Here is a 58,960-nt window from a genome sequence, read left to right on the forward strand (position 1 = left end):
AATTATCCCGCATCGAAGGATAAGTGCCGCTTGATTCTCTATAAAGTCCTTTGTAATAGATACTCCAATGCGCGTGTAGAAAAGCGAGGGGGAAGACATGTGAGGTGAGTTACCACGTGGTGCTCCAGTGAGGCGGCCACATGTGGCCACGTGTTGCTCTCGTGTGGCAGACACGTGTAAACCCAAAAATTACATATTTGTTCGGTGAGACACGCAATTCACTATTGGGAATCGCCTGGTTCTCTTTGGACAAGTCGATTTTTTCGTGGAACCGGCTCAGTAGCAGACGATTCCCTAGTCGAACCGAGCGAGTCAGGCTCGACTCGACGAGTTTTCAAACACTGCCTTAAACTAATTAAAAAGATGTAAATAAAATAGTAGAGAAAGTAGGACAGATCGAATTCAGATCTGAGGCCAGATTTGCCCGGAAACGAGCAGCAGAGCCAGCATGATCCAGAGCATTAAAATACGATTTTTAAGACAAGTTAACAAATCAAAAATAAATAAAAGAAACAAATAAATCAAAAGAAGAAGAAAGAGAGAGGAAGAAATAATACCAAACTGGGCCGGATGGTCGGGATTCCCGAACCTTCGAGGGGTCGCCCGTCTCAGAACCGGTCCCCTTTGCCTCTCTGATTCAGATGTTTGACCAACAAATCTCTGGTGTAGAATGTCTGATCTAGGGTTGTTGTGCCCTAAGTCTAGTTTTGATCTAGGGTTGTTGTGTCTTAGGTCTAGGTTTTCTCAAGTTGAAACTAGGGTTTCCAGAGGCTAGGGTTTTTCTCTCTTCTAGAGTTTTCAATCTAGCGATGTTTCAAAATTCGTAGGCTTTTTCTCGGGTCTGAAGGAGAATTTCCTTAGTTTTCTAAGGGTTTTGTAATCTTCAAAGGTTGAATATGAATTCTGAGATTTTTTTTAATTTTTGAGGATTTTTTCTAAATTTTTAAGAATTTTCTAAGGGTTTTTCCTATTTTTGGTATTTTCAGATAATTCTTTTAATTTTGGAAATTTTTAAGGCTTTTTTTCTATCTTTTTGGGTTAGGGAGAGGGGGTATTTATAAGATTCAATTACTGATTTTTCCTAAATTTTTTGGATTTTTTCAGATTTTTTTGGATTTATCTTGAAGTTTTAACCCTATCTAATTAAAAAAAACGTGTTTGCTGCATCATAAAATGCATTAACTACATCATAAATGCCGCGTCTGCGTCATTAGCCCGCGTCAGGGCCCATTACAGCCCCGCCCGTAGCCTAACAGTAGGGTCTCATAAGGACAAAATTGTTATTTATTATATCTTTTTATTTATAGGTCTGAGTCAGGCGATTCTTAAACCGTTGGAAAGCTTTTGAGCTCTACTTCAAGTTGGGATAGGATTTGAGTAGTTTTGGGATAATTAAATTCGGTCTACTAAGATAACAAGGTCCTAAGGGTTCAGAAAACCATAGAATTTACTAGATTTAAAATGGGGTGTCTACATTTACCCCTCTTTGGCACACCCTGTCCTTCGAAGGACATCTGAGTGGCAAATAAGTAGACACTTTGGCGTTTCATGTCCTTTGAGTGGCAGGTGAACGTCAAAGATAAAATAGACATTTTAAATTTCTTCTTGAGGTCATGTGGTCCGGGGGCACACCAATTATTCATCTAAGTCATTGCGCTCACTGAGTTCACCCACTTAGGGCATTTTTCCTCTTTGGGTTTTCGACGTGAGATGTCGGTGAGTTACACAAGCTTAAAACTCGAGTTGGATTTTCTAGCCATGCCACTTAACTTCAGGGGTTTTGTAGTTTGAATTTTTAACCCTAGTATTTTATTTGATCTCTTTAGGGTTTCTTAAGGCTGTCTATAGGAAAAGGCTTTATATAGGAAGAGACTTGTCTGGCCGAATCCGAAGTGAGAAACGAGGCAGCAACGCGGCAATCATCATATATGGGTGTCCAAGCTCCTTCATTTTTTGAGACTTTTTTTAGAATTTTTGAAAGTAGGGGGAGATTTGAAATAGAACCCGGAGCAATGACAGGTTACGATTTTTAACAAAGAAATAAAAATTTTTGAAAAACACAAGACGTAAAGTGAAAATTTTGAAAATGAGAGATATTTCGAAAAACAAGGCTGGTTAGCAGTTTTAACTCCTACAACCATAGAGCCCTCTAAGCTGTTTAGCATCATGCAGCAATGGACCATACACCCGACCCTTTTACGTCAATATGGGGATAGACGGAATCCATCGAACAGGGTGGTTGTGCCCTGGATACACCCGACCTTTTTGCGTCATACGGGGCTAGACGGTACTGACCTCGGCTCTTTTACGGCGCACGAGTTTGACATTTTTCCATCGAATAGGGTAGTTGTGCCTTGGATACACCCGACCTTTCACGTCATACGGGGATAGATGATACCTACTTCAGCTCTTTTACGTTGCACAAGTTTGACGTTTTCCATTGAAACAGGGTGATTGTACCCTGGATACACCCGACCTTTCACGTCATACAGGGCTTGACGATAATTTTCTCTGCTCTTTACCGTTACACAAGGTTGACATTTTTTCATTGAACGAGATGGTTGTGCCCTAGATACACCCGACCTTCCACGTCATACCGGCTGGATGGTCCCTGTCTCGGCTCTTTTATGTCACACGAGTTTGCTTCCATTGAAACAGAGTGGTTGTGCGCTGAATACACCCGACCTTTCACGTCATACGGGGGTAGAAAATATCTACTTCGGCTCTTTTACGTCGCACAAGTTTGACGTCTTTCCTGTCTCAGCTCTTTTACGTCGCACAAGTTTGGCATCTTTCCGGTCTTGGCTCTTTAATGTCGCACAAGTTTGACGTTTTTTTTTTTTTCTCCTGTCTCACTCTTTTATGTTGCACAAGTTTAACGTTTATCATGTCTCGACTCTTTAGCGTCGCACGAGTTTGACGCTTATCCTATCTCGGTTCTTTAACGTCGCACGAGTTTGACATTTATCATGTATCAACGCTTTAACGTCACACGAGTTTGACGCTTATCATGTCTCGACGTTTTACGACGCACGAGTTTGACGTTTTATCATGTTGCGGCTCTTTTACGTCGTACGAGTTTGACGTTTTATCCTGTCTCGGCTCTTTTACGGTGCACGAGTTTGATGTTTTTTGAATTGGACTTTGGGACATCGTACACACACACGAGGATGAGCTTGCCTCATTTTGCTTCAGGGGATCCAGTCAAGAGAAAAACACTCCCAAACTAGCCAATATCATCATTGGTGAAGTTCACCCATCTCCGATATGTGGTAGTTAGTAGTTATACTCATACAACCATAGATTGCCTGGCTAGTTTCAAGCCTTCATAACAGGCATAGGAAGCTAGCTTCGAGAACGAGGCTAGATCGACTAACAGTTTAACCTCTTGTAGTGATGGAGAAAGTCCTTTCTAAAAGGGTTTTGGAAATTGAGGGTCTTAGCAATCAGATTGAAAAATCGTTTTTAAAAGGGACGGGCCTTACAATTTTGCCACCTGTGGCCCCTTTGGTGGTCATTTTCTTTATTATATTTTACCCAAAGATGATGAAAGGATTTCCTTGTGGGATCGTGAGAACTCAAAAGTCTCGAAGTTGTCTTTTTACCTTTGGAGCTTTCATCTTTTGCTTCGCGAGTCCATGAAGAGTTCTCTGGATTCTTGATGAACTTCCATCTTGAAGAGGTCACGTTCTTCCAGGATTCGTTGAAGTCACTTCAATTTTCCATTCATATCACGCTCCCGCATCTTTCTGAGTTGGTTCTATTGGGAACCTGTAGGGTTTAAGAGGAGTCTTCGTCCTCAGGGTCTGCTTGTGCCGTATTATTGGGACTTGCAAGTACTTGTTTGTCCTAAAGTGTTTTTCAATCAGAAGTTCTTTTCTGGAGATTTTTTTTTTTTTTTTACACCCATGATGCTCTTTCTGGTTTTCACCACGTCTTTTTTTTTTGTTTTTTTTTTTTTTTGTGATGCCTTTTCAGGTTTTCGACACTCTTTTGAGCCCGTTACGGGTAGTATTTTCTGAGATACATCGCATTGATGGGGTTGTTGAGCTCGCACCCCTCCTGATTCTTCATTTTGTAAGAATTGTCTACGTGCGCTCGGGTGACCACGAATGGTCCCTCCCAATTAGGTTTGAACTTGCCTAAAGGGTGTAGGTTTACAGGAGTGTGGAAGACATTATTTGAGTACCATGTCTCCTTCCCTAAACTATTGAGGAACAACTTTACTTTAGTATGCCTTCTTGATTCTTGATTCTACGCTGGTACGCAACAATATTTTGTGTTGCTCATAGTCGTCTTTCATCCAAATTAATGAGGGCAGAGATTCGTGCTTCGATCTTTTGTTCTTTAGCTAAATCTTTATGAATAAGCACTCAAAGAGACGTATCTCAACTTCAATTGGTAACGCTGCTTCCATATCATACACTAATGAGTACCGGGTCATGCTCAGTTGTCCGGTAGGCCCATAACGCGTCATTTAGCTTTTCGTGCCAATCTTTGCCACCTTCTATTATTCTGTCTATAATTCTGAGAAGTCCTTTGTTTGTAGCATCTGCTTGTCCATTCCTTTAGGGTAGTAAGGTGTGAAGAATTTCTACGTTATCCCAAACTTTTTGCACACCTTAGAGACATTTTTATTTTTGAGATTGGATCCATTGTCAATAATGATTTACTCGGGAACACCAAACCTGAATACAATATTGTTATTTATGAAACAAACAACATGTTATCCCTCAATTTTGACAAATGATCCGACCTCTACCTATTTGGTGAAGTACTCTGTAGCCGTTAATCTAAAACAGTGGTTGTTTGAGGCTTTTGGAGAGATTATTCCGATGATATCAAGACCCCACATGGAAACGGCCTATACAGGCGATGTTGAGTTGAATGGTACAGACGGTGCATGGATGAGATCTCCATAAAGCTGAAATTTAGGACACCTCTTTACAAACTTCCAACAATCTTCAACTATAGTGGTCCAGTAATAGCCTTAATGCTTGATTTTTTGAGCTACGGCGGCTGCGCCAGAATGACCTCCTTCATTGTATAACTCTATCAATACTTGGTCGATTTATGGCTAATCAATATACCGTAGAATGATGCCATCGAACGACTTTTTTAACAAGAGATCACCTCTTACTAAAAATCCCATAGAAAACCTTCGAATGATTTCTTTATCCTTTTTGGTGGCTCTTTCAGGGTATAACTCATCTTTCAATAATGACAAAACATCGTGAAACTATGGTTTTGTCTTAACTAACGCATTTGAAGCCATGGGATCCAAATTTTGGACCTGGATACTATTTATGTCCGGGTCCGACTGGCGAGACCCAAACCCGTACCCGTAGTTATAAGGTATATGATGACCATCATGTGTCTCTAGGTGCACGCTAGGTGTTCATATTGTCACAATATTAACAATATTTACAGTATTATTGGAAAAAAAAAAAAAGAAGCTCATAGGGTATATGATAGTTAAAAAAAAAGGGAAAAAAAAGAAGAAAAAAGCTCACTTATAGGGTGGGAATGGATACCACCGGATCTAGGACCCAATGGGTAGTCCTGGGATTCAAATTTTGGACCCAAATGCTATTCGAGTCTGGGTCCAGCCGTACCCAACGCCACCCCTAGGACCAAGGGGGGATATGTATAGTATGTTCCCAGGGAAGCATAGTACACATGGTATATTAGTTAACATTTGTGGAAACTCCCTCCCCTCTCATTCCAACCTTCTTCCCACTCTGAGGTCTTATTATATTCCCAGAACATGCCCGTTATCACTCCTGAAGGGCTACAAATTCCATGGATGACTTGCCAAATGTTGCTCGTTCACACATTAGTGTAAGAGTAACTTCTCTTGCAAATAGTCAATTGAAGACTAAACCAAGATCAGCAAAGGCTGACAAGAATTTGTCTTTAATAAAGATTACTACAGCATCTTTCCAAAAGCATAAGGGAAAAGTTTATATAAGGTTGGAACCTTAAAATGTAGAATCAGATTCACCTCAAAAATATATCGGAAATATTGTTTTGCTGTTGACAAAACACGCTAGTCGATCATCTCGACATCGAAATGTATGAATATAAAAAAAAAGTTTTTGAGTCCCGAAAGTAGTGCATCTTGCAACAACTAGCTAGACCATCCCTTTGCAAGATTTTCATATATTTATAAATCTACTTGATTTTAACCATTTTTAAAATTTAAAATTTTCTAATTAGGTATGAAAATAGATTTTAAGATAATACTAAGAATGTTTTACAACAAAACTACATGTTATGATAAAATTTTAAGGTGCGCCTTAATTGGATTGTTTAAGGTTGCAACCTTATAGAAACCACACCCAAAGAATAATAAGACAAATAGGAAAGAGACAAGAATAGGAAAACAACAGGAAAAACTGAAGGAAATAAAATAATAAGAGACTGGAAGGCAAGTTGAACCCTTTGTGGTCTTGAGTTTCGGATTGAATTTCTAAGCTTCCAATGCCAAGTTTTGCTTGAAAGGAATAAAACCACTCATGGTTCTTTGATACAGATATGATGATAATGACCTGATCACAAATCTCATGGATACTTCTAATACAAAATATCTAAAAGTACATTTATTTGGAACAACAAAGCTAAAGCAATCACAAGAGATTTATTTCTCCATAACTGTTTGAATAACAGATTAATTTGGCAAGAGGCTCAAAACCTAGTCAGAGGCTATCATGATGTAGATCCATATCATACTCACTCTACTAATCAGTCGGTTCTATACCATGTACCTCCATGATCAATATATGTGTATGAGTTGCTTTTCTGCATCCTTGTTCTTTGCGTAATACTGAACTTCTGCCTGCAAAATCAACCAAAATGTCTAACTATCAAAGTAAAAAGGGATTGTACACTATAAGACCATTCCCTATTGGTATAAGGAGGTCACAATCATTCGTAGCTATGGGATGTAACTTCCGACAGCTTAAAGTATAATGTGATCAACAGAAATTAGGAAGTTTTGTCTAAATTTTACATTGTTTATTAGAAACTATTACATCATATGCAATCAACAGAAATTGAAAACATGCACAGCATCAGCTGAAAAGAATCAATCGAATGTTTAATGTTTACACATGCATACACAAAAAGAAGCCTCCTTCCTTGATTGCAAAATAATACTGACTTGATTTTATTGTACTGCTAATGTCAGTGATCATGTGAAAACATTGTAAGAAACAAAATACTAGCAACATTGAAAACATTGTAAGAAACAAAAGTGTAGCATATGGTACTATAAAGTACCATTCCTTACGTGAGCAACCTCCTTGGGAATGAAATCGGAAAGCCACCTGACATGTGCCAACAGTATTCCCTACCTGATGCCACCAAAAGAGAACTACGGCACTTCACCTAGTCCTTTGAGATTTTCTTCAATAATTGGTTGTTTAGTCCATTGCTTTTTGATCTCCCTCTCATTGGGTGGTACATAATATTGGACAAAGAATAAATAATAGATAACTTAATGATACCAAGCATATGTAAGTGGAGACAATAAACATCTGCTAATTCATTGTCCCATGGCAAGCAACATATGGGAATAGTTTTTGAAGTTCGAGGATTCAGTGGGTCACTCCTGATTCAGTGGAGGAATATAGTAAAGCAATGGATCTTCCAATTGTTGCCCAAGCACAGACTCTTTTGATGAAGAACACGCAGTCTTCCTATTGCTAAAGGTATGATCATTCCATGGGCTAGGGTGGGAAAAGAATTCTTGGGATACTCAGTGGTGAATTTTAGAAGTCCAGTCAATTGTCAGAAGTAAATCAAGAACTGGAAGGTGTGCAATGACATGGGTTCCACCAACAGGAGCATTGAAGGTGATCTTTGATGGCAGATCTTTAGGTAACCTGGATCCAACAAGTAGGGGTAGCTACTGGGTTGGGGCGATCGCAACCCAACAGGTCAACTTGACACAGGTCTGGGTTTGGACCCAAATAATTGACCCGGTGGGTCGGTCTGGGTCCAAATGACCTGGACTCAACCAAGGTTGGGTTTGGCTCTGGGTCCATCCTGGATATTGTCAGGTTGGGTAGGGCCCAGGCCAGGTCGGGTTGGTCCAATGACATGGACCCAACATGGATCTAGCTTGGGACTAGGTCAGGTCGATGGGGACCCAACCTGACCCATTAACACCCCTACCAGCAAGCGCGTGGGGAATATAAGCGACCATCAGAGAAATCTTCCTGACAGGCCGCAACAGAGAAGCTAATGAATTGCTAATGAAATTACTCATCAGTTGAGGGGTTCAAAACACCTCTCTTGATGTCCAAGTTTTTGTAGTTCTAGCTTGGGACTAGGTCAGGTCGATGGGGACCCAACCTGACCCATTAACACCCCTACCAGCAAGCGCGTGGGGAATATAAGCGACCATCTGAGAAATCTTCCTGACAGGCCGCAACAGAGAAGCTAATGAATTGCTAATGAAATTACTCATCAGTTGAGGGGTTCAAAACACCTCTCTTGATGTCCAAGTTTTTGTAGTTATTAGAAGCCCATAAACGGGGTCCCAATTCTCTGAACATATACTCCACATGCTGAATTTTAACAATGAGGTTATATTAACCATCCCAAAAAATAAAAATAAAAATAAAACCTTAAACTGGATAGAACTAAACCACAACGAGGTAAGTTGGAGGCAAGAGACTTCCAAATACAAAAAAAACAATCTTCACTTAACATAAACCAATGAAAATGAAACAGGCATTTATCCTAAGAGAATAAATCTACAAGGAGGTTGAAACAAACGTTTTTCCGAGTTCATCCATCAATAGAAGAAAAAAAAGTTCAGAAATAAAAGAGTAGTTGGTAAAGACATTAGTTTGTGTACCTTGCGAACCCCGATAACAGCAGTCGTGACTTTTTGTCCAATGAAATCTCTTATGATTTCATCTCCTTCCAGAGCAATTATTGATTCATCAAGTAAGGTCGGAAGCCTTTTAAGGTCTCCTTCGAGACTACATGGATCTGTGTCTGTTCCCATAATAGAAAACACAATCACCAATCCATTTGAACTACATTAAATAATTAGAAATCTTCTTCTCTTTGACAACCAACATAAATATTCAATTACCCAATGGGTCATCTAGAGGGGAAATTTGACGAGCAATAGGTAAACATTTTAAGGGAAAACAAGATAACAAAATCAAATTGCTTAATAAATTAAATAAAATAAATTCCCGTAGACGCACAATCAGAGAAATCTAAAAAATCAGTGTAAATTGCAGGCTATTTGTGTTCTCAATAATGCAACATGTAACCATGACAACGACTTTTATGCAATCGCACCATCCCTCTCTTCCCTGTGATCAGTTCACCATGAGAATGGCTTCTATGCACTCCCTCCCTCTCTCCTCATGGGTTCACTCCACTTTGATATATTCTAAATGCAGTGAACAAGTCCCCTATGCCTCCCTCCCTCTCTGGATACTCCATAAACAATTAACAAGCCTGTTTAATGTCGATTTGACTCCACATGCATAGATTTCATTTTATTTGTGATTATACACCATTGGCAGATGCACCGCATCACAAGGGATAGTATGGATTCGTTGGATTAGTGAAACACCTTGTTGACCCTCATGTACAGGATTTGTTTGACTAGTGGGACACATTGTTCATCCTCATGGACAGCCAACGTACTTTACGAGATATCAATTCACAAGTATGAAAACCACTAATTGAAAAAGTAGTGGAATATTGGACAAAACAACTGAGATTCATTTGCAAAAACAATTTCAGACTGGTCATCAACTTCAAGCAAAAAATTGACATTAGGATTTTAATGCAACTTACTAAAAAATTAGCTCTCAATAAGCATCAGGGATGTCGCAAGAATCCAAAGAAAACACAAAAGAGATGGTTTTTGCTTTTTTGGGAGCACAATGTACTGATTCTTAAAACCTTCAATGTACATATAAATGTATAATGAAGATGAAATGGAAGAAATGAATATAATACCTTGAGAAAGAGGTGGAAACTAATCTCAAGTTATTCAATTTTTTATGTAGAGGTGGAAACTAATCTCAAGTTATTCAATTTTTTATGTAAAATACAAGAGAGCAAACAAGAAGGTTGCATTTTTTTATCTTTTTGATTCTCACTAGATATGTCAAATTCTTCCAGCAAAGGCTATAGGAACAAACTTTACACACTGCAATATCTTTTTTCTTCGAGCATAACAATATGCAGACGTACCAATGGGCTCTGGAAGTGTGAGTCTTCTCCGGAGGCCATCTATGCCAGCTCCCATAATTGCAGCCAGACCTAAGTACGGGTTAGCACATCCATCGAATACTTTAACTTCAAAATTGCTAACCACCTCACTAGCTATGCCAGGAGGGCATGCTGTCCTTAGTGGAGCTTCTCTGTTTTCTTTTCCCCAGCAATGATATGCTCCACTCCACATGCTTGGTTGAATTCTATCATAACTGCAAACAAATGTATGGTTCATCAAGAAGCAAGATATAGAACAGAGTTCAAAAATTAATCGCAATGAGGCAAATATGTGTAAGAATCACATGGTATGTTGGATCCATATCCAAACAAGTGCGTTGTGGGTGAGAAGCAAGGCATCTACTCATATCAAATGTACTAAACAAAGTCAAGGAAAAGTTTTATGACATTTCAAGGTGAGAAAGAAAGTTCCATTGCCCACAAATTTATGGGCATTAGCACCTTCAATAATTCTAAAATCTCAAGATTCTGAAGCAATCAAGACTGAAATAAATAGTACAACTTGCATCGTGAAAGGAAGGATGTCAATTACTGCACATTATCAAATATTTTCTACAAACTACAGAAATAAACAGAAACACACCTATTAGGCAATGGAGCTGTAAATGCCATAATAGCAGGCAGATGATGGAAGACTCCAGCCATGAAAGATTCTCCAATGTTTGACATTCCATACTTTGTCGACGTACCATCGACAGCCATGAATTTATTCTTTCCATTCTCCCACAAACTTAGATGCACATGAGTTCCTGAACCCAGATCATCAGGAGATAATCTGGAGGATATGGCAAGAAGGATATTATTTGCTTCACAAAATCAAAACACAGAGCCAGATATTTATCAAAATGATAAGATACACAAGACATGAGTGGGTCACGCACTCTCCATGAAAGCTGCTGTTTATTTTCTTTTTCCATGAGATTTGGATATAGAGGCCCTTGTTGGAGAATGAAAAAGTAATGGAACAAATTGTCTTAAAAAACACATCAAATTCTGAAGTATACAGAGAGTAAACAAATAGTAGTACTGAAATCTCTCAGCTCAAGATACATTTCCACGACAATAAATCTGGTCATAAGCTCTTCGAGTCTGTAGTAACATTTCAAGGATAATAAATGAAATGACTATCAATTTATCAATTATATGAGGTTAAACTCTCCAGAGATTAGTACATTTCAAAAAAAGCAACGGATTTCTTTCGATAAAGTGCTAAACTGCTAAACTTGCAGTAGATTTAGGAAATAGTGGTCTGTTTTTTTTTTTTTCTCAAGTGATTCAGGGGGCATTTTCCCAGGCTCACCATGACAATAAAATGATAAATGTAAATTTTCTAGATGTTTAAAGTTAAAGAAAAATAAGTCAGCATTTTGCAAGTTATCAGAGATCTTAATTAGATGATTGAAACTCTAAAAACTTCCAAACCATCTATTGAGACCCTGTAAATACCATGTATGCAGCTCTCCCATGGATGGATCAATACCATCAGGCAGATTTATTTCTAAGACCAATGACCCTCTGCCACGCCTGCAACTCTCCCAATAGGAGATAAAAATCATCAAAGGCAGATTTATTTCTAAGACCAATGGAATTGAAAACTTCCCAAAAAATTGCCACAGGGTTTGAATTTTACTGTAGCTGCATCATCTGCCCACCCTAACGATTATACATACGGTTTGGGACTTCGGTAGAGATTCAAACCATAGTTGTTGAAAACGCCTACGAACCCAAATCATTTTAGGAACCGGAATAGTGGAATTGTGGCCGGCTAGAAGATTCATGTCTTAGGAATCGTTGTCCGTACAATAGGAATCGTTGGGAACGAGATTCCTAGTTTTTGAGAATTGTGTTTCAACCGAAATAGATCTAAGTTTCATCCACATATGGAATCGAGATTCCCATCCCCTTGGAATCGACACTCCAAGAGTCAAGATTCATTAATATGCATAATCGAGTTTCTGACATCTATGGAATCGAGTTTCTGACATATGTAGAATAGAGATTTGTTGTTGTTTCGAGCATACGTGGAACAGAATATATGGATCAGAGATCCATGCTAGTTTGATATCGAGATATACAATAATATGGACCATGGAATGCATTTGACGACCCCTACTAGGAATCGAGATTTCATTTTTATGGAGAAAGAGGCCACAAGGATATCTTGAGCCTTATCAACTTTAGAACCTATATTGGATGTCTCTTATTAGCAGGTTTCCCAAATTTTAAAGTGATTGTGTTGACTATTGAACTTACGGTCATTAATATACAAAAAGAAAAGTATTTCAAAATTATGATTTTGACTTCATTATTATAAAAACAAAATAGAATTATGTCTATGCCATCCCTTTACTTTTAATTGTATGTCTTGTATTTACCAATTATATTTTAAATTTAAAGCAAACGCTTCCCAGTGTGGCACAAGTAAAATAATGAAACCTTGCAACCACTAGAAGCATTCAAAGGAAGATTTCTACTCCAATTTCCTTTAGGAAGTGCATAACCATCATAGACATTGGATATTATGTACTTTGAATTGGTGTATCAATTAACAAGGAATCAGTTGACGTGGAATCAAGATTTAATCCTCGCGGGGAATCCATATTCGATATATTTGGGAACATCTGCCCACAATCAATGGGTTCAAATTTCTAAAGATGTGTTGGATCGAGATTCTGAAAGAAATCGAGTTTCCTTGGTTTCGATAAATGGTTTCTAAAGATATGTTGAATCGAGATTCCAAAATTAAGGAATTGAGTTTCCTTGGTTCCGAAAAATGGTTTCTAAGGATGTGTTGAATTGAGATTCCGAAATTAAGGAATTGAGTTTCCTTGGGTCCAAAAAACAGTTTCCGTGGAGATTCCTTAACGGAAACACGGAATCGGGTTTCAGAACTGGAAATGCGAGGTCGTTGGAGAGATTCCGGTAACTATGATTCAAACTTAAGGACTTTTATTTCCCTCTATTTAGTTATTTATTCATTTTTATTATCATCATATTTCTTCATGTGGTTTACAGAATAATCAGGAGTATGCATTTTGTTCAAGTCATCTCTAAAGCTACACGTTGTGTACTATGGGCACTTATCATATGACTTGATGGATGGTGTATCTCATCGCTATTGAGTGCTCCAATCTCAGGCCTAATTTCTAGGCTGTTCACAAAATAACCGAGAGATGCCTAGTCATCTTACTGGAAAATCATGTCTGCAGGTTTTTTTTTTGGCTGCCTGAAATTAAGTGTTGAGAAGAATAAATATGTTTTCATCATCATTTTACTCAAGAGCTCTGCAAGAGCCAAGAGCTGCTGTAATGCAATCTATATGTCGATTACCTCAAACATCAAAATTGTTCCAATTTCACCAATACAATAAAATATTTAGTTACTTACACTATAGTAGTTAAGAAGTTAAGATATGCCAGTTTTCTTTAAGCAGGCAAGACCAACCTGGTAAAATGACTGGCTATACCAAGGCAATCAACTCATTGAACCTTGAATATATCCAAGCATGACATTTGAGCTGAGCAGAAAAGTCATATCAGGAAACTATTTACGCATGGTGCGAGAAACACTAAAATCTGCTAACTAATAAATCTTTAGTTTAAGAAAGAGTAAAATCTGTGCAATTTTGACCTTGTATAGCTAGAGTCAGGGTTTAGATTTGATGCCATGTCTATACAACTCAGATATGGGAAATCGTACTTAATTAGTCAATATTGAGAGGTTAAACCCCATGTACACAACTCCACAATGCTGATACAAACTCAATTCATGATGGACCTTAGTGTTGCACATGTCATAAGAAAGGACGTAAAATGTCAAAATAAATAAAACAGTTAACAAGCAAATTCTAACTAATTATCCAAATGACAATATTAGGAGTCAAGAAGGCATTAAGATCATCCAAAGATTCATGGAATACTCCCACCTACATTGGTAGCAAGTCCCTTGTGTTTTAGTAACATAAAATTTGGATCGTGAGACTAACAAAATAATTCTAAAAACAAGGTTGCTGCATCCAAACTTAAAATTTAGCAATTATAGAACATGACAAACTGTGGATGTACTTAGGTAAGAAGGTTGCCAATAGTCCATATTTTCTCGCGATTGCCTTTATAGCCTCTCGAGCATAAATCAACTTGTCAGCAGCGCAGGTACAAATTTTATGCCCCAATGCTATTTCGAATTGGCCTCTACCACCTTCTGCATGCACCTAAACACAGGAGTGATGGTCAGAAAATCATAAAAGAGTAACCAAAGTAAATTTAATTCATGATTATCATAATACACCTCAATTATACATCCCGGATTTCAAAGCAACTCCTACATTTATTCTTCTTCTTTCTTATTCCCTCTTTTGGGGGAAGAAAATACATTCAATCAATAATTAAGTAAGCAATACAGAAAAATACAACACATGGACTAAGAGTAATTTGAATTGAATAGACATGAGACCTTTAGTAATAGCTTTCCAATATCACTAACAAGGACAGATCATGCAAATTATCTCAGGGTCAGAGGTCGCACTTTGACAAGTGTGGAGGAAGTCTAACGTGTTGGCAGATTCTTAGCCAATGAGGGGGGTAAAAAGGAACAGGCCCTCACCCTGAGCCTCCTTTGGAGATACATGCCAGAGAGAAGTTTTCAATCTCCTACTTGTCTTGAAATTATGGGGAGGGACTTCCTCATTTTCACTTATTCCCACAAAAATGAACAACAATACACATGAATATATTTTTTTTTCAAATTCATCCAAATTTGAATGTACATGATCCTTTTAAAATTTCAGTTCAATGAAAGAAGTACATTTAAATGAACATTCAACATCTCTCTCTCTCTCTCTCTCTCTCTCTCTCTCTCTCTCTCTCTCTCTCTGGAAATGGTGCCCTCCCTCTGTCCTCAAGAAGAGGGGTCGACCCAATTTCTCCCTCTGTCCTCAAGAAGAGGGGTCGACCCAATTTCTCCCTCTGTCCTCAAGAAGAGGGGTCGATTGTTATGTTGGTTCTCCTGGAAATGGTGCCCAATTTCTCCCTCTGTCCTCAAGAAGAGGGGTTCGATTGTTATGTTGGTTCTCCTGGAAATCGTGCCCAATTTCTCCCTCTCTCCTCAAGAAGAGGGGGTGGATTGTTACATCCCTGAAATTTGGTAGTTCCAAGTGACTCGAATCGAACTTGCTAAGTTTGTCAATGCAGTCGTGGAACAATCCTATAAATACGAGTAGAAAGTGTTTGGAAAGCGCTAGAAGCCTCTAGCAAACTCCAAACTGCTCAAGAATAGAATTTGATTGTAAATGCTGAGTATGCTTCCGATACTCGCCAGGCCAGAAAGCAGTAACTTAGATTACTATATGAAATAATGTATGCCATCCCAGAAAGCTGTAACCTAGAATACCATATAAAATATTCTACTAACATAATTTCACCCAAAGAATAAATATTTCAATTGCACATTAATTAACAATATGGTACCTCAATATTTCTTCAATACTGGATAATATCTTATAAATGTATTTATACTTAGTCGTCGTTTATACAACAATCACGGTACCTGCTCCACTACAATGTCCAATGACTCAAGAGCATAGTTTACATCTGTTAAGTATGAAGATGCAGCATCAAATCCAGAAGTTGAGCAGTATGACGTTAAATCAAATGGTACCCACTCTTGTTTCCCGTCCCTGCATAATTCAGTAATAATGAGTAGCAAGTTGGATATGTAATTCTTGTTCTCAAATAACCCAATACCAAATAGATCTTTACCATGATACACGTTTAAGGAGGAAAAACTCATTTTCAAATCCTGCATTCATTTCCTGCAAAAGAATACCCTCTCCCATTTAATTAAATCCAAGTAATGGTGAACGAAGAGGTTCATTACAAGATAACCATGAAAAAGAACATCAAATACCAGATTGAACTCGTCTTTGAGGATAGCTGAAACTCGATGCAATACTGCTCTTGGGCAATATTCCCAGGCTTCACCAGGTTTTATCTGCATATCAGCCAACACCATTTCCTGCTGTTCCAACCTGTTATATAAAGTATATAGATTATGCTAAAACAGCTAAATGGAACTCCACATTCAGATTAATCGAACGAACATACATTTCATAATGTCTACAGAAAATCATAAAATAGATTTTCTACGAATAAAGACTGTTACACATACATAGTTCCCAATTAGAACATTCAAATAATCTATGTATACATTTATTATTTCATCACTAAAAAATGACAAACTTTTATATTTCATTTCAGGAATTTTCATGCAATTAAAGGCCCGTTTGGTTCCCTGGAAATGGGTCTCTGGAAGATCACTTCCATGGCTGCCAGGCATTTCCGCAAGTTTAGATGTGTTCTAGAGATGGGATATTAGTCACCGTGTGGATATATATCATGGCTATCTATATCCACATTTTGAGGCCAAAACATGGAGATTTGTATCCACCAAAAGAATAATATATATATATATATATATATATATATATATATATATATCTACAAATTATAGTAAATAATTTAATTATGGGTGCGGTGCGGTTTCTATAAGGTTGTAACCTTAAACAATCCAATTAAGGAGCACCTCTAAATTTTATCATAACATGTAATTCTGTTGTAAAAAATTCTTAGGATTATCTTAAAATCTATTTTCATATCTAATTAGAAAAATTTAAATTCCAAAAATAGTTAAAATCAAGGAAATCCATAAACATATGAAAATCTTGAAAATGGACGGTCAAGATAATGTGTTGCAAGATGCACCATTTTTTATATTCATAAATAGAGGGTTTTTCAACATTAAAACAACCTTTCCGATAGATTTTTGAGGTGCATATGTAATTCTACATTTAAGGTTGCAACCTTATATAAACTCTTCCCTTTAATTATTAACCTATATTATAATATATTTAATATATAATAATTAATATATTAATTATATACACTAATTATATATCTTATAATATTATTATAACATACAATATATTATATTATAATATTATATTACAATATTATATATTATAATATTATATATGTTATTATTAGTATAATATAGAGCATAATATTATAATATTGTGTAATATTATATCATAATATTGTACTATAATATCACAAAATTGTGCTTCGCCATGGTTAGTCCAAGCTGGTCATGCCGGTCCCAATCCCCGATAAAGGAGAAGGGTTGTTACGTAGGGCAGCCAATGTAAACTTTGATACATCTTTTCATGAATCCTAAGTCTATGATGATTACAGAACAATAATATTAATATGATCCAAACAATGGACAAGTATCTTCCAGGTCTTTTATCAAATGCTATCTAAAGAACAGACACCTGTATTCCAGGAGACACCAATTCTAGGAGAGATCAATTCCAAGAGAGGCATTTTCCCAGGACACCCATCTCCAGGGAATCAAACAGGGCCCAAGAGAAGATTGAAGTTAAAAATAAATAATTAGAGTAACAAACAAGTGTCAATACCATGGAATCCTGCATTTAGTTGTGGTATCTGGCATAATCCGTATCTCACCCACGCCAGTCAAATTAGTACCTTTAGCCGGCCCATCAGAGAATGATGTCATACCCATTGAAGCAAATGTTAGACCCACACCATGATCTTTTGTAACTTGATAAAAGCGTTTCCCTGGAACAACCTAAATCAATGTAATGGCCCACTTCATAAATATAGCATATTCTTGTGCCATTGCAAACATAAACACACAAAGAACTTGATAGTCACAAAACAAACAAAACCAATAATAATAAAAAGAAACTATATTAAACTAATTCAACTAAAACTACATAAAGAATGGATTAGACACCTTTATATTGCAAGTGAACAAACCATAATAACATGAATATCACCATTCCAAGTAGAAAGAATTCATAAATGTGTTCATTTCTTATTTATAGAATATCTTGACTAGACTTTGAAAGACATATGTCAATTCTTATCAGCAAATGGTATCATGAAATGCTCTAGTCAAAGTCCAAGGCATCTTAAGGTCTATCTTGGGGTATGTGGCCTTTAAAGCAGTGAAACCATGTAACAATAATAAATATAGTGAATTGTACACTTCAGTGTTAGTGTATATTGGTTGACTGACCTAGGGTTGGTGATGGAGGGAAAAGTTACACCTATTTTCAATTTCTATCCAATTTTAAAAAATGTATATTTTGATTTTAGTTTTAGGGTTTAGTTCTAGGGTTTTTTAGTTTCTAGGAATTCTATTTAAATATTTTAATTGAAGTTAGGGATTTTAGTTTCAAGTTGTACGTAAGTTACGACCTTTTGGTCAAAAGTTAGTTGTATGGAAAAAATCTGTCAAAAACAATAATTTTTCAATATAAATAAGGGCATGGATGGGCTGGAGAGTCATTCATGTATTCCTCTAAGAAAATAAAGACTTTGTCTTGAAAAAGAAGCCCAAGGCTTGAGGCCTAGGTAGGAGAAAACCCTAGGGTTTCTCCAAAAGTGAATGTGTCAAGGTGCTTTTTTGTAGAATATCTATGTTTCTTCAAGTTCTCCTACATCAATTGGTATCAGAGCCCACGATACACACAAAAATTACTGTAGCAATACGGAAGTTACTATATCACTACTTTTTTTCCCACCTAACCTAGGGTTTTCTCCCACCTAAGCCTCAAGCCTTAGGATTCTTTAACAAGACAAAGTCTTTCTTTTCTTAAAGAAGAATACATGAATGACTCTTCAGCCTATCCATGCCCTTATTTATATTGAAAAATTATTGTTTTGGACAATATTTGTCCATGCAACTAACTTTTGACCAAAAGCTCTTAACTTAAGTATAACTTGAAACTAAACTCCCTAACTTCAATTAAAATATCTAAAACGTCCCTAGAATTCCAGGGTTTTTTAGTTTCTAGGAATTCTAGGGACCTTTTAGATATTTTAATTGAAGTTAGGAAATTTAGTTTCAAGTTATACTTCAGTTATGACCGTTTTGATCAAAAGTTAGTTGTATGGACAAATATTGTTCAAAACAATAACTTTTCAATATAAATAAGGACATGGATGGACTGGAGAGTCATTCATGTATTCCTCTTCAAGAAAAGAAAGACTATCTTGTAAAAGAAGCCTAAATCTTAAGGCCTAGGTGGGAGAAAACCCGAGGGTTTCTCCAAAGTGCTTGTGTCAAGGTGCTTTCATGCTGAATTTCTATATTTCTTCAAGTTCTCCTACATCAATTGGTATCAGATCATGTGATCCACACAAAAATTAATGTAGCAGTATGGAAGTTACTATAGCAACACTTTTTTTGGTGCCCTAGGTCAACAACAAAGAGGGGAAGTTATAGTGGGGTCTAGGGTTTGTTGATTAAGGCCAAAATTTGTCCCAAACAACCTAGATCTTGCTGATTTCAGCAAATTTTGTTGATTATTTGCCTAGGGTTTGTGATTTCAGTGAACCATGGCAGCGAGAAGGGGCTGTAGAAGGGGGATTTTTGTAGATACGCTCCATGATCCCATAGATAACAAAATTGAGAAACTTAAAAGGCAAGTTCAGCAGATGGTGCAGCAATTTGCAAGCCTCAATAATGGGCAAGACAGTGATCTTTCAGCCCAAGAGGATCTTAAGTTCAAACCTTTTCACTTTTGTCCTCCGCGTGGGGAGTCGAGAGATAAGGATAGTCATAGAAGACCTAGAAGTGGGGAACATCACTCTAGGGTATTCGATATGAAGGATGAAATTTTTTATTTTGACACAGATTGCAAAGAAAGTCAACAATATGTAGATTGGGATTCACCACCAATCTTCGATATTGAGGTGCCAATCATGAGCCCCTGTGCATGATTGTGGGTCATAGGCTTCGTTGGGTTTGCATGAGAAGATAACTGTGGATCACAGTTTCTACATGGATGGAGTGCCTTGACAATCACTATGCTAGCATGGAATGGGCATTTTCATAATTTTTCTTTGTAAATTAAGGGAGGAAAAAGAGGGGGGGAAGCGACACAGGAGGGGGGATGGTTCTTATGCAATCTAAATAAAGAAGCGATTTTGATCATGATGGGCTAGACTCCAAAACATACAATGCAGCTGACCCTACTTTTTTTATGATGATTGAAGACTCTTTAAGTCTTCAAGTATATATTTCTTTCTTTTTTCTTTTCCTCCTCTTATGTGCATATATGGACTATGACGTATAGACTCAAAAGTGTATTTGGGACCATGTGGTATTTCTTTTCTTTTCCTAATGATGAGTTGATGACTGAATTTGACAATCTTGAATGTAGGATTATATTTTCACATATTACTTAATGTGTTATTAACTTATTGTCCAAAATTCAAATACTTTGGACCTCACCTCAATATGCATTTTTTTACTGTGTATGGACTATGAACTAATGGTATAAATTTTTAAGTGTTTAAACAAAATCTGGACCTAAAACAATTAGATCATACCATAGTTGCAGGAACCTTGTGAGCAAGGCCACGGTCCTACCTTTGAAACTCGATCCCGCGGTTCCTCTAAGGGATCTTATAGGGAGCTGGGTTTAGAGAAATAGGGATCTCACTTCCTATAGAATGGATCTCGATCTACATGCTTGTAGGATCTCTCCAACGAGAGGAGCTATATTATTAATTGAACGACAGGTCCTCTCCTTGGTATTTTAGATTTATTTTTTTAGAATCTATTAAACTATGGTGCATATCACTTCTTGGTATACTAGAACTATGGAACTATGGTATTAAAAAACTACAGTTTCATGTTATAACAAGCTCATTTATGGTGTTATTAAACTATGTCATTGTAATAAATTGAAGCATGATAGCTATGGCACTGGTAAGAAACTAACGTATATGATAATGGATTGAGCAGGCATTTGTTGGATCCTAACTTTATCATATACTATCAATTTATCTCGTTTTATGCATAGTGGAGCTTAGATCCGTCTATGTCAATAGCCTTGATCCCAGCGACATGGGATCTCGCTCCTAGGTATGCTAGCTCTTTCAGTTGTTGAATGTATGGGCACCGATACCAGCCCCAGGGAGCTTCCACCCTATCGCGGTTCGGCGTTCCCCGAACCGATCAAGCTCCTGCCTCCAACAACTAAGGATTAGACATATCCAACCCTTATTATCCCACCTGGGCTCGCATAGGCGCTAGGCGGCCTAAACCCAAGGAGAATGATGGAGACCTACGCTAAACAAGTAACCACGAGCTTCATTTGGAGCGACAGATTCCTCCTTAAAAACGTCCTCAGCAAGAGCCACAAATTTTCTATTCTAGCACTGATAAGAGACGTGCCTAATCCCTGAACACTTAAAGCATTTTATGATGCTGCCGTTTGGGCAATTTGGGCGACTAGAACTAGCCCCAACATCCCACTTTCCTGCTACTTGGACAGACCAGCAGGCTGTGAGGACTGTCCACCCACAAAATTTCCACCTTTTCCCTTAAATTCGCTTCCACGACCACTTGAGCTACCCTGGCTTGCAGGTCACCTTGATGATGGACGCCTCAGCTGAGCTCAATGTTCAATAAGGCAGAGGCAGCCGTTTAGGCAGTGAGGGGGCTGGATCGCCGAGGCGAGCGCCCAGACCCAAAAAACCGGTGATTGTTTTTTTTTTTTTAATTCGGATCCCCCACACCTGCCCCCAGTTTATGATATATAAACTATTTGTTTTATTATTTAATAAGTTAGTTTTGTATGTAATATATTGTTAAGTTGCCGGAAGCACAGGTCAAACCTTCTTGAAGTGGACTCAATTTCAATTTCAGGCCAGACCAAAATGTTTGGGTTCCCAAATCTCCTCTTTTACAACCCCTATAAGCCTCAAAAAGATTAGGGTTGAATATCCTTTAATATCGTGACCATTTGAGGATTTCAAAAAAAAATTAGATCTCTCAAAATATCTTCAAATCTAGGTTTTTTTAAGTTATTTCTCTCTCCAAAGTTCACTAAATTTGTTTAAATTTGTTTTGAGGGGAAAAAATGGCCCTCCTTATCCCCCCATTTAAGGGGGTAAAATGTCCTGTTTGCCCCACCTAGGCGGCCGCTTAGTTCTGGTGCCTAATTAGTCCCACCTTAAGAAGGCCTAGGCGTTCTTTTAAAATAGCCGCCTAGGCAGTCGAGCGGCCGACATTTTGAACATTGGCTGAGCTTCAACCTTAACTGCAAGATAGTAGGCCTCATCTAAGGTTCAACACCGCTGTAAACTACCACATCTTGTATAGACGATCTTAGCGCACCAATATAGCAACTAGGGACTGTTCTACCCTTTGAACCACATTACTGCAAGCCATCAACTCATAAAATTCATCGGTATACTCCTCTACACTCTTTTCTCCTTGATGAAGATTATTCATCTTGTGATAGAAGGATTGCTACTTACCCAAAAAAACGATAGAAGGATTGCAAATAATTTTCAAGCAGGTGTTTTTCTTTTAATTTCTTTTTCATCTTCACCCATGTATTAATTTTGGGCTTTTCCATCTTCTCTATTCTAGCCCTAAGTAGTTCCCACCATGCCAAAGCACCCTTTTTAATTTTATGGAAATAATTTCTGCCTTTTTATTTTTAGGTACCTACTTATAATAAAAAACCCGTTCTACTGTATTTAACCAATCTATAAACTCATCTGGTTGAGGCTTTCCGTCAAAATCACGTATATCTACCTTCAAATCGACATCCTTAGAATGACGCACTCCATGTCTAGGTCTCCGATCGCTATCCTCGTCATTCGATTCCACATGCGGAGACCGATGGTGAAAAGGGTTGTATTCGAGATCCTCTTGGGCTGAAAGATCACCGTCTTGCCCATTATTGAGGGTTGAGAATTGTTGTATTAGCTATTGAACCTATCTTTCAAGTTCCTCAATTCTCTCATCTCTGAGATCACAGAGCGATCCATGAAAATCCACCATCTACAGCCCCTTCTTGTTGCTATGGGTTCACTGAAATCACAAATCCTAGGCAAATAATCAACAAAAATTGTTAAAATCAACAAGATCTAGGTTGTTTTGGCAAAACTTTGGCAAAATCAGCAAACCCTAGACCCCACTATAATTTCCCCTCTTGGTTGTTGGCCTAGGGCACCAAAAAGTAGTAGTGCTACAATAAATCCGTACGTGCTACAATAACTTCCATACTTGCTACAATAACTTCCGTATAGATCGCGAGCTCTGATACCACTTGATGTAGGAGAACTTGAAGAACATAGAAAAAGCAATAAGCACCTTGACACAAGCAATTTTAGAAAAACTCTAAGGCTTTCTCCCACTTACGGCTCAAGCCTTAGGCATCTTTTACAAGACAAAGTCTTTCTTTTCTTAAAGAAGAATACATGAATGACTCTCCAACCCATCCATGCCCTTATTTATATTGAAAAATTCTTGTTTTGGCAACATTTGTCCATATAATTAACTTTGACCAAAAGGTCTTAACATAAGTATCTCGCTAACTTTAATTAAAATATTTAAAAAGTCCATAACTGATCCAAAATGAAATAAATAAATAACAAATCTGAACTATCCTCAAAAAACAAAAACAGAAAACCCAAACTATTTCTTGCTCTTCTTGGAAGCCCTTCGATGGTTTTCATCCTCCAAATATGAGCGAAAATTAGGAGGAATCTGTCACTTCAAAAGAAGATACTCATGGCTACTTGTTGTGCTTAGATCTCCATCACAAAAGGAATGTAAAGACTATTTATCACCATATAGATTTATGCACATGAATGATGACATAATGTGATAAAAGATTGACATATCGCTAGGTAGATACAATGAGAAAATTAATACCCAGAGCATTCTATAATGAGGTATATCATGTTAACTAAGAAACAACTCACCCTGCAACGACATTGCCCAGAAGTATCAACCCAAAGAATGCGAACAAATGTAGTTTCTCTGACTGAAGAATCCTTGCAAATTGGCTGAATGTTGTGGGCCATTGATTTGTTGGAAACAAGAGACTCTTCCTTTGTTTCTATCTTGTAAAACCTTAATGCATTTCGCCTTAAGAGGTCTTTGGCAGCATCAACAGCTTGGGGAATGGTAAGATCACCATCATCACAAGCATCACATAGAACAGATGCAATGACCTCCCGAGCATTCTTAGCACCTACAATATTAATAGAAGAACAAAAAAATGCATGTGGACGTATAGTCAGAAACTTTTAATTTCGCTGATATGCAACAATGAAGCAGAATCCATACTCCAAAGTATGGTTTGAATAAAGAGTTTAATTCTTTTCTTTTTTATGAGAACAAGGACTTCCTACTTTTGTGCATAGTTTTGTGGTAATCCAGGTTTGAGTGACAAAACATATCAACACTGCCAAGTTAATAACTACTGTTTTTCAAAGTTCTTTCAAGTAAATATATATAACAAAATTACAAAAACAAAAACAAGTTTTTATGCGAGTACATGCTGGTATATGCTTGAATTCATTCATAACAGAATGGGTACTTTGATATCCATGCAACATGAGTTCAAATCTTCAAAAGTAAATTAAATTGAGATTAAGAGTAATATTATCCTTAAAGTCTGGTGATCCCATTCCTATTGTTGATCTGCGTGTACAACAAAAAAGATTATTATGATGCATCCCAATGATGTGTATCATTTATAAAATCATGTCTTATTCCAAACACCCAACTAATACAAAAGAATGATTCTTCCTCATTCCATAAGATAATGAACAAAGCAAGGACGACAAAGAAAGTTGAACCAATGTTAACATGGGAAAGAAAGATGTAGCTGTTCCCATGATGAATAGAAAAACAGGCCCAACAAAGGTACAAAAAACCATGTGAATGGTCAAAGTTGTAATTACTCATCTATAGCCCACAAGATACTGAAATCACACATCAAAAACAGCTTGCCTCTTTTTCAAATTGTAAAGTGATATGTGCATCACTTCACAATTTATGCATGTGTATATTACAGATACACAGCATTTGTCCGCATCCTTGGAGTACAAAGCCTTCATGGTTTACGAAAAGACCCACGCATGAGGCTAAACTGATGAAACTGTCATGTGACATGCAAGGGGAAGCTAAGAAAGTTCTGGAAAACATAGAGAAGAAGAGAAGCACACCTTTGAAAACACACACAAACACACACCAGGGCAATGCCCTAATTCTTGTACTATAATATACACAAGTTTACATCTGGAGTAAGGACAGATTTGCTCTTATAAATTACAGCTAATGACATTACAATATAAACAACTTAAACTATACACAAATTACAGAACTGTCCATTGCATTCTAACACTCCCCCTCAAGTTGTACATCAAGTTGGAACATGAACAACTTGTTCTTTAAGAACTCATTTCTGTCTTTTACAAGTCCATTTGTGAAGATATTAGCTATTTGATTTTTGGTCCCAATAAAGCAAGCAACTATCTCCTTGGCTTCAATTTCCTCACGAACAAGGGGGTAATCTATATGTTGAGTGCAATCATGAAATATTGGATTTGCTGAAATTGCTAGAGCACTCTTGTCACCACACTAAGCTATTGACTTGCATATTTTTGTTCCATGAAATGAAACAATACTTCGTACCCATGAAATCTCAGAAACTACACCTACAAGTACTCTATACTCAGCCTCAGTACTAGACCTCACAACAGTTTTTTTTTTTTTTTTTTCCCTTACTCCTCCATGAAATTATATTTCTACCAAGAAAGACACAATAAAGTGAAACTAATCTTGTAGAATCCAAATCTCCGGCCTAGTCTACATCAGAGTACCCAACTATAGAAGCAATATTCATGTTGTTTCATTATAGAACACCCTATGATTCACTGTTCCTTTACATATCTGATTATTCTATTTAGCACCTCCATGTGAGTGTTAGTGGGAGCATGCATAGATTGGCACATGTGAGTGTTAGTGGGAGCCTGGTGAGATGACATTCTATAATGCCCGTGCTAAACTTATGTATCTCTTTGGATTATCTAAAGGTTGTCGTTCAAATATTCTTAATGGTTTGTTTAGAGTAGTTGGTGTACGATATTGGCCTGTGATTGATCGCATTTGCCTTTTCAAGGTCTAGAGCATACTTTTGTTGAGATAACCAAATGTGATTCCCATTTCAATCTAGTTCAATTCGTAGAAGTATCTAAACTAACTTAAGTCTTTCATCACACATCTATCATGCAAAAATTTCTTGAAACCATAAATCAGGTCTATAGCATTCCTAGTAATTATAAGGTCATCAACAAAAAGAACAATGACTTCCTTCTTGTGACAAATAAACAATGAATGGTCTGATGTGGCCCTAATAAAACCCCTCTCTTTTAACGCATTATGAAAATACTGAAACCACGTTTTGGAGCTTGTTTGAACTTTTCAACTTCCAAATATGAGTCTCTGAATTTGCTTCATAAAAACCTGTTGATTGTCCCATGTCAAACTCTTCAACCAACTTCCCATGAAAAAAGCCATTCTTAACATCCAACTGAAAAAGACACCAATAATAGGCTAAAGCAAGGGAAATAACCACTTGAATTATCACTATCTTCACACATTTCATCATAATCAAGTCCATGTTGTTGATTAAACTCTTTTGCAACCAGCCTTGCTTTAAACCTTTCCACACTGCCATCTGACTTGTACTTCACTTTACACTTACGACTGGCTGCATTTTTATCTGCGGGTCTAGGAACTATCTTCCAAGTCATGTTGATGTACATAGCCTTAATCTCTTCTGCCATAGCCTCGATCATCTGCCTATCATTTCTTAACTCAAGATAAGTTCTAGGCTCTTTGATTTTAAAAATCGCACACATAAAAACTTGCAAATGGCGTTATAACTTGCCCATCAATCAATGGGATGCTACATTTTTGGTAGACCTGGGTGAATATTAAGTGTTCTCTTGACTGGCCTATCTTCTTGCTGCTCTTCACGCCTTCTTCTTTGATATACTATAATATCCTCGGCTGATATATGAGGGTCTTCAATGTTATGAGGGTCTTGACTACACGAATCTTCATTCAGACTATCTTCTTGTGGCCCATCACGCATTATTCTTTGATATACTATAATATCTTTGGTTTATCTATGAGGGACTCCACTTTTACGAGAATCTTCATCGAGATCCCAGTCCATATATTCCTCAAACTCTTTCTCCAGGTCTTGGAGGAGTTTCATCAATTATCTCCCACTCAAGACTGTGTTGCTCACCACTTCTATCTGCATCTTTATCAACAAAAAATGGTCTCATCTACACTTGATTCATGGGTCGACTATGAATCCATGACGCAGGTTACATGTCTCGAGACAAGAACTCGTTTCAATCTAGGATTGTAACACTTGTATCCCTTGTATTCATCATTATACTTTTACAAAAATACAAATGTCTACCTTTTAGGAATAACTTATTTCTCTGGCTCTTGTCAATATTAACATAAGCAAAACATCCAAATGAGCGCAATGTGGTATAATCAGGGTCCTTCCCAAGTACAACTTGCTAAGGTGATTTTCCAATGTAGAACATCTATAGGCAACCTAGTGATGGGATAAACTGCTTTATGAAATTCTTCTATCCATAAAAATTTAGGAACTCAGCTCATAAACATCATTGAAAATGCAACTTCATTGATATGCTTATGTTTTCTCTCTACTACTCCATTTTGCCGGGTATGAGTGCACATTATATTTGTTGTTCCACTCCATTATTCTCCACATAGGTTATAAAGCTATGGGATGAAAACTCTCCCCTTCCATTACTATGAAAGTAGAGTACAGGGTTTTGGAAGTGTTTTTCAACAAAGATTAAGAATTTCATAAAAAAGTGAAACATATTGGTTTTCTTCTCAAGAAAGAATATCCAGGTGAAAAGAGAAAAATCATCCACATATGTAATATAATATGAAGAACTAGATAAAGAAGATTCTGGAGAGGAACCGCAAACATCAGAATAATTAATTGAAAGGGAGCAAAGCTCTTTTATGATGAATCATAAATGGAAGTTTCACATGTTTACCCAATTGACATCCATGATACATAAACGAAGATTGAATCTAAAGATTAGAGGGAAATAAGCCCTCTTTCCATAATTTATTCGAAGACTTGGGATTGCAACGACCTAAACGATGATGCCAAATACTGGCGTTCTTAGTTACACCAAGAGAAGAAAAGAACAATAGGAGCTTCTTCTTGACATGAACATCGATAATAAAAAGCTACAGCCTATTTTATCCCTGATGTTCCTTCAAAAAAGCAAAATTGCGAAGTAAATATACATAAAATAGAACTTTCTCGAGCTCACTGAGCTGAAATAAGATTTTGACACATCTTAGGAACATAGAAGGCATTAGATAAATAAATCAATTTAAAATATGATTTTATGAATTTCTAAAAATTAATATCATTTTAAATAATGCATGTGATGATGATCTCTTGATAAAGTCTCCATATTTGCCAAAAAGAAGTATTTTGTCAGATTTTGATAACCATTCTTTACATATATTTTGGATAAAATTATAAGATGGTCTTTATGATTTGTTTTTGTGGCTGGTAGGAAATTAAAGGTGAATGCAGTAAAATAATTTATGCAGATAAAGCATGTATTATATTGAAGCATTTGAAAAAAACCCTAAGTTTATGAATATGGTTTTAAGAAAACCACATAGTCTTGCTAGTTCCATTAAGTCTTTATGAAAAATCATTCTAAACTGCCATACTATCATCTAATTGTTGCTTGTAAATATACCAAGTCAATAGTTTTTTTTATTAAAGAGAAAAACATTGTGCCTTGAAGGCATTTATAAACTTGGGAGAAAACTGTCATTTACTCATGCACTGGTTTTTAAATACCCATATGCCTCGAACCATGTTTTAGTTATTTAGCATCCTCGACTACCTAAGACCTTGAACCATAAGGAATCTTGTAGGAAGGCCATCTTGTTAGGCTTCCTTGACACATGTTGTGTTGATTAGATAACTTGGTTTCACAATATCCAAAACATTCCTGAACTACAAAGGTTCAACCACACTAGACTTCTTGGCACTAAATCCATACACACCAAGTTATCTAATCAACACAACATGTGTCAAGGAAGCCTAACAAGATGGCCTTCCTACAACATTCCTTATGGTTCAAGATCTTAGGTAATCGAGGATTCTAAATAGCCAAAAACATGGGTCGAGGCATATGGGTATTTAAAAACCAATGCATGAGTAAATGACAGTTTTCTCCCAAGTTTATAAATACCTTCAAGACACAATGTTTTTCTCTTTAAAAAAAAAAACTATTGACTTGGTATATATATAGATTTACAAGCAACAGTTAGATAATAGTATGGTAGTTTAGAATGATTTTTCATAAAGACTTAATGGACCTAGCAAGACTATGTGGTTTCTTTAAAACCATATTCATAAACTTAGGGTTTTTTTCAAATGCTTCAATATAATACATGCTTTATCTGCATAAATTATTTTACTGCATTCACCTTTAATTTCCTACCAGCCACAAAAACAAATCATAAAGACCATCTTATAATTTTATCCAAAATATATGTAAAGAATGGTTATCAAAATCTGACAAAATACTTCTTTTTGGCAAATATGGAGACTTGTTTGTATGGATTCAGTGCCAAGAAGTCTAGTGTGGTTGAACCTTTGAAGTTCAAGAATGTTTTGCATATTGTGAAACCAACAGGTATTGAATTACTCATTGCATAAAACTTGCTATATTACCTCATGATATAGGCATAAGAATGGTGAAAACATATATGTTATATGTGCAACAATTGAGTGGGAGCGGCTACAGTCCCACGATTCATTTTTAGTTGCTTGGATATTCAGATATGCAAGTACTCTATCATGCACCTGCTAGTATTTGACAGGCCAGCTAGAACAGCAGACTATAATGTTGTTCACCCATGGAACTTAGATGTGTTGCGCTGGTTGTATGGCTACAAAAGGGAGCAGTTTGATTAAAGAACTCCTTTGAGCCCATGAAGATACGACCCCAAGCGATAAGGGTACGTGATGATCTTCTGTGACATCATGTCCGTGATTCGCGATGCAATATGAAGGATGGACTACGATCACGTTCGAAATGAGATCCGAGCAGCAAAGGATTGATAGCGAAAGCCATGATTAATGAATTGAGAGATAATAATTGAAAAATGCTTTAGAGAGAGATTGTAATTGGGAGAGATCTAGATTAGATATATACCTACGGAGGTAATGATAGCAGATCATCTTGCAAATGGGCTTGCACCTAATGATTTTGTGAGACATGTAAGAAAGATGGTGATGAGAGAAAGTAAAGAAGATATAATGTAAGACCTTCAAAAGCCAAGTGGGAGATGTGGGTGTGTGTAGCCATTAAAGGCCTTATGGATGCCTGTAAATGAATTATATAGTAGAACATGAACTCAATGACCATAGCAAACGATGTTTGCTGATACTGGATTGTGCTTAACATGCTAGATCAGTCTAGTTAGGGAAAAGCCATGTTACCTGGGCCTAAAGAAACAAACCGATGAGGGTTATATTGGTTATCCCTTGATGAGGTTGGGATATGCCAGGATGAGTGAGTCGAGAGAATGTGTGACCCTTGTGTTTGATGGAAGCCTTCATAGATGGGGCCAAAGCCTCATCATTTGTACCATCACACGGCATGCACATCGATAATCGTTTTCGAAAAAAAATACCACGTTTCAGGGTGAAGCGTGTGCATGTCAGAGAAATACCCCCTGTGCACCATCGAGCTATGGATTGTATTAGGTCAGGATGACCTTGATTTCATCTCTACGGGGGACTTGAAATCCATATATTGGGACAACGAAATGATCCCCTGCATGGACTATGGGTCATGGGCAACGCTGGGTCGGTTTGAGAAAGCATGTGGTTCGTAACTCGCGGTTGGACATGGAGTGCCCCGGTGGATATTTATTCTTGGACCATATGGATCATTTTCTCATCAAAGTATTTAATTTTGTTTATTTAAATAATATTTGATTTTTAAAATTGTTATTTGAATTTTTCTAAATCTCTGGATATTTTATTTATCAAATTTGGATTTATAAAAATATAAATACTGATTTTATAATGATTTAAAAATTCAAATAATCATTTTGTGTATTTCTTAAAAAATATAAAAATAACATAATTGCATAGGAGAGCCAATAGGTCCTTTGGGCCCACCATTGCAACTTGGGTGAGGCCCATTATGTGCCCAAATATGTAGCACGCTCCACCTTAAGAAACCTTCTATTTTGTGGCGATCAAGCTCTAAAGCTTGAAAGATAAGTTTGTGGTGTTTTAAAAAAGCTTGAACCTTGAGGAAATTTTGAATGATATTTTGGTATGTATGAGAAGGCTTATGCATAAAATAAGAAAAGATAATATTATGCTATATTAATTTCTCATTTAAATTAATTAATGGGAAAATGGTTTTGGAAGTAGGGGACATTCCATAAGATGTTGATGGCCCATCTATGGAATGGAGAGCTCATATCTCTCACCCCACAAGTCACCCAAGATTAATGGTGCATATTCTATCTCACATAAGAACCTCAAATCTATTCAAGCACTATAAAGAAGGGATGGACTCTACCCAAATCTCTACACCCTTGAAGCTTATTCTCTCTCTCATCCATCTAGGGGGCATGCCCCAATTAGAATTTCTCTCTTTTGGAAAGTTTCTCTTACTTGAAAGGCCCAAGCGAGGCATGCCCCACTCTCTCTCATCACATGTTTTGGTGTCTCTCATGATCTCTCATCTCTCTTTAGGGTTTTAGACTATAGGGTTGTGGTGGAAAAGAGAAGCATCTCTCTCAAACTAGGTTGCTAAGGGGATTCACCTAAGGGTTTGAGCTTTGTGATTAAGGGGTTGTTCTATTCATGTGGCTTGTCCAAACTTGCTTTCCCAGTTGAGATTGAAGGTTGACCATTAGATCTCGCGCCATCGGAAGGTGGTGACTCAGTGTGGGGTGTAAGAAGCCCGGTTGAGGTAATCGCCAACACCCTCTTTTGCTTCTTGCATATTTATTTATTATGTCTTTATTCCTAAGCATAAGTTGTATCTTTTCTTTGTTGTTGAAAGAAAGGTTTTGAATGGCTTCAAGTTCTTGAGATCCTAGTTGTATTCTTTTCTTTATTTTATTTGAAGATATTTTATTGTAAAAGGACTATCTGAGCCATCATGGCAGGTCCGGGGCGAGCCAATCCAATAGTACTCAAGCTGAATATATATATATATATATATATATATATACATTCATATCCAGTCTATCCGGGTAAAGCCAATCCGTATTCAAGCAGAGGAGTTCACATCTTAGCCAGGCCAATACATACTCAAGCTGAGCTAGTCTTTTCTTAGGTCTTAAAAGGTCCTCCTTGTAAGTGATCTAAGCCGAAAAGAAAAAGAAAAATAATTGCAAAAAAGAAACATATATATAAACTCCAACTAGATCACACAGGGATCTCAAGAACTTGAAGCCATTCAAAACCTTTCTTTCAATAACAATGACAAGACACAACCTATGCTTGCGAATAAAAGACATAATAATTAAATATGCAAGAAACAAAAGAGAGTACCGAAGATTACCTCAATCGAGCTTCTTACACCCCACACCAAGTTATCACATTCCGATGGCGGGGGATCTAATGGTCAATCTTCAATATCAACTGGGAAAGCAAGTTTGGACAAGTCACAAGAACGGAACATGAACCCCTTAATCATAAATCTCAAACCCTTAGGTGAAACCCCTTAACAACCTAGTTTGAAAGAGATGCTTCTCGTTTCTAAAACCCCAAAGAGAGATGAGAGATGAGAAAACATGAGATGCGAGAGAGTGGGGTGTGCCCCCTTGGGCCTTTCAAGAGAGAGAAACTTTATTAAAGAGAGAGAAATTCTAAGTGAAGCGTGCCCCTAGATGGATGAAAGAGAGAGTTAGTAAGTTTCAAGAGTGTAAAGATTTGGGTAGAATCCAACCTTTTTTTAAAGTGCTTGAATAGATTTCTGGTTTCTTAAGGTTTTCCTTGGCTTGCCATTTATGTGACATTGAATATGCACTATTAATCTTGAGTGACTTGTGGGGTGAGAGATATGAGCTCTCCATTCCATAGATAGGCCATCAACATCCTATGGAAGGTGCTAGACCATTATCCTCCACTTCTTAAACCATTTTCTCAACAATTAATTCAAAGAAGAAATTAATATATCATAATATTATCATTTCTTATTTTATGCTTAAGCCTTCTCATACATACCAAAATATCATTCAAAACAACATAAACTTATCTTTCAAGCTCTAGGTGGGGCATGCCCACCTATTTGAGCACATTATGGGCCCCACCCTAGTTGCAATTATGGACCCAAAAGACCTATTGGGTTTCCCATGAAATTATGTTATTTTTATAGTTCTTTATAAACACATAAAATCATTATTTGAATTTTTAAATCATTATAAAATCAATATCTATGTTTTTATAAATCCAAATTTGATAAATAAAATGTCTAGAGATTTAGAAAAATTCAAATAACAATTCTAAAAATCAAACATTATTAAACAAAATTAAAAACTTTGATGGGAAATGATCCATATGGTCTAAGAATAAATATCCACTGAAGCACTCCATGTCCAACCGCGAAATATGAACTACACATGCTTTCTCAAACCGGCTCAACGTTGCCCATGACCCACAGTCCATGCAGGGGATCATTAGTGGGTCACTAAAGTCAAGCCAATGGCTATATGGATTTCAGATCCTCTCCTCCACAAAGACGAAACCAAGGTCATCCTGATCTGATGCAATCCATAGCTCGATGGTGCACAGGAGGTATCTCTCGCACATGCACATGCTTCATCCTAAAAGGTGGTACGCTTTCTCGAAAACGACTATCAATGTGCATGTCGTATGATGGTATAAATGAGAGGTTTTGGCCCCGTCTTTGAAAGCCCCCATCGTACACAAGGCTCACACAGTCCCTCGGCTCATTCATCTAGGCATATCCTGACCTTATCAAGGGATAACCCATATAACCCTCATCGGTTTGTTTCTCTAAGCCCATGTAATATGGGTTTTTCCCAACCAGATTGGCCTAACACGTTAAGCACAGTCCAGTATCAGCAAACATCGTAGTATGGTCCACACGGGACCACACTCCTACTAAGTTCATGTTCCATTATATAATTCATTTGCAAGCACTCATAAGGCCTTTAATGGCCACACACACCCAAAAGACCATAGGAGGAGTGAGCTATGACACTTCCTACATGAGGAATATTGAAGGAAATTCCATCATAATCAAAACAAACACATTACCAGAGTAAGAAATTAGGGATGAGAACATGCAACTATCACCTATAACATGATTTATGACACCACTATCTACAAACCGACCTATTTGTGTTGGTGACATGGTAACTAAGTTCTCCAGAGAATGATTAAGGGCAGCAGCTTGACTTTCAGTTGGCTAGGATAACAATCAAAGCCCTTAGTGGCTATATGATCCTTCCTTCCACATATATGGAAAACAACACCACCATCGAAAGAGTCAAAAGATCCAATTGAAAGACTAGGTAGCAAAACATGACCCTGATTAGGACACAAATTAGTTCTTCCACCTCGACCTCCATGTCCTCTACCTCTTCCACTATGATTTGAATTCAGCATGTATTAATATTTGAATTACTGGTTTACAATACAATAGGATGAGAATTGGTAGTAGAAGTCTTTTCCAATGAGGGTTTGAGATTGAATAATGCTTCATATTGCAACAATAATGTCCCGATTTTGTTTAAGTGGAAGGCTCTAAAAGGGCAAGGGGAAAGCCTAAAAGGATGAGGATGGAAGTAGTCAGAAAATATATGGTGACTTGTGCTTTGACCAGTTTTCAAAAAAAATGGACCGCCCAACACTTAGGTACCCAAGGGGTGTCAGGTCGCACACCTAGGCCTGGGCAGGCGCCCAATGCTGTGGCACCATTTTTTATTTTTAGAAAAGCCCAAAAGGGTGTAATTTTGACCCCCATAAAAGCTTGAATGGATTACCCCCAAAGTAAAAAATCACTTTCGTAAACCTTAAATCTCTTAGCCATACCTATTTTTGGTAATCAATTTTTTCTTTTTTGTGGTTTGAAGAAGCATCCTAAGCTTTTCTTTTCCCGTTGGAATTATTCTTAAGCTGTTATTCGAGGTATTAGAAGACTTTTGAGGTGATTTGTAACTCGATTGAGGTCACAAACATCAAAGAGCGGAGATCGGGCAAAAAAGGTTTGTTTATAATCTTTAATTGAGTTTAATTTTTTGGATTTGAGATGCCTTCTGCGGGGTCTACTAGAAGTGGGGATCCAGGATGAAAGTATTGTATTAACCCGGATAAGAATAATAAAAATAAAATTACATACAATTTTTGTGGACATATTTCTAATGCTGGCATAAATAGATTCAAGAAAGATCTTGCCGAGGTTAGAGGTGATGTTGCCCTGTGTAAGGTCCCAAAGCTTGTAAAAGATAAATTTCTGAGCACATTGAAGCTGAAAACAAACAAAAAATTTAAAAAAAACAAAAAAAAAGAAAATGATATAATAAAATTAAGGGTAGGAGTCCATATGTTTTTTATGATGACGTTGACACTGATAAGGATGAAGGGGAAGACAAGGTAGCATGGCGGTCGCTCAGAGCTCTAAGAGTAAGAAGGTTTTGGGTCTAAGAGGCCTCGTCTGAAAAGGCATCTTGATAGTTTTTTTACACCTAATCCCGAGATAGTAATTGCGAAAGGGAAGGGTAAGGGAAAAAAGCAAATGAAAAATGAAAATAAACTTAAGAAGGAAGACAGAGGCTGGGTGATTTAGTATATTGCTCGGTCTTTTTGCCATGCCTTCTATACAATGTTGGAAGCAATTTGACAATTTGGTCCAGGTTAAAAGGACCAACACCATATGAGCTTGTAAGCCACTATTGAAGAGAGAAGTTGAGCATACTAAGGAATATCTCAAGACCCATAAGGATGAGCTGGCTCAATTTGGGGTTTCCATAATGACCAATTTATAGAGTGATAGGAGTATGATGAATTTGTTAATAAATTGTTGTTGGGTTTTGTGGTCTTTAAAGGCCTAGAGAGCTTGTAAAAATAATATTTTATAGTGAAATATGCACTTCCAAGGGAGTGTGTATATTAACTGGATAAAAGTTGGATAATTTACGGCCCTGGTTATGTCCAAAACCCTTACCCTTGAGCATGTGGCACTACCGAGAAGGGTTTATAATGATCATCCCTTGTGGGATCAGAGAGATGCCTAGGGATGATATTGCAAGCCAAGACAATTGTGGGATCTCCTACATGCGGTTGTAAGCCTATAAGAGGAAGGGTCAAAGCCTATGCAAAGCATATACACATGACATGATAATCGTATTACTGGTTACTGAGAAGGAGCCCTATATAGGGACACATGTATATGTGCACAGAGAGCCTCCTATGCACTGTGGTGACAAGTGTTAGACTTGCTCTTAAAGAGGGGGGGGGACTGAAATCCACAATCCAAAATCATGGTTCCACTATTTATTATCCAACTTTGACAAACCAATTATGAGCCTCTGCATTGAGAGTGAGGGTCATGGGTCTTAGTTAGATTGGATAAGAAAACAGTAGCAGATCACAGTTATTGGGTCAAGTAGAGTGCCCTAATTGTCACTAATTTTGATCTATTGGTACCAGTCCACTTTGAAATTATTTTATTTTGGTATTATAAACATTTTTATGATTTTTAAAAAAATTTCCAGAATTTTAAAATTTTATTTTTGCTGTAAATTCATTAAAAATGGTACTTTCGAAATTTTTAAAACTATGAAGGGCACATATGGGGACCTAGGAACCAGCCCCCACTCGTATATCACCCATGAGTGGGACATGTGGCCTTGTGGGGCCTATTTAAAGTCCCTAGGGTGGCATTCCCCAGTTTTTGTCTATGTGCCACTTTTAGCTGAAGTTTGGTTAGTTAGGGAATCGTTTTAAACAAAATTAAAATAGATTTGTTCCCTATTCCAGTGGGAGTTTTGAAAAAAAAAATTGTTTTAATTAGGTGTTTGGTTTGACCAAAAACTCTAATTATTTTAACTTACCTACGGATTTTAGAAAGATATTAGGAAATTTTGGATAGGTTATTTAATTTTAATTCAAATAGAAGTTGGACTTGGAACAAATTATAAAGGGATAAGGTTCCTAATAATCCTCCCAAAATCATGATGCCTGATATGTGGGATGGATGGGCTCAGATTTGTTCTCTCTTACCCCACAGATTTCCTAAGTTCCTATTGGTCAAGCTGTGTCATTGGATAGGTAATACCTAAGGAAGGAATTTTAATCCAAATACGAGAAGGAATTCTTTCCATTTAAACACCATTGCAACCCTTTCTCTCAACACTCATATCTATTTCTCATTCATTGAAAAAATTGTTTTTCTCTTCCCCTTTCCAAAAAGGGCCATGCCACCCAAAATTTGATACGACAAGGGTGTCGTCACATTGAAACCCTAATTACGATTTTTCTATTTGGAGAAGAAAAAGTGGTATGCCCGACCATAGGAGGATTCTATGCCTTCAAGCTGAGCCCTAATTTGTTCCCAAGGGTTCCTGCAAACCTTAGTTAGATTTCCATGCTATCTAAAACCCTAGATAAAGAGGTATTGCCTGTGAAAAACTTCCCATCTCAGAATTTTCAGCAACACCTAAAGGACTAAAAGTATGTCATTAATCAGGAAATCAAGTGTGGGGTGGATCACAAACTGTGAGGATAACTCCAAGCACCTTCTAGTAAGTCTGCCCAGTAGACTTAATCATTTTTCAGTCATATTTTATTTAGTTTTTGTGAACATATATTGCACTTAAAACTTTCGAAAATTGTTTATTTCTCCTAGATGGTTTTTATTTGTTTTGGCAGTAAAAGTAAAAATCCTTGGTTGTATCTAAAGTGTTAAGTTTTATTTACAGCAGCATATTGTGGCCCATGCAAAGTGGAATTCAGGTATATTAATAAAATAAAAAATTAAAAAAAAAATGAATTTAACACCTTAAATTTCACATAGCCACTCCTTTCAATTGTCCCCTGGGTACAGTTTTTTTGCGATTCATTGATGCTTCTAATGATGTTCATGATGCTCATTATATATTTTCTTTTATTGATAAAGGCATTGAGGAGGTTGAGGAGGAGCATATAATTCAAGTGGTCACATATAATGTTGCTCCTAATATAGTTGCAGGTCATTTGCTTCACCAGAAGAGGCCTCGTATATTTTGGACTCTTTGCGTTGCACATTGCATAGATCTTATGCTTGAAGCCAGTGGTGATATATCTGCTATTAAAGGAGTGCTTTTTAAAGCTAAGCAAGCTACGATTCAGTCACACTATTACCCTTAGCATGAAGCGCAAGTTTACAAAGAAGAGGGACCTAGTGAGGCACAAGGTCACTAGATTTGTTGCTACCTACCTTCGTCCACAGAGCATGTATATAAAAGGAGGATCCCAATCCATTGAGGACTATGTTTGTTTCAGAGGATTGGAGAAGGTGTAGGTGGTCTAGAGATGCCAATGGAAAGAAGGCATGGGATATTATTCTTTCTTAATATTTTTACTATGGGGTAAAGCAAGCGATACAAGGTCTTGCACTTGGCTGATGCCGATAAGCCCTCTATGGGCTTTATATATGATTCACTTGAAGGAGCTAAGAAGGAGATTGCTGAGAATTTGGATAATGATGAGGTCAAGCACGGCCCAATTTGGTCGATTACAGATGCCAAGTTGGATAGAAAGATCCATAGACCATTGCATGCAGCAGGCTACTACTTGAATCCCAAGTTCTTTTATGTTGATGGTCATATTGAGGCAAAAGATACAATTATGGAAGGCTTTAATGAGTGCCTTGAGCGATTAGTTCCCTATCCAAATATCCAAGATAAGATATCAACTGAAGAGCTTATTTCGTACAAATGTGCTTTGAAGTCATTCGGGAAAGATATGGCACCAAGACAGAGGAGCAAAGCGGAACCAAGTCATATTAATATATTGTGTATTTTTGTTTTGGCAAATTTCTTTCAAGCTCCTAAAATTCTTCACGATAATGTTCATCATCATCATCGTCAAAGCCTTTTCCCAACTATTGGGGTTGGCTACACGAATTTCAGTTTGTCATTCTTTAAAATAATGTTAAATACTTAAATTAATTATAAAGGTTGCCCACATATTGCAACTCAATGGTGGAGACAATATAAAAGTAACGCTCCACACCTCCAAAAAATGTCTATTCGGATCTTGAGTTTGACAACTAGCTCTTTTGGTTGTGAGCACAATTGAAGGTCGTTTACGTCCGTATTTTATCTTCTTTTCTTGTTTACAAGTTCATATCTCTAATATAGATTCATAGAAGATAACATATATAAACATATTAACATATGACATAATACTTGTTAATAATATAATACATTACTAATAGATGGCTCAATTAGTAGTAGCAATATACTAGTAGTACACTAGTAGTCTACTACTCATGAATATTTTCTTAAAGGTGCATATAAAGAGAAGAAATAGGCTTGAGCAAAGGAAGCTCAATGACTTGGTTTTTGTTAGAGAGAATCAGAAGCTCAAGGAGAAGTTTAACTAACAAAACAAGGATTCCATCACTTCGAATGACAAGGAGAATGATTTTGAGAGGCTAGTTGAGGACCCTGGTATTTGAGGAGGTCTTTCCCTGGGAGGGGAGGCTTTGGGTCCAGCTTCTGATCCTAAGAAAGCCATTTGAGCAACAACTGCTACCGGTACTTCACAGTCACAGAGGACAAGGGAGATAGAGGAGGAGTAGATTCAGAAGAAACTGAGGAAGAAGAGCAATATGTTGAAGAGGATGACGATATGATGATAGCCTCGATTCCAATGCAGATGCAAGACGATATTCAGATTCTCACTAATAAAGATTGGAGAAACGTAGTTGTCCTCTCTCTTCTTTTGCAGTTTTGTATTTCATCTCTATTGCACTATCTTGGCTTTGGACTTTAAACATTTTGATGCTAGACTTTTCACTGTTTTGGACTATTTCATTGTTTGGTTTTATACTTTCGTAAGTTTGTTGAAGACTTGGGAGAGTTGGAGTCCATGTTATTATGGGATATTGAGACTTAGAGACTATTACTAATACATAGCCTATTAGACGTTTAACGCTTTTTAGATTTTGTATGATTTGACTTTGAAATTTTGAAAAGGTTTATTCTTAAATAACATGTGAAATGTCATATGTTATATAAAAAAATATGTTATAATACATACAAATGCAATATATTACAGAATTGACACAAATTTATACATATATGTGCATTTGGACAACATATATATGTATATATCTAAAAATTTTGTACTACAGGGCGCCTGAGGTTCTAGGTGCCCACCTAGGTGCTAGGTGATAGGCGCTAGGCGCTGGGCACTGGGTGCCAGGCTGGCCGCCTAGAGTCTTCTGAAACCTTGGCTCTAACTAAGGGTATAGCCCTTGATAAAGCAAAATGCCAGAACAGGATTCATGTAGCTGACCTTAAATAGTTGGGATAAGGCTCGAATGATGATGATGATGATCATTGTTGCAACAATAATGACCGCGATTCAGTAAACGCGGGAAAAGAAGTCATCATCATCATAGAGGAAACAAAAACTTTATAATCGTCCCCTACACCTTTCAAAACATAATGGACCTGTCCTCTTACATAGGGCTTTTATCTTATTACAAAATTTTGAGGCTAACATATTATTCTTTTACAGGCATGAAGCTCACTTCGTAGATGGATAACTAGGGCTTCTGCTGCTTAGGAAAATAATTCATGAAGGGCCTCCCATAGTGCTGCAGCAGTAGGTAATTAATTACTTGACGAATAAATTCTTCTGAAAGGGTTGAACAAATCCAACCATTGAAGCTCTGGTCTGTAGATATCTAATCATCCTAACCGGGATTAGATTGAACATATTTCTTAGCTGTTTCATCTTCACCAATCTCTTTGTTTCTAAGAAACTCAATTGGAGGCTTGGATGAACCATTAATATGCCACAATAACTGCTCACCTCTTATATAAGGCAGAACTAAACCTTTCCAAGTAAATAGTCTGCGGCATTGAGTGTAACAGGTATGTATGGAGGATTAGGAAGACCAAGAGAAAGAGGAGAAGACAACAAGGCCATTGTTAATATCATATAAAAGAGCAAAGCGCAAGAGATTTCAAGGAGAAGAAAGAAGGGAAAGAAACCAGTAATTAAGTTTTGATAAGCAAGACAGAGTTAGGCTTTTGGACTAGATTTCAAGAACCAAAAAGGAGAACAATTAGGATTTTTTTTTAAGAGAGAGAAATAGGTTTTGAGGAGCAGTATTATAGATTTCAAACAAGATCTAGGGCTTCATATTGAATGAAGAGAGAATCAAGAGTTTTGGGACTGAAATATGAGGCCTTGAAAGAAAGAACATTAGCATGAACGGTAAAATGAACAGTACCTGGACAGTAGTTATCGCTAATATAGAGGATAAATGAGAGAAAGATTAAGGTTTAGGAAAGAAGGATGAGAATTATAAATAACGGTAAAGATGAAAGAAAGATTAGGACTTAAACGAGAAAGAGATAATGAATCTTCATGAAGAAGGATATATTTGTTTCCTTGATTAGAATTGATCATGATTAAAGCATATTTCAAACCTTGCTATGACACAAAAAACATAGAGGAGAAGAGAGGAAAGCGGCACAAACTTGAAAATACACACTAGGGCATAACCCTAATTCTTGTATAATAATATATATAATGTTAAATCATGAGTACGAATATATTTTCCCTTATACATCACAACAAATGACTTTCCAATATAACTTCTTTAAATACACACAAATTACAAATTACAGAACTTCCCTTCATTGCATTCTAACAAGTTCTGGCCAAAGACCCGAGAATGAACTACAAAGTTTTCCATTAACAACCTCTGAAACCCCAAACGAGCTATAGGATCCATTCATGTCTCACTCTAGTATATCTTCTGACATGGACATATATGTAAGTAGCAATAATAAGTGTTCGCATCAAAAACCCAACTCTGCATATTTTTATCCCACAAATTTATTCATGTTTTCAGGAATGTTTCCACACTGAGTTTTATCAAAATTGTACAGACATGATTATCTACAGAAGTTTCTGATACACAAATTTGTTTGTCACCCCAGAAATATAATCGCAGGACATTTCAGCATTATACACTCACAAAAATAACATTTATCCAGCATAACCTTCTCAAAATCCACAGGGTACATTTTCATTAACTCTTTTCAGCAAATGCAAAATTAATTTTGGCATGTTCATTGAAAAATCTGCACACACGAACTTTGGTGCAAGAAAATATTTCCACAAAATAGGCACATGATCTGCAAATGACCTTTAAGAATGCTAACTCTGATTATTGACATGTACAACTTAAAAGAAAAAATTCATAAATGTAAGCATAAAAAAAATAAGAAATAATAAATAAAAAGATAAATCACAAAATGCTCTTCAGTCAATATACACAAAATTCCTGTCAAAAGATTCCACCAATTTCAAATTCTAGAATAGAACCTTAAAATCATTGTCAAATCTAAGGAAATACAATATTATACATACCCAAGTAAAAAAGTTCTGGATGTGCATGTGCATCTGTGCTGAACATTACCTGCAATAATATGCAGATATTAGAACAATGAAAAATTTCACAGCCAAATATAGAGGGATTTATAAAAAAGATTATGTTAAGGGCACTCCTATATATAAAGTATTTCCATAACGTACTCCACATTTTTGGACAATTGATATCCTCACTCCACAATGTATAAGGGTATTTAGGTAATTAATCATACTAGAATTTCTTAATAGAAAGAAAAACATTTATTAACTACAGTAGAGAATGACATCATCGACATGTGGTGCACTATCACTTACATGAAACATTAATTGCTTTTGAACTATTAGTAGAATGCGATTAGTTTTTTATAGAAATATCTATTCTAGCCCTCCTAATTATGAAAAATGTCATTACTAAAAAACTTTTGTATTATAAAGCAAGGGTAGGTAATGTCTAATGAATGTGGAGTACGTTAAGGGAATACTCCATTTGTAGGAGTACATTAACATAACCCTTATAAAAATACAAAAACTCCCAATACTAAACCCATCACGGCATATTGACCAGCCTTACCTCAATATCAATTCTAAAGCAACATTTGTTGGACTAACTACTCTAATACACACACCTCAAGATCAAAATTCTAAAGCAACATTTGTTGGATTAACTACTCTAATAAATTCACATTCATGTAGATCAATTAAGATATAAAAACACACACTATGAATATTTACACCAAGTATTCAGATCAAAGTATCCCAAGAATCTCTCTCATAAATATATGCAAGACAGGCATTACTTTAAGGGTTCAATAAATCTTTTAAGGGGGGGCAAATTGAACAACTCAACAATATCAATAAACATAAAGACAGAGAAAAAACATAGGAAAAACTCACCCAGTTCACATGAGGGAATACTGTGGGGCATGAAAAAACTGAGAAGGTGCAAACCCACAACCATAAACCAGAGAGAAACAAAGGAGAGAGAGAGAGAGAAAGGTGTTTCGTCATAATATCTCAAATGGTAAACAACATCCCTTACAGAGGTCCTGGTTGGGAAATTAGGTAAAGAGAGGTTTGCAGGAAAAGATTTGGTTGCAGATGCCATTATTCTTCCCCTTCTGCAACCCCAGGTTTATAGAGAACCTAACAGCCTCTTTGTCTCCCTCACTCCATCGGATATTACTTATGCTAACGTGAAGGATTCAATGTGGTTTCCAAACAAATGGTCAAAAACTTGGGAAGAAAGTAAAATAGAAGAAATTTTTGCAAAACTATTACTCCACTAGAGCATATGTGGCAGTGCCCATGGCTTGGGCGTGGGTATAAGAGTGAGCGCAAGTGGGTTTGTTTGTGTCCCATGGAAAATTTGTCTTTTTAAGATATCAGTATTGTAAAAGATGAGTGGGACTTTCTAACTCCCTGATTTAAGATTAATTCAAAATTATGAGAAGAAATCATCAACATTAAGAATCAGTTTCTTTTCGAAAGTAATCACATGGTGGAGGTGTAATTGTTTCTCATTTCAAAGATTTCCTTGTGACTCATACAGAGATGGATAACATTGAACATAGACTTTGAATCCTAGAAACATCAAAATTGCAGACAAAAAAAGTACCTATTCTGAGCTACAACGACTGATGACGACCTAGAGTTTAGACAAATCTGCAACATTAATCTTTTCCATTATTTTACAAGTGTTTTCAAAGTATTGGGGGCATGTACAGCAACCAGTATCAAGCAAACGTACAACACTGATCGAGTACAACTCATTGACAACTACGAAATTAATTTAAGTGAAAAAAACACAGAGAAACCAACAAGAACGTGAAAAGACAAAATGTAAAAGATATTGATAATTGCTATGGCCATTATGTGTCTAACTCACCTTGTTCATGGGAGCTAGCTCTAGAAGTTCCTTGACTGCAGAAATCATCCCATTAACACTCAGCCTTGGTATTGCCAAGCCAAAATCAAGGTACACCTGATATTAACAGAACTGACAAGTTTGTTAAGAAGCACTTGAAAGATTGCAACATCCATAAACTAATATACCTGAGGGTAAACAGAAGCAAGATACGAGGCTTCTTTAGAGAATGGGTATGATGCATGAAGAAGAACAAATCGACACTTAGTAAATCTCTCATCTTCAAGTGCAGTCCGTAAATGGAGAGGATTAGAAAGCCTCAAATCCAAGTCCACATCTCCAAAACTGAGATAGAAAACAAACAATCAGCTTACACTTTCAGTTTATAAACAGTGGCATGCCTTCTAATGGCACGAGAATATGAAATAGATCTTAATAAATATGATCGAAATATCTTACAAAAGGCCATATGCAAGGCGTGATAGGTTAGCATTTAATTAGTGCTGGTAATGCCAAATGTATACAATAAAGATAGAGAAACAGGAATAAAATATCAGTCATTTTCAAAAGAGATATCAACAAATCTCATAAAAACATGCACCCAGTAGGTTAGCTGACAAAATTATAAACTGTAAAAGAACTATGAACACCATTGACAAACAATTTGGATCCATGCTCTAGAAGGCTCTAGCATCTTTCTCAGATGCATGTTCTGATGAAGGATAACACATGTAGAATATCAGGGGTGGGCATGAAATAAACATGCAGGTGTATCATTCCCATAAATTAAATAGCACAAATGCAACACTATATTATGAACACTCTGAGTTTTAAACATAAGTTTAGCATATATGTCACACTCACACAAAAATTCCCAGTATAAAAATAAATATAGCCAATCCCATAAACACTGGTATGGATAAGTTTCAGCATGATCCGTTCATACAAATACTGTAACATGTATGCCCCTCTAAAAATAAGCAAATTCACTATCTTGAAAATTCCGTGGGAAACACCAACTTCAGCATGCTATGTGACTTAAGTGGATACACAACACAAATCTCATAAAACACCTGCACTTGAGTGAATCACAAGAGTGTGTGTAGTAGTACTATGTATATTAGTCTTGTATTTTGGTTTACTTTGTGCAATTTGTTAATTAGTTCAATGGCAATTTTGTCGTATTATTGTACAGGAGTATTCATGTACTTTGTACAATCCATCCATCTCTGCACATATGGGATTAATCTCTAATTCTAATTAATGAAAATTCCCTGATTATGGAGCTGAAACTAGTCTCCAACCCTGATTATGAGAGCTGGTTTTCCTTTGACCAGTCTTTTATAGGTAGGTTATATTCTACTCTTTCCCAAGAGATTTTATCTGAAGTGGTAGGTGTTTATTCAGCCAAACAAATATGGGATCTTCGTCTTGAGCTTTATTCTCAATCATCTAAGGCAAGTTTGATGCATATTTGTCGTCAACTCCAATAGTGTAAAAGAGAGAATTCTTTCATTGGTGAGTACTTCAACAAGGTGAATGGACTTTATGACCGACTAGCTAGCATTGGCTATGAAGTTAGCAATGATGACAAAGTACTTTACCTGAGTGGAGGATTAGGTGACAAGTATGACATGTTTGTCACATCTATCATATCTAGACCACCTACACCTGGTTTCAATGAACTGTGCCCTCTCTTACAGCAGCAACAAAGCGTCAAAGCCTAATCAAGAAAACTTAGTCCAATCTAAAGGAAGAGATCATGACTTCTTAAATGTCAATTCTTATAACTCCAGCATTTGGAGAGATCGTGGAAGACAGAACAACTGCACTCATGGACGCGGTCGATTCTATTTACCTAACCAGCATCATGGAAATTAAGGATATGCTGGTCATAATTATTAAGCACAAAGATATGATGCTCAGGGAGTTTCACTAATACCCACTCAGCATGACGGTACCAATCAGTCTATTATATGTCAGCTTTGTAAGAAAAGGAAGAACAAAGCCTCCCAGTTTCCATAGAAGTCCCATAATAATGTTGCTGTCCTGCCGCATTCACTTGCCAACCAGAACATATCTATTTCGTTAAAATCTGTACTAAGGAAATTTTGAAGAAAAATATGACTCCAAACACATAAATCAGAGATTGCACACAAGTCAGCTGACAAATTCACTCAAGATCATACTAAAATCAAGAGTTTCTCATAAAGTATAGGTTCGGGAAGAGTTCCAAGCGCTCGTAAGGACCTTCTTTTGTTTACACTCAATCTTTCATACATGAAAGTATCACCTTTGATCCATAAGTTACAAAGACTCAAAGAAAGAGAAGATTACAAAGATGAGACGCTGGGATCGATATTAGACCCTGTCTACCTGGCATTATGAAGCAAGGAAGTTGAAGTTGCTACTTTTTTGCTCTAGAACTTCTAAGGACTCCACTCTATAATTTTTGGTTTTCTCTCTTTTTGATCTCTCTGTGTAATGCACGATATCTGTGTATCAAAGCTTCTTCTCTGTCTCAACAAGGATTTCAGAGAATAAACGCTCTGAAATTCATGCTAAATCCTTCTGGAAAATATGGCCAAAAGATCTTTCGCTTGTTGAAGGAGTCCCTTATATAGATCTTGAAAACTTGTCACCAAGTAGTCTTCAATTTTAGCAAGTACATATCTTCAAATGTGATGCTTTTTAACTTACTCTTTCAATTTAGAAACATCATTAACTCATTTACAGTAATTTCCATTTGTTCATTCTCAGAATCTCAAGATTTCAAGAATGAGAACTCGACTTTAGAAAATCTACTACAAAGCAGACATTTGTTATGCCCCTTACTAAAAGCAACAGCAACAAAAGTATTTTGATGATCAAATCCTTGCAAAATACATTCAGTTTATTTATTTATCAAGATATCTCCCCCTCCATCTTGAGTTTTTAAGGCAAGTAAAAAACCCAAGATTGCGCCTCAAAACATGCCATCCACCTTAAGATATAAAGAGATTTCAGCAGCATCCATAATTCTCTTTGTTTTTTTTGACAACTTTCAAAATTTGCTCAAACTCCTCTCAAATCTCTCATTCTTCACAAAAAACACTTCCTAAATTGCTTCCTTAATGTCTCCCACTAATTTGCATAAAGAATTTTCCATTTTTACATAAATCTATTCAGATCCACCAAAATAGGCAACCTTCCCCTTTTTGCTTCTTTTTAAATCCACAATTTTCTCTCAATTTCGATTCTAGCAACAGTCTAGAGTTTTACCAAAGGCTTCGAAAGAAATTCATAAATTTTCCTGAGTTCTTCACCCATTTCCCATGTCAGTCACAAAGGCGGATCACATTTTCTCTGTCTACTGCACGGACTTGTTCAGGACATCTCCCGAGGCTTTTGCTTCACTGTTTCTCCATCAATGGGTCCCTCGTCCAACACACATCAAAACTACACATGGAGATCAACGAACTATACATGTATGTAGTGCATTTAAAAAAATGTGCGGTTTGTATAGAGCCGAGGCTCTAAACAATCAAACTAGAGCCCACCTTCAAATAGTGTTGATAAATGTGGCTTCAATACAGGATCTTGGTTTAAGATCTCATCTCACAACTTGGGAAGCCTAGGCAAAACTAGCAGAGAGCATAACATGGGATATCCTTAACCAAAGCTCAACACATGAGCATAAAGCCAAGACCTAAAGCTAGGTAAAGTGGCTTGGGCACGCCACCCATTAGGGTTTGTTTTCTTTCCTAAACCCTAATCTTAGAGAGAGAAGAAGAGAGAAGTTTAGAGAAACGTGTGCCACCCTATTGACGCTCAGAGATAGAGAGAGAGAGTTAAGGTAAAGATAATGAAACCCTAGAGCTAGTTTATATAGAGGCTAGAGTTTCTAGGTTTAGGATTTTGCCATCATTATGAGATTTAATCTTGGCTTTTGATCTTGGAGACCTATGGGGTGAATAGATCTCATCCATTCATTCCTTAGATCAGCCATCATGATTAAAAGAATGAGGTGGAACTATTATCCCTCAGTTTCCATAACTCCATTCTCATCAAATATTGTATAGAAGAAGTATTGATTCTATTCCATTTATTTTCATACACTTTCACTTTTTTAAAACAATCAAAATCTCTACACAAAAGGTTTCCTAAAAGTTTCAAGTCAACAAATGGCTTTTGCCTATGGAGGAGGTGGGGCGCACCACCCATAGGATGGCCATGTGGGCCCCACACCCCATATATTGGTGGGCCCAATGAGCCCTAATGTCTTAAATATTATTTTCAAATAATAAAATAATTTCACAAAGCCTCTAAATATTTTATTTTTTTAATAAAATAAATCCATAAAATTGATTTTTTCTTATTTAAATATTATTTTTCAATCAAATAAAATATCTAGAGAGGTCTAAACTTTTATTTTAATTATCTGAAAAATAATTAAAACATATTTAAAAAATCTAAGATTTGATGGGAATTGGATCCATAGATTTAGAATTATGACAAATATACTGAGGACTCCATCCTTTCTAAAGATTGTATCTCATTGCACCTTCTTAAACTGACCCAATAGTTCCCATGACCCACAACCCTTCGTAGGGGTTCATGATTGGACTATCAAAGTCAGCCAATAAATGCATGACATACGATCTAGTCCATGGATTACAAATCCCCTCTTTGAGGACAAGTCCAGACCCCATTTCAGCAGTATGCTCAATAGGTCCTTCCAACATAATCTAGTGTTGTAGGGAGTCATCTCTTCTGCACATGTACATGTCAGACACCCTTATCCAAAAGGATCGTTTCCTGGACGGCTATCTAGTGTACATGTCATGTGATGGTAATGATGAGGATTTAGGCCCTTGTCCTCAAGCCATCCATCACACATAGGGGTCAAATCCTGGCCCATGGCCAACTGTCCTATGCACATTTCCGACCTCATCAAGGATAACCCCACATCAAAAACCTTTATCAGTTATGTTCACACAATGCTTAGGACTACAGGTTTTTTAACATCACATTGAGTCATAGCCAGTCAAAGCTCAAGTGAGCCTATGCATTAGAAATGACTCACAGTCCAATGTGGAACACAATCCCACTGGAGCTAACATTTCACAATATATTTTCAGTACATGTTCCCATTAGGCCTTTAAATGGCCACATAACCCCAACAATGTTACACATAAAAAGCACGACAAAGAGTTAATAGTTCATCAAAGACATAAATTGTACATCAAAAAGTAGAGACTAATGAGAAAGACTCTGATATATACTTTACTACTTCACAGTCCATAGATAATGGGGACCAAATCAACTCAGAAGATCAGCCCACACTCAGTGTCCAATCAAAAGGTAGGCAAGTTAAGGCTCTCTTTCTATTGAACATCAAGTGTTCTTCGTAAAAATTCTAAAAGAGCATAAGCATGTTTCATATGAAGTAGCAATGAAGAATGTAAGATGGATAGAGGCAATGAATAAGGAGATCTAAGCACTGCATAGATGTAGAATGAGGGTGATGGTCCCAAGGCCCAAATGAAAAAATGTTGTATGGTTGAAATGGGTGCATAAAATAAAGTGTAAAAGCAAACTGTTCAATTGCGAAGTTCAAAGGAAAGCTAGTTGCAATATTAATCAAGAATATGGGATAAACTATGATGAAAAATTTAATCATGTGGTGAAATGATCACGATTATGTTCCTTGCGCTAGCCCCTGATTAGGAGATATTCCATATTGATGTTAAGAATGCATTTTTGGATGGGGACCCAAACGAAGCATAAATAGAGCAATCAAGGACAGAGTGAAGGACATCTAAAACTCATGGTGTGGAAATTAAATTAGGTGATATATGGGCTGGGGCCTTGGCAGTAGTACTAACAAGCTCTATGATGAAGTCTCTGACTCCATTCTCACCAAAGGGTAGGGGCCCAAATCCCCACTGGCTTGCCCTTTTCTTATTTACCCAAAACAAAAAGAACCCTAGTGGGCCACTCCTTATTTATTCTGCATGATGGAAAAGATATCGCCATTGTAATTACTCTATGTGCATGACATTATTCATAGAGGCAGCTTATTGAAAAAGGTGAATCACATCCAAGAGGCATAAGCATGGTCTACGAAGAGATCATCTAGAGCCTGCCAAGAGAATATTAAGGTACATAAAGCGCACTACGAATGATGGGCTGCTTAAAAATAAACAACATTTCACATCTAGGATGCTGAAGCAAGAGAAAATTACAAGTTATTATGTGTTTATGAGCAGCAAATTGGTATTCTGGCCTTGCAAGAAACAAAGGACAATAGGAAGGTCAAGCACGAAGGCTACAAGGAATGGCAGCCAGTCACTTCTAAAATTACATCAATAAAGAGTCTTGTTATGGTTCTCGGTCTTAAATTATGAGCAGCATTCTATGCTGCAATAATCAAAGTGCAATAGCCATCCCCATAAATCCTGTGCTTCATAGAGAGACCGAACATATTTCAGATAGATCAACACTTGTGAGAGAGAAAATTGAAGACAAATAAATAGTAGCAAAATTTGTTGGGAGCAAAGAACCCATGGCAGAGATTTTTACAAAAGGACTGACCAAGCAAAGGCATAGACTTCTAAAGGGCAAGTTGTCCATAATTGTTACAGATGTATAGAATGAGGGTGTCATGTTAAGGATATGACATGATGTGCAAGGGAAAACTTGTAAATAGGCATTTATATGTCTTAGTTATTTTATGTTCATAGGTAATAATTGACATTGTCATGGAGATGTTAATCTTATACAAATACGTAGGGACGTCCAAAACCCAAGTTTTTTATGGGCGATCCATTGTTTATGCACCAGGCTCCTATCCTACTCATGCATATCCTCTCTCCTTTCCTTTTGAATAATTTCCAGATTTAACACAGTTAATGAAAATAGTGAAATCATTGCAAATTTCAAGACTAATAGAAACGCAAATGTAGAACTTGCAAGTATTTCTATTTTCTTTACCCTGTGTGTATTTGGACAGGCAAATCGAAACTTATAGCGACCTCCAGACTGCACATGAAGATGTAATCAATGAAGGATTTGTTTTGGATACGAATAGGCTTTCTGGCTGCACATAAGTAAAAATATAACCCCTGCTCAAAAATAAATATAACATTTATTGTTATGGCTCTCAAAATATTTAAATACCAAAAGTATCTAAAACCCACCACTTAAAGCTTCTACAAGACCAGCTTCAGCATCCATCTTACTAACATGTGTATCAATTTGCAGACCACTTCGATATGCAGCTATACTCTTCAAGCCGATAATTTTGTCAGCAACTGTGGAGAAGATGTATAGGAAAATGCCACTCTATTGTTGTGCATTCATAGATTAGGAGCTAGAAATCATGTTACATTAATACGATTTAAAAGGATATGACTTCAAACTCTTAAGGAAGAGTTCAGTGAACATTTCCAATGTCCATTGCTGTCCATCCCTAAGCCCCTGCAGAATAAGTCACATCAACCACATATCATAGTCTTTAGTGCCAACTGCTAAAATGTTAGTAGGAATTAACATTCAAGAGCTAGAAAAAAGGAACTCCTGATCTCAATAATAGAGGCATACAGATGAATCCATAACCATAAAATGGAAGTTTCATAAAAGAAGGCTTTTTTTAGTCAGTTAAGCTCGATATTGACATAATTTCAAGGTTTATGCTAGTTGACCTCTATGCCTGAAATATGTAAATCAGAAATCTAAAATTTGTTTTTCATATTTTGAATTGCAAATTAGAAATCTACAAATAGAAGAAGGTATCTCCTGACTCCAAATTCTGTGAACTCACAGTCAGACATATCCAAGAAAAGCCAATCTTATAGACTGAAGATCGATATAGACCTCCAAATGCATGAAATCACCTCGAGAAAGAAAGCCTTCCCCATAAGAATCAGTTTAACAGTCATATTAAGTTAGCAATTGGTAGTTAATGCTAGAACGATATTTAACTTGATTTATGCCAAAAGACATTCCCATAGATGCCAGATAGAGCCACTAAAGCATGGATAACTAGTTCTTCAAGTAAGCATATGAAAATCATAAAGAAAGTTAACATGTATCAACTTCAAAGGCGTAATATATCAAGTACGTCAAATTCCATAGATAAACTATAGGGTCTATGTTCCTCATGAATCCTGATACATGTTCACAAGAAGAATAACATGAGACGTAATAAGTGTGTTTATGAAAGTTAAGACATGCATCTTGCATACTGCCATAATATAACAGAATGCATACAATTTTATTTCAAGAATGTTTTAATTCAAGGTAATATGACACCTTTTTTTTTTTCGAATGTCATGACTCAAATTTAACTATGATTTCAAAAGTACAATAATTGATGGGAAATTTATCTAATACACCCACAAGAGATGAACTATTTAACAATACCCTTTTGGAACTATTCCAACTCAAGACCATGTGTTATTTTTATGGGAATTTGGAAATTAAATCTAGGAGAAATTTACCCGTATATCCCATTTAAAACATCCAAGTATGGAAGTCCACCAACCCGACCCCCCCCCCCCCCCCCCCCCCCCCCTTCCCCACCCACATGCCCAAAAAAATTTTGTATATTACAAGCATAACCCTTTTGTCCTTTGTTTCTTTTTTTTCCCAGTTTTACCCTCACTTGGAGACCAAAAAAAATCAAAGTTACTAATTCCCAGTTTTTAAGAGAGTTTTCACTTCGTATATTGAAAATCCAAAGTTATACTTGACTTTGGATTTTGAATATCCAAAGTTGTATGGAAATCTCATTTACAGTATAACTTCGTATTTCAAAAATCCAAAGTCAAGAGTGACTTTGAATTTTTAACATTTGAAGTGATTTTGGTCTTTCCCCTAAAAATGACATTAAAAGAAATATGACTACATATTGAAAATCCGAAGTCATTTGTGACTTCAGATATTCAATATCTGAAGTCATGGGTAAAATAGGAACAGAAAAATGAAAAACAAAAGGCACATGCGCATAATTACAAAAGTTAAGTGGCATTTTTATAATTACAATTGTCAAATGGGATATCTGGGTAAATTTCTCTAAGTCAAAAGATACAGGTAATGTGTTAAATTGTAAATGGGTAACTTGATAAATTTAAGCAAGGTTCATAGAAAGTGGAATGCTCAAAAAGGTCAAGGGGTAGGTCCAAAAGGACATGGTTGGAAGTAGTAAGAAAATATATGGAGACTTATGGCCTCACTAAAGGTATGGCTTTGATAAAGCAAAATGGCAGACCAAAATTTGTGTCACTGACCCCAAATAGTTGGGAAAATGCTCTAATGATGATGATGATGACGATGATAACGATGATGATGAAATTTCAATATGATATAGTCATTGAAATGAAACAAGAGATTGCATGTTTCAGAAGAGCATATATACATCCTTAAAAGTCATGTGCAACTATAAAACTTTGCATGCATGCACTTAGAAAACATTCCAGCACATAATTCCGCTACATAGAAATTTTTCAAAAATGGACACAGGTCATATGAAGCTGAATTCTAAAATTGCAACTTCATAAACTGACTTTTAGAATTTCGGTACAGACATAGATTTAGGGCATCAAGCTCTAATGCAGTGAGTCTCACTGCTTCATAACACAATACATACATTAAGCTTGGGACATATTTTCCCTAACAAATAAAACCTAGATATAACAAAGCAAAATCCATTTTAGAACAATTATTTTTATTTTGTGCATGTAAATTTCTATGTAAAGCCAACATCCATTACAGCACAAAAATCAAAAATTAACCTAAAACCATTACAGCACAAAAACCACCATTTAAAACTATAGGAAATTATGACCTGCAAAAGCATATTTTATTTTGGGTAGGCTAGCAACGGGATTGGAACCCAGAATGTGGTGCTACAATTGTCAAGGCCCTGACCATTCAAGCCCAGTGCCCAATCCCACCTGCAAAGGCTTATATTTGCTCCATGCTCTTTTTTAGCCAGTTGAGATGTTGTAAGAATGAAATTCTTTTCTTGGGCCTACCAGAGCTTATAAGACGTATGTTGTTTACATTAGCCTGCGTGAATGAAAATTGAAATAATAATTTTCTCAATATTCCATTAAAGTTCCATTATAATAGAGCTCTCAACTCCTTTCGCTCTAAAGACTAACATTTTGTACAAAGAAATATCAAGAAAAAACAGCAATTAATCCACCACCAAAGCGCTTGTATTAAGAGCGTAGTGCAACTTAGATATAAGGATACCAAATCCGGTGTCAATATCAACAAAAAATCAATTATTGAAGTTGCAGAAGTCACTAGAGCCACATACTTCAAGAAGTCATAGGAGCTTTAAAGAAAGATGAAAGAAAATAAAAACCACAAAAAAAAAATTCTCACTTCATCAAGAATCTTCCCAGCAAGGTGTTCAATTCTTAAAATTCTGCCAACAATTGGTGCATAAGTCTGATGCCACTCAATATCATACATTTTATCAAGTGCAAGCCCATCATCCACGAGGATCACACCAATATTTGCAGCTCCAAAGCATTTTGAGCAAATTGAGTCTATTCCTGAGGATTTGCGATAACTTTGTACCCCATCAAGTGATTCTTCACACCCATACAAACTTGCAAGGTCCCGTATGCCTCTCTGAAATCCATAAAGGTGTCACATCACAAAGATACAACTTGAATTATTCCCATATAATAAAACAGCAAAATAAATAGCTATGCCTAAGGTTCTTCAAAGAGGTAGCCATGTCTAAGGGCTCATGTAAAAGAAAAAACAATCCAATACCTCATCAAGAAAAATAACAAGGTCAAAAATAAATGGAGGTTTGACAAATTTTAGGAGGAGTCGTCAAAGTTATGTAATCTCTGCACAAGGTTCAAGACAAGAAATATTGTGTAGTCCTTTGGGATCAATTTTTTAAGTATCATTGGCCTTGAAACATTTTCAGCAACATCATTCTGGATAGTGAATTCATCATAATGAAGAGATCATAGAATTAGGAAAGGCAGGAACATTTCAAGAAAACAGAAATTCAAAGAGAGCACAATAATGTCATGTCGCCCAAATCATAGAATTCCCCTTAAAACAACCATAAATTCCACTATCAAATAGCCCCTGAAGAAACATTCCTGGTGTTCCTTTTAACAAATAACAAATCCAATGAAGAAAAGGAATTTAATATAATGAGACTTGGGAACAAACTAAACAAGAACTACAATGATCACTAGTATATTACCTTGGACCTTCCTAAGTTACACCTATATATATCAATTCATATTTAGACTCCATCTATTATTAGTAAGTGCACGCAGTTGAAAAAACAGCAAGGAAGAATGCTAAATACAAATAAGGAAAAAAAAAAAAGAAAAGTAGTTAGGTGGTGCAACCCTCCCTTCTCTACACGTTAAACCTCTAAGCACTGGTTGGCCATGTTGACATGCAACTTTAAGATGAGACTCAAATGGAAAAATCAGATGTATGCAACCATTGGAAAGCAAAGACGAGGCAATAAGATGGTATTTCCCTATCATCCAAGTTACATATCAATTGACTGTATGTTACCCCGCATACAATGAAATGAAGCAAATATTTGATTAGCATTTTTAAGTTATAAACATTGAGAATCATACAGTGTAAGTCAACTTCATGAAAAATTTTGTCAATACGGAACAAATGAAGAAATTGGGAAGTTGAAATTAATAGAATTTCTCTTTAGCACATGTTATTGAAGCTGACAACAGCTAGGATTGTGGTCTTATTAGTATACGCGGATGTATTGAAATCAAAATTGATGACTCTGATGAATGATAATTACTCATCTGGACAATGATTAAGGTCTGAGGACTGGATGAAAGACATAGGTCATATGAGATACTTTTGGGGTAACAACACAAGGTATTTTGCTCACCCAGCACAAGTACAGGCAACATTAAAATAGCGCATACCCTCGCCTCATAAACTGTAAGAGGTTCAATACGCCATTTGAGGTGAAATTGACTGTGTCCAAATGTGTTAGAGACTTTTTAGCAAATCTAACAGAGCATTGCCAAGTATTGGATAGTCTGATCTACTTGTCTATGATTGCACATTTGCTTGTGAGCTCATGTACACAATCTGCACATGAGTGACCCTTAACTAGCAGAGTCATCAGCAGTTCATCATATATCATATGGTTATCTTTGGAGCAATCCAGGACATGACCATTATACTCTGCTTCCTATGGTCTTGGAGTGACTACATGTGTCGATGCTGATAGCGGTTGATTGCCCAGACACCTTGAGAGGCACAGATGGATCTTGCATGTTGTTGGTTCCAATCTGATTTTTTGGAGAATCGAACCAAGCTTTGGCCCATATCCTCTTCCTGTAATAAGATTTGATTGATCACTCAGCGAGCTTGCGGACATACTATGGACTGCATTATTTGGAGAAGTAGTATTTCTGTCTAAATTGTGATTAATTCAGTAACCCACAGCTAAATTAAGCATCTTCAGTTTACCACTTTCAATTAATTTGATTCCATTTCACAATTGACACACTTTACCAACCTCAAAAGTGCTGACCTCTTAAAAGTGGCCGAAATTCGTACTAAAGGGATGAACTTTGTGAAGCACGGTTTTATTTCTTTGTTTGAATGGTTATCTTTGCAAGACAAGTTTCTACTTAGAAAACTGCTGCCATTTGAAGAGTATTTTTAATAGTTCAATTTGCGTGTAGTTTGCATGTATACAAGATTAACCGTCATTATACCATTATACGTGAATGTTACATATGCTTTACTTTTATTGTCTTTTAGCCACAAATATGGCTGAAATTGTAATCGGAACTCATTCCCTTAAATTGCAGTGAGCATCAAAGACTTGATCATCAGAGGTTCAATTTCTTAGTTTAACAAGAGTCCTTCAGATGGCATTTACACTAGTGTTATAACCAAGTCCATGAACTCCAATCCAAGTCGATTGCAAATTTGCAATGTTTTCAAGACCAAAAATCAAATTCGTTGAATTGATAATCCAAGTGAGGACTCTAAAACTCTTATTTGATATTTGAAAAAACAGGGAAGACTTCATATGAATACTGAAAAAATGCGCCTTCATGGCTATGATATTCGAACGATCACAGTTTGCAAGAAAAAAACAGCAGAAAATCAATGGGGAGATAAGTTACCAATGAAAAGAAGTAAAAAACGTCAGACATGAATTGAATCAACAGTAGAAAGAGATGAAACAAAAAGTCAACAACAGAGAAAAAACGATCATGCAGCAGAGAGACAGAGAAGAAGAACAGAGCAGCTCATTTGGTAGATGGGTCAAGTGATTAAGCTAGAGACAGGGAAAGTGATACTGATGTTTAGAGAGAGAAAGACGAAAGAGAAAACCTTGAAGGAGAGAGTGTGAGGGACGTCATGAAGGGCCTCCTCATGGTCAGCCTCTGAAAAGCATTTGAGGAAAGAGAAGGAGCTGTCCACTGAAACCACGTTGTGGCAGTGGCCATCGACCAGCTCCACTTCCTCCACCACCTCCCATATCTCTCCATACTTTTTCCTGCTCTCCATTCTCATTCTCTCTCTCGTCTCTCTCTCTTCACACAGAGTGCAACTGCATTTCTCTGTCTTACATTATTATATACATCTGCGGAGTGCCAGAAGTCAGACCAGTAGCGCATAACGATGAATGTTGGCCACGGGCCCGATCCATTACCAAGTGTCAAAATATTATATGATCGCGCGGGAGCATTTTTCTCCGTTTACTAGTTTGGGTTTAGGAAGAGGTTTCGATAAGGCCCAGGCTTTTATGAAACAAAATAAAGCGTCACATCAAATTCTCCTCGTAAAGCACTTTTGATGATTCCAAATCAATTTGTAACACTCACATTAAAATTCAAAATTTAAAAACATGGTGCAAAATTTGTGGATATGTAAACATCTATTTTTAAAGAAAAACAGATTTGTTACAATAAACGCTATTTTTAAAGCTTCAAATATTATTATTTTTTTTACAAACACGATGTTCGAGATGATTGATGTAAAGGTTTTTTCATGCTTGACATCTAATTTTTCATGTGTTATGAAGTGAGGATTTACGTATTTTGATAGAGCTGCAACCCTATCAAACCCTTTTCCTTGGGGGTATTCTTAGGTCCAAGACTAGGTCGGGCAGCTCGACCTAGCCCGTTTTGCCCAGCCCTATAAAAGTAGGGCCTGGACTAAAAATTGTGGGCCAAGGGTCA

At 36.7% G+C, this 58,960-nt stretch overlaps 1 protein-coding gene across 3 annotated transcripts; it reads right to left on the minus strand.

Moving 5' to 3' along the window:
• Positions 1-6,429: 6,429 nt before the first annotated feature.
• On the minus strand, positions 6,430-58,585 carry NODGS (nodulin/glutamine synthase-like protein). Of its 3 annotated transcripts, none has more exons than XM_088872620.1 (18): positions 58,110-58,585; positions 55,119-55,370; positions 52,134-52,202; positions 51,923-52,037; positions 51,717-51,822; positions 44,930-45,086; positions 44,763-44,858; positions 42,878-42,926; positions 24,090-24,361; positions 17,747-17,919; positions 16,177-16,297; positions 16,029-16,081; positions 15,817-15,946; positions 14,337-14,482; positions 10,856-11,047; positions 10,234-10,466; positions 8,867-9,009; positions 6,430-6,838 (listed from the first exon to the last, which is right to left on the minus strand). In XM_088872620.1, exons 1-18 carry the CDS (start codon positions 58,290-58,292, stop codon positions 6,776-6,778), a joined length of 2,553 nt encoding a protein of 850 aa, XP_088728746.1. In that variant the 5' UTR covers positions 58,293-58,585; the 3' UTR covers positions 6,430-6,775. The 3 variants fall into 3 exon arrangements, with proteins under 3 accessions (XP_088728746.1, XP_088728747.1, XP_088728748.1); XM_088872621.1 differs by lacking the exon at positions 58,110-58,585 and adding an exon at positions 56,678-56,863; XM_088872622.1 differs by lacking the exons at positions 52,134-52,202; positions 55,119-55,370; positions 58,110-58,585 and having other exon boundaries at positions 51,717-51,847; positions 51,923-52,010.
• Positions 58,586-58,960: the final 375 nt, after the last annotated feature.

Source organism: Amborella trichopoda, chromosome 7, assembly GCF_054954075.1.
Source record: "Amborella trichopoda isolate Santa Cruz 75 chromosome 7, AtrichopodaSantaCruz75HAP2 v2.0, whole genome shotgun sequence".
NCBI classification, from domain to species: domain Eukaryota; kingdom Viridiplantae; phylum Streptophyta; class Magnoliopsida; order Amborellales; family Amborellaceae; genus Amborella; species Amborella trichopoda.

Excerpts from the sequence above, each read along its gene's own strand:
- NODGS (XM_088872620.1), bottom strand. The coding sequence starts at position 58,292 with ATGAGAATGGAGAGCAGGAAAAAGTATGGAGAGATATGGGAGGTGGTG. Across the intron at positions 16,082-16,176 it reads TCAAAGACGAGTTCAATCTG|GAAATGAATGCAGGATTTGA; the intron begins GTATTTGATGTT and ends ATTCTTTTGCAG. Across the intron at positions 10,467-10,855 it reads ACAGCTCCATTGCCTAATAG|TTATGATAGAATTCAACCAA; the intron begins GTGTGTTTCTGT and ends ATTTGTTTGCAG.